The sequence below is a fragment of the Lissotriton helveticus genome, chromosome 1_2 (assembly GCF_964261635.1).
Source record: "Lissotriton helveticus chromosome 1_2, aLisHel1.1, whole genome shotgun sequence".
Taxonomy (NCBI): Eukaryota; Metazoa; Chordata; class Amphibia; order Caudata; family Salamandridae; genus Lissotriton; species Lissotriton helveticus.
This window is the reverse complement of record NC_136058.1, coordinates 21,687,827-21,759,915: the sequence shown is the minus strand read 5'-3', so window position 1 is coordinate 21,759,915 and position 72,089 is coordinate 21,687,827.

Genomic DNA, 72,089 nt, shown 5'->3' with positions numbered 1-72,089 from the left:
GAGAATGTAGAAAATGGTGGGAAGCTACGTCGCTTCAGAACTATATTGATGTCAATCGGGTGCCTAGAGGGCTAAGGATATATACTATCCCTGCATATGAAAACCCCGACCCACAGCTACTGGACGCATGGGCAGAGCACACCGCCCAGTCATGCAAGGGCAGCCTAATGATATTAGTACGCTTTGCCTGGTCTGACAGAGAGAAAGCATTAGCGGAGATTAAAGACATTGAACATGACCTTTCGAAAGAGCAGGATCAATCCAAACTGGAAGAAAAACGTGAAGCAATGAAGAAAAGATTGAAGAAGTATGAAGAGAAGATTAAACTGAGAAAGGAAGAAAAATTTGAGAGGGATGAAAAGGACTATCGGATGGGAAGAGTGCTCACTTTCTCAAAAAAGTATGACCAATCACGCAAAGAACTAAAATTGAAGAAGAAGAAGCAATCCGGGACAAGCATTCCGGTACCGGAAACCTCAGAATCATCATTAACTGGAGATGAGGTTTCGAGCGAGGATGGCCAGGAAGATGTAACTGAGCCTTCGGGTTTTCAGGAGGAGTACCAAGTGATGCGCACAAAACAGTATCCAGGGGGCAAAGGCAAACCCCCGGAAAGAAGAACACAAAGAGGAAGACGAGGAGGGGGGGCTGGAGCCGCAAAAACCGTAGGCTCGCCACCCGTAACAAGGAGCATGAGGAGTGCCTTCAAGAAGAAAACATAGGCACTGAGGATAATCTCACAATTGTAAATTTGACACCGAAAATCCTGACCACCGAGGAACAAAATATTTTGAAATTGGGACTCACTTTCTGCCCTGAAAAGAACTTCGAGTTTACACAAACACGAATAGATCTATTCAAGTACACCCGCAAACTAAAGCTGTACAAATATTTCAAACAGAAACCTCCCTTACCTAAACCGGCGGCGGCCGGTGACAAAGAGGAAAGTATGTTGCTATGCAAAGACCTAGTGGGCATTCGATGTCTAGAAGAATTGAGAAGGGAGATAGATGAAGATGACATTCCTAACCTAAGTAATACACAGATGGTGGCACATATGGAAATACAGCAAAGAGGGGGTGCAACCAATTTCAAACCAGGTTCCACTTTCATGCCTATGATGGCAGCGGATGCAATAGACACCTTTTCTGAAGCAGTTATTCAGGACTTAAAAACTCTCAGATGCAAACATGTTACTGACTATGGAAGATCTAATTTCACTTATAAGCAAAGAATAGCTTTAAAGAAGCTATGTGATGACTCGTCCCTGGTGTGCAAACCCTCGGATAAAGGAGGAAACATTGTGCTGCTAACCAAACTGCAGTATGAGCAAGAAGCACTACGGCAATTGAATGATCCTAAAACATATGCAAGGGTGAACGAATCTACATACAACAAGAGCATCAAAGACTACCACGACATGATACTCAAGTGGTATAACAGTAACATGCTGAATGGGAATGAACATCTGTTTCTGAGATGCCTAAATCCAACAACTCCGACCTTTTACTATCTTCGCGAATTTATTCGTGGGGCATTGGGAGGAGCAGGTAGCCTGGTCCAATACCAACACCAAATGGAACAACCTGGTGAAATGTTGGCATCGCTATATCGATGACCTGTTCATCATCATCGAAGGATCAGTGGAGATGGCTGAGGAATACCTGGAGGTTCTGAATAACAATGAGAATAACCTAAAATTTACAGGTGAAATCAGCCAAAAGGAAGTAAATTACTTGGATCTGACTATTTTTATAGAAGGAGGCAATCTGCACACCAAACTTTTTAGAAAAGCTACCGCAGGAAATTCAACACTATATGCTACTAGCGGGCATCCAAAGAGTTTGGTGAATAGTATACCCTATGGTGAGCTTTTAAGGATAAGGAGGAACAACACCAAAGACAATGAGTTTAAATACATGCTGATGGAGATGGTCTGCGTCTCATTACTGACGAAGGCCGAGTGCCGAAAGCGCTTTTGTGAGAGAAAATAAAACCTATTTGTGTTACCTGCCTTTGGAGTGCTGCCTCCTGGTTCCCGTGGATTGCGGGGAGGGATTGTTGGAGCGGTATATTGTGTCGGGTGCACCCCCGACTGGCAGGCACCCGCCTCTGTGTGCGACAGGCTGGTGCGAGTGGAGCGGCTATTTATATATATATATATATATATATATATATATATATATACATATAAGCATATAAATTAGATTTCCCACCCATGCTCAGTATTTGCTCTTCAATTTCTTTTCCAGACGAACATAATTAACCCATCATAATTATTAATTGCTGGCATCGATTTATCCTCCTTACAGCACTAAAGGTTATGCTTGTCCACTTCATAGGTCGAGTCAACTTCAGTTTGTAACTTGTACTAGGCTATCCCTTCTACCATTATGTTTTATTTTACTTTAGCATTGCTTATCATTCATCATCATGGTTTCTTGTTTGGCAGTCTTCTTCCTGTGTACTGTAATTCTACTACTCATTCCCTAGTCTCCCTCAGGTGACTAATTGTCTCATTTTTTTTTTGAAAATGCAGCTGTCTACTACTGCTACCACCACCCATCATGGCACCTTAGGAAACCAAACCATCATCATGCAGCCATCGCTTCACCTAAACAGAAATCACAAGTAAGAGTAGAAGTATGGGGAAGGCAATAATGTATATACTATGGAAATTAATTAATTCACACACCCACATCCTTCCCAGTACATACTAAAAAGGGGTTTTAGTTGCAGAATGCAGAGACTAGGATGAGAGACTGACAGTACTAGAACAAGTGAGGGCATTGCATCTATCTGTTGGTGTGTTACACTATTGGCAGGTTTCAAAAACTGATTGCGACCCTGCAGCAAAAGGAAGAAACAAACAAGGCGATGTAAAAGAGTAACCCCCCAGAAAAGATTTACATAATATGTATTGTAAAACTATAAATAATTTATCACCCTAACAAATATAAACTAGAAGAAAAACAACACCTGACCGACCCCTCTCCCTAACCCCAACCAATGTCCAGCAAATTAAATAAATGTCCATGATTGTCCAAGTGAAGAAGTTCAAGAAAATCCCAACGTTCCCCAACTCCCAACATCCCACCCACCAAAAACAGAATGAAAAAGGGGCAAGGGTTGAAGACTAAGGTATAGCGGTGGGGTGCCGGCAAGTGTGCTCCAGGACCTCCTCCAGCTTGACTTCTTGGCGTGCCATCCGGAGAAGCATGCAGTGCTGAAAGTTCCTGCAGGATCAACAGGGGTGGACAGCAGTGGATGATGATGTGGTGAGCGGCGGGCAGTTGCCAGGACATGGTGCCGCACCACCAGAGGCATGTGGGGGGCCTGGCTGGGGCCTGGGGCATTAGAGGATTCTGCAGCTGCCGCCTCCTCTGTCTCCTCCACCGGGACATCCAGCTGGCAATATTCTTGCCGGATGGCCTCCAGCTTCAATTACCGGGCCCTGGCTGCTAACTCCTGTCTGTTGGGTTGGGAAAGAGTAGGTATATCAAGAAAGCTCCAATACCAATACTCTTAGTAAAACAGTAACACAAAATTGGAAGTGGTCCTTGGAGTCAGAGGGAGGCGATTGATAATGGGTGGGTAGGGTGCAAAATAGTCATACACATTATATATGTGTGCTTGCAAACTGCTAAGAGTCAAGGGAGTATTCCATTCTGAAATATAACCTCAAACCTTTGAATCAGTTTCAAAAACCTTGCAAAGAACCAGTCCTTGTTCTTCCCAGGGCTTTTTTTTCATTTATCATTGCATCTCTCTTTTAGCTTTATTTTATTCTTCACCCTTGGCTTTGGTACTCTGGCACGGTTTAATTTTCGTTTAAAATCTCTTCATCCAGTCTGACTTTTCTCCTCACCCACTATGATACCATCCAGCATCCATCCATCCAAACATGGCTATCATAAAGCGTTCACAGACAACATTCATTTTTCATAGATATAGCTAACCCAACCACCACCCATGCGTCCTTGCTTGCCTTTGAGTTTCACCCCATAAAACCTCCTGGGGGATTCCTTTCACCCATACAGTTTCACCATCCCAGACAGGCATCCCTTCTGCTTTATTTTCTTTCATCTTTCACCCATCCTTCAACTACCCATGCATCCTATCATCAGCCACCCATGCATGCCAGGGCCCCTTTCTTCACCCTCACATCCTTCTATGCCAATCATGTATTACATGCCGTCTGACTCTTTATCTTCGTCATAAAACTTTCTCTTCTGAGTTGAAGATAGAATCAAATAGGCCATTAGTTACTCAACCCCCGCCGCTAATGCTAATATTAAGTAAAGCGTGTCTTCTTCAACTGTTTATTGTTCACAGCAACTTAGTCTCAGCAGAGGTACAGTGTACTACTGAGTGTGTACTCCCTTGCCGCCAGTGTATTCATCATTCTCAATAAGTAATGAATATGACTTGCCACCACCCACCACTGCTGCTGGCTCACCCCCTGCAGCTGCCGCATCCGCTCCCTCCGGAGTGGCATGGCCCTCACTGCTGGCCACGGCACTGGTGGTCGGTACATCTGGAAAAAAACATTTCACATTTTTTAGATGCCATACGCCTCCCCTATTTATTTATTTTATTTAGCAAGATTGAAAATACATAATTAATAATACAAACACCACACACATCACTATCTACAATTCAGATACTAGAGTAGAATAGACAGCAAGTCCCATCAAAAATAAAAAATGTATATCCGGTTGAGCATTTTGTTGGTGGCAATTTTTGAAATGCCTCTCAATAAGAGGACAACCCAAAGGACTGGACTCAGTGGCTGGAGTTATTGGTGCATCAAAGTTTTCGAAAAGAAGAAAGAGTGGCCAACTGGGCGGACATGAGGTCTGTCTTAGTTGGAAAATAATGGTGCCGTCCTCCACCTCTACTTCATTCCTGCTATGGTGCACCGTAATCAGTTGATCAGTGTTCACCGTCAACTGCTGGTAATAAAAAAAGTACTAGGCCTGGACTACAAAAAGTGAAATATACCACTTTGGGGTGTCCAACATGAGTGACCACCATTAACTGATTGAGCATGAGACAGTAAAAGAAAGCCTTCTCATCTCACAAACTTGCGTAAAATACCTGACTTGGGCATGCAATCCGCACAGCAGATTAGTGCTACTAGTACTGATAATAGTAAGGGGTGCTTACTAGTACTAGTAGTAGCCTAGGACCAATGGGTTCTCTGAGTCTTACATTACCACTACTAAGCAATCCACATATAAGGGGAGAGGGAAAGCTGAGTGGTAACCCAGAATAAAGCAAGCTACAGACAGAATAATACAGAGTCAGAGGTTAGTCAGAGGCAGTTTGAATTGTTGTAAAAAAAAAGAAAAACAGACACTAGAATTTTTTTTTAGCACTAGTAGTTATAGGTAATGGAGCAAAAACAATAATTTAGAACCAGATAGATTGAACCAGAAAATGTAAAATAGGAAATGGAAAGAAGAGCATTAAAAGTTATGGAAATATTAATATAACAACACAAGGAGGCCTTTTTGGGGCCCGCAGCAGAGTCATCTGCGCCTGAGGCCGCTTGATGCTGTTCTTGGGAGGTCCCTCCGGCTCCTGCAACCGCCTCAGCACTGCCAGCAGACCCAGTCTGCTTCTTGCCCCTGGTTGCTGATCATGTAAGACATAATTAAAGAGACATAAAAGGATTTGTGTTAAATAAATAAATGTAATCGCTCAAAAAATATTTTTGGACAGGAAACAGCAATTGCAATAACATTGGCCTATCCTAAATTAAATTGACCAGTAGTAGACTAGTATTGCAGTCGTGCACAATCCTACCTTTATTATCCCACAGTTCAATTCTGATTCCTGAATCTTAAACATACCTAGCCCACCTATACTAGAATTTGGAATGAATTGCGAAAAAATTATATTTGCTCAAGTTCCGATCTCATTCCCAATCATCTCTCAGTCTTCACTCCAACCCCCTTTGATGCGCCAATTACTAAGTCTGCAGTTATTCTTCTTTATGCATAGATGGACCCATGCATATTGCATTTTTTGCATTCAACAAATTGGTTAGTTGCTATTCACTCACTATACAAACTACAAAAGGTTCTATGAGGCCTGAAGTTATATGAGAGGATGTGTCACGCAGGCGGCAAAATTACATGATACTAACTATCTAACTACTACCACCATCTTAGTGACAGGACAGGGCAGCCTGACAGGACAAAGGAAAGGACTGGAGTCTTTCCTATCTGCATTACCTAACTTAAATTCTCTACCCTCTCTTACATAACCAGCCCAAGAGAGCGTAAAGTTGCAAACAAGTATGATTAGTTAGTAGTGCTGAGGACCTGTCTGGAAGTAACATTCACATAATATAAGATTTTTAAACATAAGTTACCTGCATGCAGCAGCAGCATGTTAGCTATTTGCGAACAAAATAATATTTGCAATAACACAGAACAGAAGAACATAATAGCACCTTCGCCGCTCAGCACATTCCCCTGCTGTGCTGGGGGTATGGTGGATTCAGTGCATTCATGACGAGCTGGGCTCGTCATGAGCGTGTGAGCGCCCTGCTTCATGACGAGCCCAGCTCGTCATGAGCGTGGAAGGGGATAGTAATATAATTAGCTACTCATCAAGCCCTGGGACCTCAACACCTAGCAGGTTCAGCAGGTCCTGCTCCCTGTCCAGGATGTCGGACCACCAGTTCGTCCATTGGTTATGGGTTCGCCGGACCCCAGAGTCGCAAAACCCTGCCAGACGCACCCTCTTCCACTGTCGGTGACGCTCCTGGAGCCTGTACCTGGACCCAGGCCTACCTCCTGCTGCCAGGGTTAAGGGGAGGTGGCACTGGAATAGAGGAATAGAGAGGGATAGATAATATATAAAAAAGATCAGAAAAAGGTTTCTTGAAATTAAGGATTAATAAAAAATGGGGAGGATAGAAAAACAGGCCCAGAACCATAGCAACAAGTGAAAAACAAGATGGCCGCGCCCATTGGCGGCAGAGTGGTGAAGTTTGCGCGATATTGAACACGCAATACACATTCCTGAAAGTCCAAAACGCATCGCAAACCGGCCGAACAAGCAACTCTGTGCCCTCGCAGAACTCCGTGTAGCACGCAGAGTTTTTCGGCAACTTGGCGGGATTCCACATAGCGCAGCTACGTGAACTCCGCCCAGGGTTAAAAATAACCTCCTTTCCATTATGGACAGTCATTGCTCTGGCTGGGGTGCCCTGTGTGGCGATCATTCTTACAGTGCTGTTCTATTGACAGGGCAGTGTCTTAGGTATTCAACTACTCTGGTGTAGGCTCTACATGTGACTTTGGTTAGAGGGAAAACAGTTTTTTTGTATTACTCTTTTGTATTATTCTAGATTCCCATCGTTTCTGCGCCACTGTAGTGTTAGGCTGTTTGTCGTGAGCGAATTAGGACATTACATTTATAAACAAGTTATCATGAGGGTGTGAATCGGAAATGTGGGAAAAATAAAGAGCACTTTCTAACTGTTTTTGAGATGGACGTATTTCCAACACTCTTTATAGCCCCCATTTTGATAATGTCAAGAGAAGGTCCAGTGTTTCTGTTCAGTCTCTCTGATTCCTATAATGTGAACAGTTTGGTTTTGACACTAGCCCATCCATTACTCGAAGGAAATGTTTTGCAAGTATTTTATATATATTTTTTTAAAAATGTATTTATGGAGTTTTATATAGCACTGGCTTGACTCGGAGGTATCAGAGCGCTTTACATGAGGAACAAACATTGTTTCAGAGCATGGTTACAGAGTTACATCAGTTACTGGAGCATAGTTACAGGAATTACATGAGTACAAAAGCATAGCATAGACATGAGGAAAAAAATAGGCAAGGGGAGAGAAGATTAGTTGAGAACGGGAAGGAATTGGGGAGGTAGACGGAGAATAATGGAGGGAAGAGGAGGGGGAGAGTGTAGGAGGCACAAAGGGGAGACAAGGAAAAACAGTGTCTGAGGTCCTCACATAAAACTATCTAGTGAGATGTCAGTTGGATATCAATTACGGTCTTTTGGTCCAGACAAACCAGGAACAAGTTTGTGGAGCTTCACCGTATATAGAGGACCAGACATCATGTTACTGGGTCCCTGATATATAGCATGGTGGAAATGTTTGTTGTGCTCCGACTTCAGAAATCCTCTCAAGGAATATGCGTGGGCTACATTCTGAAGCACTATCAAGCCCTGGGAGACAGACGCACAGGGTGACCGGATTCTGAAAATACAGGGGCAGATTCACAAGAAGGTGCCACAGCATGGCACCGCAAGCCCTTTGGCTGTGCCATGCTGCTGCACTTTCAGAGCACAGGAATGGGACATATATACAATGATATGTCGCATTCCTGTTCTCTCCCCTGTGCTGGTGGACAAACAGCTGCCATGCACCGGAACTGGCACCCTTGCACCATGGTGCAAGGACACCTGCGTCATGGGGAGATTATTTTTGTGCAGGAAGGTAGCCCTTCCTGCACAAAAAAAATCAATGCATGCTGTAGAATACAGCACGCATTGAAAGAGGAAACAAGCGAGGTGAAATGAAAACATTTCTCCTCGCAAACTGACGCATTTTCAGCTTTACAAATCCTCATAAATCTGGAAATGTGTTTGGTTCCATAGGTGTTGCGTGGGAACACCCACAGCAACACCCATGGAACACCCCTTTCATGCAAAGTGATGCGTGGAAAGGGGACGCACTTACAAGGAAAGGAAAAGCCATGCAGGGTGGCTGTATATGTCCTTGTAAATATGGGGCAGAGAAATGCGCTGGCAATATGTCACAAAAAGTGCTGCACTGGCAGCGCAAGGGGCTTGTAAATCTGCCCCACAATATTTTGGGTCAAGAGGGTGAGGTATACAAAAAACTGAACATAGCAGATCTGAAAGGTGGAAGACCATTTCCGGCCATTCTTACTGACACATGAACTTTGAGCATTATCTTGCAACTGCCATGCTCAAGTAGGAGAGGTGATGCATGTAGCCAGTGCACAAAAGAACTTCAGCTAGAAGCAGTTTTAGACAGTGCAAAGTCTTAAGAAAACTCATTTCGATAACTAGGCAGTCCGGGTATTAAGTGTAGATTAACAGTCAGCTTGAGTGAATTATGAATTGAGGATTTAAAATATAGTGGGAACATAAAATGATGTTAAGTCTGGCATTTATAGAAAAATGTAACATTGTTAAAGTAGACATTGGAAAGAAACATACTTCCACCGGTTGACAAATGGCACCAAGAACAGCTGAGGTATTTCTTACAAGTACAAAGAATTTATAAAACATATGAGGAATACTATGATTAATGAGGAACAATAAAAATGTTTGTACTTGAGTCATGGCCTAAACTAAATGTTGTTAGAAGATTAGCTTTTAGTTAAGAAAAAGTTGTGCTAATTATATATTTTGTTTGAAAAATCTGTGATATCAACAATAATTTTCAATTTTCATCACATCTGGATTATTGTTCACTTCTGTAGTGTCTTGCGATATTTTATGATGGAACTGATGGAGCAGGGTTTTTGCAAAATAAAACCTGCTTAGATAGAACTCCTCAATGTGTTAATTACTAACTAAATGTTGTGAAGTTCTAACTGTGCAAGACTAAAAGGGGACGATGAAAACTGCGCAAGCGCATGCTGGGAGTTAAGGAATAGCCCGCAAATGCACATGACTAATGCAAAAATAACAGACCAAAGTTGAGAGTTTATTTTCCTACTAATAGTTAGAAAATAATAGGCAGTGTAAGAAAAAAAAGCAAGTTAAAGCATTCAAAGAGGGTTTCATAGTGGAGTTTAAAAAAATTACAATTTAACACTTGTATTTTTTTAGAATTAACATGGCATATTGGAAATGTAGAAAGGAAAAAGAAAATGTGATCTGTCCTTCGCAAGTTCCTGATGATGGCCAAGGTTGCACAGAGAGAGATTAAAAAGATAAAATAATGGAACTTCCTTGCCGAGCAGAGCATTAGGACATTTGTACTACAAACTGATACATCAGTGAGATGGAGAGACGTACAAAACACGGAAGCCTGACACTAGAGTTTCCTCTGTTGGAAGTGATTACAGTGAACGAAGTTAGAACAATGGGACACTTGAAAGTTATGATAGTGGCCTAGTCCCAGAATGGCGTCTAGGACTCTAACACGCACCAACGTTTACACAATGTGCACGTTTAACACAAAATTTTAATTCAAACATTTTCCCAAAAATAGTAAACCTCGTATTCATGAGGATTTCTTAATCATAATGTCTGATTGATTACATTATACAATACAAGCAAACAAAATCAATTTCAATTATACACAAATGTTTCAAAAGAATGATTTTGTAACCCAATGCATTTCGGGACCTGCGTCCCTTCGTCAGGAGTTTTCTGTGGAAAAGGAAAAAAGGAAACATATTCAAGGGATGCATATGGAGGTCGTTCAAGATTGTTAGTAAAAATTAAAGTATCTGTGATTCCTCTCAGGAAATCGTGCTGCCTTCACCAAGGTGTAAAAAACGAGTGCTAACACATGCACACACACTTACTGAGTTCCTATGACCAGATACTGCCACGCTAACTGTAAAAATTGGAGAAACATAGAGAACACTTCAAACAGCATGAGTTAAATGAGTTTAAAATGCAAAGTGATGTGTGGTGCCCCTCCTCTCATATACCTTCTAAATGTGATCCAACACAGTGTTATTCAATCTGTATCAATGTAGCGTAAGTAACACGGAGGGTAGGAGGCCAAGGTATCGATCTATTCAACAAAGGAACTGCGATCACTACATAGCTCTAAAGAGCAACCTTAAAATTATAACCAACAAATATGGTGCACTAACCTTTGAAACGTTGGAACAATGTAGGTATATCCACAATATTCGACCTTCATAGAGGAGCGCCTCAAAGTCATCCGAAAGTCTGCAAGTGAATGGGAAGTATTCAGTCTCAAAACCATGGGTAAACATGAGTATCAATGATCAAATATGGCAGTGTGTAGTTCTTACCTACTAATAGGCTACTAGATGGCATTCAACCCGCTCATTGTATTTTTTAGCTGTGCACACTCCAAAACCAGAGTGCGCTTTTCACCAACATTGCTCTTTACACTTGAAAGTTAGGCACATCAAGAGTGGTGTGATTGAACACCCCTTGTTTTGGACCAATCAAAATGCAAAAATCAATGTGAGATGACACAATGAGGGTTTAAAAGCGTGTTTTCCTTCCTTTGCAAGAGGAGAGTGAAGTGTTGATGTTTCCTAAATTCTATGGGCTGGCTGTTGTTCTGTTGATCCTGACTCTTTGACTTTGCTCCTCAACTCTTCTTGAGGTGCCTAGCTTACTCTCATTGCCAGAGGGTAGCGCTTTAAAATTTCTAGAAACTTGTAAGACTGGTTAGTATGGTATTCTGAATTTGCATAAATCTATTTGCAAATTTCTGTATTCTTTTGTCTCTATGCCTATCCACTCACTCATTGCGCTGGCATTTGAGATGTACAATTGGTGTTTATTTTGCTAATATTTCTCTTATGTGATGACTTATGATTCAAACTGTATTGTATTTGATGAGCAAATTCACATTTATTTAGATCAAGCATTTCTAACTCTCAAAAGGAGTTTGTCATTATTAATGTCATTATTCAGGGATGTATGACGTTACAACGCAGGCTATTACAACGCCTGCCTTTACAACGTGGTGTTTACATCGCATACCATTACAACGCATAGCGCTTTTGGGTGTTGGATAGTGAATAGTTTAATTTACTATTCCAACTCCAGTCCCCGTGGACACTAGGGAAGGTTATTGGTTAGTAAATTAACCTATTCCCTATCCTAGAGCGCCCCCCAGCGCAATGCGTTGTAATAGTTTGCGTTGTAATGACTGCGTTGTAATGGTAGTGCGTTGTAAAAGTTTTGTTGTAAGTGATGTTTACCATTATTCAGGCATATGAAATGATTAATTATGGTGATATTTAGAAATTCTGATATTATCATGCCAAATCCCTGATTAACTATATAAAGATTAATCGCCAAAAAAAGAATAAATAGGATTAACAAAACGGTAAGTTTGGGTTAAACTCACCAAGCGTGAAAGGGACTGTAGGGTATTGAATTGGGTCCAGATGATAACAATGTGTCAGTTCCTGAGCGCTGGATCAGTTTTTGGAAGCAGACCTGATGGTTATGTTAATTAAATTGGCAAATTAATAAATTAGAATTAATAATTTTGGTTATTAACATATCGTACTGATGTTATATGTAGTGGTTCATCGTTGACCTTAAGAAAAGATGGGTCTGGAGTGGCCTATGATCCCTGGATGATAATATTACCCTAATGCGCAGTGTTTAGTGTGGCAAACACTAAGGGGCCGATTATGATGGAGGATTTTCCGCATCCTCCGGTCCGGCGGAAGCCACCGCCGGCCCGGAGGATGCGGAAAATCCTTTGCGGACCCACCAAAGACCCACCGCCACATTAGGATGGCTGGTGGGTCCTGGTTTCCGTCCGCAGCTTTTCCGCCGCGGTTGGCTTACAACCGCAGCGGAAAAGCACTAATATGGTGACGGTGTCTCTTAGACACCGTCAACCAAATTAGGATGCCCGAAAAGAAATGCTTTTCCACAGCGGGTTTTCCGCCGTGGAAAAGCATACGGAGCTTCACTGCGGGGGCCCGTTGCGGGCCCCCTGGGTGAAGGGGGGTGGGGGTGGGGATGGGGGGTGCACATGGGGGTACCTATGGTACCCCCCTGCATTTGTATGCAGTAATCGGCAGGCACCGCGCGGTGCCTGCCGCTTGCTGCATACAAATGCAATGTATGCATTTTTAACATTGCGGCGGGTGCAGCTTGAAGCTGCACCCGCCGCAATGTTAAAGATTGAGGATGTGACCGCCACCCTGGCGGTCACATCCTAATCTGCACGGAGGGACCGCCGCAGACCACGGTCCCTCCTACTCTATGGTGGCGGACGGACTCAGGTCCGTCCGCCATCATAATCGGCCCCTAAGTATTGGGTTGTCTGCTGCTGTGATATTAAGCAACGAAAGAGGTTGGTAATATTGCATAGGGAACTCTGAAGTTAGTATAGTAGAGATTTATTTGACTACTTTTAGAAAGCGCAGCTGAAGAAGTCCCGAGAATTTTTCACTTGATTGCGAGTGGTGTAATGCTGGTCGATATTCCACAGGTAGCAAAACAATTCTTTGATTGGATCTATCTCTTTTTTAGTGGGGCAGACAAAGCAGGTTTACTTTATGTTGTTTCTAATTTTGATTTATTTCAAGAAAGCTTTGCAATCTACTGCCGAAATATTTTGTAATGGGAGGTTCAGTAGTAGGAGTTATACTGAAGTCACAGAGAGCCACGCTGGCATTGGTCAGCTAGTGCGAACTGTCACAAAAGTGTGTTGTGTTGCTATTAGTTGTTTGGTGTGAGTCGCGCTGGTATTAGGCAGCGTGAACTAATAGTGTGTGCGGAAATACGGAAGAATTTCCTTTGGTTTGTTTGAGTTTTAGCACAGCACAAGAATTAGAATTGAGTTATTGAAAATGATGAGTACTTTATTTGGGAAGGAAGAACCTATACCTATTAGAGAGGGAGTTCCTGTGCCACCTGATGGTACGCCTGCTTCTTTTATGTCCTTAGATGAGGATATCATTTGTGTACATGGTTAGAGAATTCGGTGAAGTATACGGAAGGAGTTGGGAATAATGCATTTCCAGAGCATGGTACTTTTAATGAGAGGATTTTAGAGAACTTGAGTTATCAATTGAAACCAGATCCTAGACCTATGCAATATGAGGCACTTGAAGAATGGGAACATGAAGCATATATACGAGAGAAAGAGACCGATCTGTAAATAAATATAGAAATACTGTGAATCGATATTTAGAGACAAAGTGGGATGCACAGATGAAAAGATGGAGAAGAGATGTGATCGCGGGAGATGAAGGTTTATATCCGGTTGTTGTAGTAGAGGATCAAACTGGAGGAAAATGTAGGGAGAAAAAGAAAATGTAGAATGTACAGATCCAGATACAAAAAAAATTGATGATGAGTTATTAGATGAGTTATTATTGAACAGACCTCCACCATATTAGGAAGAGCAGGAAAGAACTAATCCATATGTTCCAATGAATCAATTTGAGGTTCCTCAGCCTTCACAAGCAACAAGTACAAATGTAATGAGTAAAGCAAAAGATGATTCAACACAAAGGATTACTCAAATAAATTTGAATGCAGAAGCTTTATCAGTTCCACTGACGATTGGCCCTATAGTTCAATTGTATAGCGAGGGTCAAAATAAGTGCATGCTCCGACAGTACCTGCTAATAATGATAGGGTTAACAGTGGTGCTGAGGCGAATGAGATAAGAAAATTGATTGATATTACAGAGAGACCAGTGGAAACACTAAAGCAAAATGTACAGATGGAACCTAGAAAATTAGTACAGAATGTGAGAGAAGTGACGCCTACTTCAGGGGGTTCAGTAGGACCATCACCAGAAGAGTTAGATGAATGGATTAGAAGGATGGTGTCTAATAAGGTGAACACGACTATGGATGTAAACAGATTAAAAGCAGATTTGGAGGTAATGATTCTAGATACGATTAGCCCAGAAAGATTGAGTAAATATCAGGTGGAAGAGTTGTTGTTTTAGTATAAAAAATTTACAATGAGAGCGAAGAGTGTTCATGAGAAGTTTGCTGATATTGGACAAACATATGGAGGTGACATTGAGAAATCAAAGGCTATGCAAAAAAGACTTATAGATTGGATTTTAGTGATAAAGATTTGGAGAACTTGAATGCTTCTGGTAAACGTTGCAGATTAAAGATTGATTAATACATTGAAAAAATGGTGTTGAATTGGAACGATGGAAAGGCAACTGGGCCAAAAAGAAAGAAGAAATGCTTGCAAATAACGGAGCATCATCTATGTATCCTGTGAGGGAAATAGGGACAACAACGACTGAAATGATATATCCATTGAGAGAGGTACCAGGAGATGGATATGGTCACGTTCCATGGTCAAGTCAGAATATACTGTCTTTCACAGATGAGTTTCCCAGATCGAGAGAAAAACCAGTAGAATGGTACAAACAAGTAGAGAGATTTGCAAAGATTTCTAAAGTTTTGTTGAAAGATTTGTTTGGGTTGTTTGATATTGTGGTTCCAGCGGATTTATGGACTGAGTGTAAAATTGCAATAGATTGGCCAAAAGAGGAATATCCTAGAGATGCAAAGACTGGAGCCCCGTCAGATGAAGTGGTGAAGAAGTATAATCAAGTAATTACCTATTTGAAGGGAAAGATTTCACCATTGCGACAGATTGGGTAAAAATTGATAGAACGACTCAAGAGACTAAAGAATCAGTACATGCTTATTATGAGAGACTTGTACAAGTGTTTAAACAGTGTAGTGGTTTTGAAAACATACCTGACAAAGACTTGGGACATTTTGTATACAAGTTTGTGTTTGGTTAGAAACCAGAAATTAGTAACATGATTCAACAGCATTTGATTTTTTGGCAGAAAAAAAGTGTATATGAAATACTACGATATGCAATGTATTGGAGCGATGATATTGAATCAAGACACAAGAAGCTGAAACAGAAATTAATGTGGGCACAAATGAAAGCAGCACAGTAAGGTGGTCATTTTGTAGATTATTCTCAACAAGGTTTCCAAGTAAAAGGTCAGAATCAGAATATTCAAAATGGTCAGATTTCTAACAAGGGAGGTGTCATGATGAATGGAGGTGTTCTTACTCAAGGAAAGGGTAGAAGTAGAGGTAATAGGGATGAAATGAAAAAGAATATATTCTTGCCATGCGTGCAGCAAGTTGGGACATTGGAAACATGAGTTTAAGGCTTTTCTCTAAAGTTATTTGTTAGGCTACTGACAGAGCAGACACTTACATTTCACCCCAATGTCTAATCACTTAGTGGTACTCACACTCAACATCAAAGGGCTTAACCATGCATTGAAGTGAGCCTCAATCCACTCATATTTAATTCCGGTGCCCATATTTGTTCGATTCAAGAAACACACCTACTCTCCAAAGACCAGCATAGGCTGTGCTCCAAAGCATTTCCATATCAGCTCTTCTCATCACTCTCATCCAAGACAGCTGGAATCACGTTCTTGGTTTCTAGGACCTTCCCTGGTAGGGTGGGAACTAAACAGACAAAGATCCAGGGCAGACTCTTGGATTACTCTTTACACTTTGGGACGGGCAGTATATCAGTAGGCACCATCTATTCCCCTAATGAAGGTCAGGATCCGTTCCTCCTCAGAGCGGTGATGGAGATTATGGGTAAGCAGGACAGACTGGTGCTTCTGAGTGGCGACCTTAACCTGGTATTTAACTCTGAAACAGATAGGTTGGCGCAACGCAATGGGAAGGCAGGGACTCTCACTAAAGCAGGTCGGAATTGGCTGAGGGACATGGGTCTAGTGGCCATATGGAGAACATCACACCCGGACACCCGTGATTACACATTTTACTCTCACATCCATAAAACATATGCCAGACTTGATTATCTACTTGTTACACCGGAGATACTTGCGACAGTCCAGGAAACCGAGATTGAGCCGCAATCGCTTTCCAACCATGCTGCAGTGAGAGTGACTCTTACACTACTGTGCTCTAGATTTTCTCTAGGGAAGTAGAGATTTAGAGATTCCCTGCTCCAACACCTGGAGGTCATGGCCAGATAACCAAGACAATACAAGATTAATTGACGAGTAATGGTATCCCTGAGTCCCCGATTTCCATGGTGTGGGAAGCCCCGAAGGCTATTGTTAGAGGGGAGTTCATAGCCATAGCCTCGGCAGACAACAGGTCCCGGTAGCACAAATGGGAGAGTCTGTTTCGACAGGTTACAGAATTAGAGCATATCCACAAACGGACAGAGTCCCCAGGGTGTGGAGGCAGCTCCAAGCTACTTGTGAGCAACTGGCAGGGCTGAATACAATGCACTTAGGCTCAGGCACAGGTTTTCCATAGGCAGATCCCGCACTGGCCGCCTTCTGGCGAGTCGACTACGGGGCCAACTCCAGGAGTTGAGGATCAGTCGAATCTTGGATAAAGGGAGAAACGAACAGACGGAAGATGCACACATTGCGGATTCCTTTCAGGAATACTATCAGACCCTTTATTCTGTGCAAAATCTCTCATCAGACGTGGTCTTGGCCTATATTGAAGGAGCCACTACCACATCTTTAACTCCCACACAGACTGCAGATCTGGACCAACCGAATAAGATAGTGAAGGTTATCTCTAGTATTTCCCACTTGAAGCTGGCCAAATCCCTGGGCCCGATGGTTTGCCAGCCTCTTTCTATCAAGCTTTCTTCCAAAGCTTGGCCCAACTACTCACAAGGCTCTTTAAAGCAATAGGGGGTACATCATCTCCTCCCCTGTTGATGCTTTGGGCAGACATAATCCCAAAACATCTAAAAACTTACCCCAGGATACTGGCTGCCTGGTTTGGCCCTCTCCTTCCTGGCGTCATTGATCCTGACCAAGCAGGATTTATAAATTAACAGCAGTGCTGCGACAACACGAGAAGGATCTCACATATAATCGATAAAGCTCAGAGATACCCCATGAACGAATGTTCTTGGAAATAGATGCCAAGAAAGCATTCAATAGGGTTCACTGGCCCTTCTTGGCAGCTACCCTCACCCACTTCTATATTGGGGACCGCTTTCAGAGATGGATCTTCTGCAATTACTCCCACCCAACGGCTCCCATCTGGGTAAACGGGCGAACTTCTGCTTGATTTCATGCTCTAGGGGACTAGACAGGGGTGCACTTTGTCGCCCCTACTGTTTGCCCTCTACATGGAATCCATGGCCCAGAGAGTGCTCACCAATCCACAGATCAAGTAAGTCAAATTTGGTGGCGAGCCAAGTAATATAGGGCTATATGCAAACAATGTCATAGCCTCTTTAGAGGAACTGTCCACCTCACCGTCTGCCTTCCTTGCTGAACTGGAGGCCTTTGGCTTAGCATCAGGCTTCAAAGTAAACATTAAAAAAATACAAGGTCTCAATCTTACTCTTAGTCCACAGACATTAGACGCTTTACTGCGTATCTTGTCGCTACAAACGGCTGCAACATCTATTCCATACCGAGGCCTTCAGTTATCATCTACCATTGCTGACACCGTCACCCTAAGTTATCAAGCGCTAACTCATGTATCATAACTGACTTGCAGTAATGGCGATTTCACCCCTTATCTTGGCTTGGACGCATCTCAGCCATCAAAATGACTATCCTCCCAAAGATCTTGTTCCTTTACCAAGAACCTCTGGCCTCCCCTGCCAGAGATACTAAACTCTCTTCAGCAGGAGATCAATAGATTTGTATGGGTGGATGAGTGCCCCCGCCTCTTCAGGGACCTTAGCTATCGAACTCCTGAAGAGGGAGGCTTTGGGACTCCAGATCTCCTCCGGTACTTCCAGGCAACTCAACTGAGGGTCTTTGTGGAATGGTCGAGGGCTTAATCTGAGAAGAATTGGCTATTTATGGACCGATTCAGAAAAGGGGGGTGGTGATGGACAGAGCATCTGAGTTAAACAGAACACTCATACCCAGTCAAAAGATCAGGGCTTGATCCATCACCGTTTTTTAGCTCAAATATTTTGTCCACCCTAAGCGTGGAAGGGTATACTCAGATGTGAGTCCCTTGCTCATTGCATCATCAGGATTCAAGCAAGCCGGGCCGACGACGGCTGAAATGCCAGAAACCGGTCCCCGGAAGCTTGTTTCCTTCCCAGTGTAAGAATTGGCTTGGTAGTTTGGTTTTCCCTGTTCCCATCATGCACTGGGACAGGAACAGACTAATTTGCATATAGCCAGGTTCTGAGCTGGGATGGTGCAGTGAGCTAAACAATGGTTTTGGATCTAGCCCTGATCTCTTGACTGGGTGAGAGTATTCAGCTTAATTCAGAAACTCTGTCCATCACCACCCCTTGTTGTTAAATATTTATGGACCGGGCACTGTTTGGTCAGGCACTAGAGGGCATCCCATTTTTCCCTAAGCACACACAACCCAAATTGCTCTACATTTCCCCCATCACTAAGGCTTCCTTGACAGTATGGGATAGCCTAGCGACACAAAGGAATCTCACAACTTTTCCCTCGCCACTCACTCCTATAGCTAACAACTCAGAGTTTCAGCCAGGATTTCAGGAGCCCTCGTTTCAGGTTTGGGAACAGAAAGGTTGCAGATCAGTCAGACACGTATTTGCTCTGGAGGGCCCACTCCCTTTCGAAGCACTCCACACAGATTTTGCGCTCCCTGAAACGGAGCCCTGGCACTATACCCAGGTATGCCATTCGGTGATGCAACCCTCTATTCATCCGGGGGCAGAGCGACGACTCACCCCCTTCGAACAATGGCTCCTGTCAAGAACAACTGACAAACGCTTGGTTTCGGACCTTTACTGTCTGATAATTCACCTAGTGGCGATTCACAAGCTCTGGAGCCAGCCCTGCTTGGAGACAGAAATTCAAGAGAAAAGAGTGTGTCCAGAAGGACTAGCTTGCACACTTTAAAGAGAATACCCTAGACCATCAATTCTAGGGTTCTTATTGCTTTATTTCGCTTATTTTAGATTATTTAGATTAGCCAAGCAAATACATATTTTTTCATGTCTTAGAAAAGAAAACTTCCATTTACAGAACACCACATGTACAAAGACACATTTATACACAATGTTATATTCCACTTAAAAACGAAAAAATTCAAAGACAAAAATGACAAGTGAAACAAACTTAGACAATTGTGTGAAATAACATTAACATTGAAAGTACAACACCAGTCCTAGTTTTTATATAAGGCACCAAGCGGACATTATATTCTTAACTAGAGGTGGTTAATTGTCCTGCCTAGACCAAGAGACCGGGGGTTATGTCTTCAAAACAATGTTGCCTACACAAGAGAAAAAAATGATTGCTACATTATTTAAGGCACAATATATACACAATCCCCTAAGCTCACAAGAGCCAACACATTTCGAATCCACACAATTCAAAGATACTCGTCAGGACTTGTGAGCTCGGTGGATTGTGTATATTTTGTGCCTTAATGAATGTAGCAATAATTTTTTCCTCTTGTGGGTTTGTCATGATGGCGCAGGCGGAGGCTTTTCTATTTGAACCCTACCAGTTTCCCAACCTCTGAATGAGAAAGAGAAATCATACGTTTGATGGGGCAGGAGAATCTCTGATTTACATTGATTATCGTTTGCTGCCAACCCATAAATAGCCCAGGGTATCTTAAAAAAAATAGGCAATGCCTACCCTCCTTCTATCAACATGTGACATTATTATATGTATTTCAAAATGTTTTATGTCGCTGTCACGTTTTAGAATACTCTAATAGGTCATTCAAGTGTTAACATTCTACGGGCAGTTGATGTTTTGTTTCTTTGTTTCTGTTGCAGATGCTCTGTCACATCCCATTAAACAAGCATTGCTCAACTTCAGTCTGTGTGTCACTTCAAGGCCTACTTCAATCCGCCTTATTTTACTTTTTGAAACGTCACAAAAATTTAACAAGTAATTTATTCAAATGCCTTAGAAAGTTATCATTGAGACAATGGACAGGCCTGCAATGGAAAACAATGGTGATAAAAATAGTTGAATCCTATGCATACAGCCTAACCGGGACAATCGGGAACCAGGGCGATATCTCTGTGAATTAGATGCACTCGTGCTATATGGGTCATAGGTAAGAACCTGACAATGCAAATTTAGACTTACAGTCTTCCAAAGTCAATAGCTTGAGCATGACTAGCAATAGGTAATGAAACTCACTGACATGAAGAGCTACAAAAAATCAAGCAATTTGATCAAAAGTTTGGTAGATTCTTTATTTGTCAGGTAAGGGTAAGGTGGGGGAGGGTTACTTCTTTGCCCTGACAGACATCGCAGCCACCAAATTTAGAGCTATCCATAGACACCTAAGACATATCTATACATTGGCAAGCACAGCTGCCAGGACGGTTCTTGTCAATGTTGGAAAATGTTTGATGGATGGTTCCATCAAACATGATGTTCGGCAGTCAAACTTTTTGAAAGTTTTACATATATCATAACAAACTCCCAAAAAGTTTGTTCTTGAAAATGTCAAACTAATGGTCCCCACGCCACAGGGGTTTTCTCCCGTGGTTTTCTGTCCCTCACCACCAGGTTTTACTTGGCAGTTACAGACAGCAGGCTTACCTCCATCGGCCTGTGATCTACCAAGGATGTCAGAAGAGTATTTCTTTGATGGAGTAGGCTCCATCATTAATATATTGTTGGCCCACCTAGCTCTACAATGGAAGGGTGGACCAAGACTTTGGCGGAGAAAGTATTCTGGGATAGAGTACCCTCTCCACCAAACTCTAAATCAATCCCTTAATCTGCTCCAAAACTGGAACATATTTCTATCTATCAACATCAGGGGGATTGCAAGGGACCATGGCTCCTAAATACTTTTTTGGACCAAAAGACTCATGCACTTGTAATATAGTTGACAGTCTAGTAGCTGGGATGGGAGGAGCTAGGTGGGCTGAGGGGAAGAGGAGGAGTCAGGACAGGATGAGGGCAGTTAGAGTAGGGACAGGAGACAGGCTGGAAGCATGATAATAAAGCTCCAGTAAGAATAAGTAATTGTGTCTGTGATTATTGTAGCAGGATGCTACAACTGGCGACGAGGGTGGGATGACACTGACTGCAGCCCACGAGACCACATACAGACACCCTGTCCCATGCAGCGTCGAGGGAAGAGCTCCGCTGCCGAGTAAAGCTGAGGCCTGATGATTGTGGCCCAGAACAAGTGACCGCGACCCAAAGAAGCCAGGGAATCCCGAGGAAATCCCGACCTGGGAGCGCTGAAACGCTCGGTCGAAGAAACCCTGTGGCGCTGAAAGTGCGAGCCCCGCCGAGTGTGTGTAACCCAGCAGCCAGAAAGAAACAGGAGTCGGGAGCCCACTCCGACCCTGTACTGTGCCCAGGAAGGAAGAAGAAGTGCCCCAGAGCCGTGGACGGCGTCCACGACGTGCCGCCAGCAAGCGCTGCTAAGAGCGCTGCAATTTGAGCCCGGGCGCTGTCGGAGATCGGGAAAACCTCACGCCTAATGCGTGAGGTTTGGCAGGTCGTCGGCGCGAGAGAGCGGGAACTGCAAAAGTGAGCTGGGAGTCCACCCCAATCTCACCTGATGACTGCTGTGGCCGGTAAGGAGTGAATCCTGTGTGGACTGCCCCCTTGAAGGTCCACTGCCAAGCGCTGCTGAGCGCGGCAAAATTGGAGTCCGAGTGAATCCAGACGTCGGAAAACCTCACGCTGGATGCGTGGGTTTTGGCATGCCCCGCCGAAGGACCCTGCAAAGTAAGGCGGGAGCCCACCCCATCCTCACCTGACTGTGGCCTTGACCAGAGGGAGCCAAATCCGGAGTGTGCTGACCCTGAAAACGACTGCCGGTGAGTCCTGTGTGAAGAAAAGGGGTCGAATGAAGAGAGAGAAAGTAGTGCCTGTGGATGATCACGGCGGCCATCTGTGAGTCAGGCAACTTTTGGGACATCCTCCCTGTGCAAACTGTAGGCGGCCATTTTGAGGTCAGGCGAGCTGAGTTTCACAACAAGCATTGGCGAACAGAACAGAAACAAGCATTGGCGAAGAACAAACAAGCATTGGCGAAGACCAAACAAGCATTGGCGAAGATCAAACAAGCAGTGGCAAAGAACAAACAAGCATTGGCGAAGACCAAACAAGCATTGGCGAAGATCAAACAAGCATTGGCGAAGACCAAACGAGCATTGGCGAAGACCAAACGAGCATTGGCGAAGACCAAACAAGCACTGGCGAAGACCAAACAAGCATTGGCGAAGACCAAACAAGGACTGGCGAAGACCAAACAAGCACTGGCGAAGACCAAACAAGCACTGGCGAAGACCAAACAAGCATTGGCGAAGACCAAACAAGCATTGGCGAAGGCCAAACAAGCACTGGCGAAGGCCAAACAAGCACTGGCGAAGACCACACAAGTACTGTCAAGAGCCAACAGACAAGCCGTGGCGAGTAGGAACCAACAAGCAGTGGCGAAAGGGAACAAACAAGTATTGGTGCATGCAAATAAACAAACATTGGTATATGCAAATAAACATGCACTGGTAAATGCCAAGAAATAGGCATTGGTAAGGCAAGTAAATAAGCGTGGATAACGGCGCGTGAACAACAATGAACAAGTCTTAGCAACCAAGACAGAAGAAGCACATGCAAACATGAGAGTGAATCAACTAACAAGCACGAGCAACCACAAGAGTGATTTACCAAACATGCATTGACAAAACAAATGTCAGCACGGGTGGAAACGCGAACATTGAGAAACGCAAGCGAATGCGCAGTGGCGAATGCAATGAAGTAGCACGTGTCTCTAAAGTAAAAGAGGCACAAGCAAACACAAGGACCAAGCAAAGACAACAGCACAATGGAACAAGCATAAGCAAATGCAAGAGACTGATAAAGACGACACTGAGCACAAACCAAAGAGCGCCGAAGAGAGAAGAGCTGCTGGGCAGAACTGCAGAAGACCCAGAGGAGGGCAGTCCTACAGAGGACCCCGGAGAAAGTAGAACCATCCAAGTTCGTTCACCAGCACATACAGCGCATACTGGGATGGTTACAAAGACTATCAATTTCTAAGCAAACGACCAGACCAAAGACCATGACCAGAATCTCCCTCTCTCATGGCGGGAAGAGACGTAGCACCGCGGGTCACTCCAGACACTGAAGTACCGCCCCCAGCGGTGCAGACTGATGAGTGGATCTCGAATCTCAAACGACACTGGTGGCTCGAAGCTTTGGAAGATTTCTTAAAAGCCAATGGTGAGCAAAGAGAGAGAAAATGTCTGATACTACTCCTCCATCTGGTGGGTCCTGAGGGCCGCTGCCCAATCAGGACATTTTCCAAAGAGGATACAGATATCTACAAAAGACTCCAAAGGGAGCTCTGTGCCCATCTCAACGCACAGACAGATGTGGATCAGAATCGCATAGTTTTCAATACAGCACGGCAGGAACCAGGCGAACCGTTGCCAAACTTCATCACTCGGTTACAAAATCTGGTACGAGGCTGCCACTTCAACACTTTTACAAATGAGGATGCGGTCCGACTTCGGATCGTTGAAGGTTGCACAAACCCTGACACCAAGCGCAAGATCCTGCAAGGGCATTGGTCGTTAAAGGAAATCATCAAGAAGGCCGAAATTGGAATGCAAATAAAAGCAAGAGACAGATTCAAGGACGTGCACCTGAGAGCAAACCATCAAGATACCTGGAAAGATAGCACTCAGAAAACAAACGAAACTGAAAGGAGAGAGAGGGAAGGCAGACCAGCAAAAAGACAACGGGAAAGATACAGTGACAAAGAAAGTGACAAGGACTACTCAGAATCAGATGACTCAAAGTCAACCATCCAAAAGACAATTCCAAAGAGTTATTCAACCCCCAGGAGTTCCTCAAGGAGTCATTCAAAAAGACAACGGGAAAGATACAGCGACAAAGAAAGCGACAACGATTACTCAGAGTCAGACTCCTCAGCGTCTGACTACTTAAAGTCAACCAAGGATTACTCAGAGTCAGATGACTCAGAGTCAACCATCCAAAAGACAATTCCAAAGAGTTATTCACCCCTCAAGAGTTCCTCAAGGAGTCATTCAAAGTATGACACACAGTACTCTGATGAGGAAAGAGAGTCAAATGGGACAGATCGCACTCCTGGACAAGAGGGCATCCTGCACAACAAGTGGGAGAGAAAGACAAACCCTAGAAGAAGGGGTCGCACTGGTCAACACCTGAAGTCGGCACAGGAACATCAGTCGTCAAGCAGTGAAGACGAGTCCAAGGAAACATCTGGCAGGAGACCGCATCACCCCCAGACCAGAGGTGTTAGAGCATCAAACAAGCGTGAAGGAGAAACAGGTCGCACAAGACGGACTGATCCTCCACAACAACGAACCAGAAAAGATCCATGCATCTTTGGCTCCCGCGACAATGAAGAAACGGAGGGGAAATCGTTAACTTCAGGCGAGAAGGACAAAGAGGCAAAAGCTTGGGATCAAGCACAAGGAACAAGCACGGGGTCATCAAACAAACCCCCAAATGAGACAGCATTGAAGATGCTCCAACAAAGGCACACGGAGAAGCCTCTCAAAGACAATTCAAAGGGAAAGAGCAATTTGTCACGGACTACGGAATTCAAAAATCCATTACCCGAGACAGTTTCAAAGAAATGTTTGAGAAGGAATGGGAAGAAGGATCTCTCTGATGCGGAGCGCACATCCATCCAATCCTGGAAGTTGACAAAAGACTTCTCTGACCCAGAAAGCACGTCTATGGCCAGGAACTCCTCTGGTTCAGAGAGCGCGTCTGTCCGATCCTTTAAAAGGGGTATGGCCCGGACCTCCTCTGATTCAGAGAGCGCATCTGCCCGATCCTGGAAGTCGACAAAAGACTTCTCTGACCCAGAGAACATGTCTGTACAATCCCGTGAGTCGACCAAGTCATGGTCCCGACAACAGACATGGCGTCAGCCACCCGAACGCACCATGGAACCAAAGGACATCCTTCCCGTCAAGAGCAACATGTCACACACTAAGGTCTCTGAATACTCAGTCACCCCACCGGACAACCTGTCATGTCAGGCACAAGTATATTCAGACGCCGATCAGACACCGTCACCCCTGAAGGGGTCCGCAAGGTTGACTCACAGGACCTACAAAAGGAAGACAGAGACAGTGGACCTTAGTAACCGGATGGGAAAGGACCAGCCAGTCACTCCGCAAGGAAAGCCGGATGCGTCAGGAGAGAGGGATCATCAGATGAGAGAGAAACATGCCCATGCATCGATAGCTCACGATCTCGCCAGACAACCCGAGGCCGTGAATGAGTTATCGAAACAAACCAAGACAGTCTCATCAGATAGCACCGTACTGTCTGGCATACACGACTCTGAATTGGAGGGCAGTGTTGCTCTCGACCGGACTAGCCAAAAGGAAGTAAGGGTAGATGTGGCGAATGAGTTACCAAACCAAACCAAGACAGTCTCATCAGGTAACACCGTACTGTCTGGTATACATGACTCTGAATTTGAGGGCAGTGTTGCCCTCGGCCGGACAAGACAAAAGGAAGCAAAAGTAGATGCGGGTGCTCGGAAGAGGACCGGAACATTATCCACTCGTGAAAGAGATCGAGCATCTGAACCAATCGTAGTTACACCACCGGAAGGAAACATGAGGACTGCGGACCGCGAGAGTCAACAGTTTACACGCAACGTGGTCAAGAATGCCTTGATCAAGACAACAGGAAGATTGACCAAAGCCAAGCCCACCACTGATTCAACACTACTCAAGCTTGAAAAACAGGCCGTCCGCCGACCCGTGTGGTGGATTGAAGAATTGCGAACATTGAAGACATTAAGCTCATTTTGTTAAGAAGGGGGGAGATGTAATATAGTTGACAGTCTAGTAGCTGGGATGGGAGGAGCTAGGTGGGCTGAGGGGAAGAGGAGGAGTCAGGACAGGATGAGGGCAGTTAGAGTAGGGACAGGAGACAGGCTGGAAGCATGATAATAAAGCTCCAGTAAGAATAAGTAATTGTGTCTGTGATTATTGTAGCAGGATGCTACAGCACTGACTCCCCCTTTTGTACCACCCCATTTTGTACCACTGACATAAAGTTAGGCAATGATCTCCCTTCAGCCAGATAACATCAAGTTTACCATAATGTACTCTATAATAGATAGTTAGCCCCAATTCTGTGGACAATTCTACTTCCATTCATCACTTGATTTTAGCAGGTGGTCAATGGAAAGTGGGTGTTTGTGCAGGTTGGAAATGGAGAACAAAAGGTGGGGAACGTGTTAGGGGGCATAGCAAGCTGTGGGCTGATTGGGGAGCTTTGCTCCTTCCCCCTGTTCTTTTGGAGAAGGCTAAGTGGGCGGTATTTCTCTTTTGTGTGAGAAACCTATGTCTGGACCCAAACACAGTTATATTTGGAGGCATTTCTGGTCGGTAGCCTGATGTTCCTACCCATGGTAAATCCCAGATCAGGAACTAAAACCTCTTGTAATTGGGCAGGGTGGTTTCTCACCCAGGGATACTGCTTGCCCACTTGACTGATTTATATGTGTTCCCTTGTTTTTTTCTTGGTAATAACAGCTAAGTGCAACCGTAAACTGTCTGGGCTACATCATATGTTTTCAAATGCAGCAGACTTATGTAGGGTAACATAATTTATTTTTATAGACTTCTCCTGTATGCAACCTTATAGCCTAGTGGTGACTACCCAGAATTAGCTGGTTACACCTAAAGTTCTGAAAAAAAAGAGAGTCAGGTGAAATTGTGGCTAGGAACACTTTATTGCTTATATCGCCATTTATGGAATTATCCGCACCGGACCGCTTCATGAAACTGCTATTGAAGTAATAGAATGGAAGGCATACTGACTCAGCATGTTATTACCGAGAGGAGTTCTCACCAAACCCTGCATACAAGGGTAATCCATATCTAGCAATGCAAAGATTCCGGGAGTGCAGAATTATTGCACAGAAGATGCTCCCTCGATACAGCAGTGGGTGTTTGAACTCAGTTACCGCCGGGAATGCACACTGCCCTGCCCTACTACTTTATTAATAATCCAGATTAGTCTCACAAAGAAGAGTTTGATAAAAAATGGTATAATCTGAGTTCAGGGGTGTAAATGGGGAGCATAGAGAATTTAGAAGAGCTTGCGTCTTTCCCAGACAGTGACCTCTTTTGAAGACTCTGCAATCAAAGAACTGTTAAGTGTCCATGGAAATTAAAAACAGCATTCCTTACAATATGATATTCGTAGTGTTTGAGTGTGTGCCAGTTGACATGCATTCAGAATATGCTTTAGAATAAATGAATCCAAATGTTATTGTGACTACAGTAACTGAAGGACGTCTGTGAGAATGTGCATACTTGCAACAGTGGTTTGCGTCTACAGTATTGGTAGATCTCAGTATGAAGGTCTACTGGGTGCTTGGGTTGTTTGGGTGATTATGGGGAATAGTGCTGTTGTCCAATCCCAGTGAATGTCCCCCTTTTATTCCCCTTTCCCCAACAGCGCTCCATTGTTTACACTCCTTGCATACCATTGCATACACATTAATGGTTTTAAAAAGACAAAATTCCCTGGCATATGTATAACTAACCTAAAAGTGACTTCAACATTTTAAAGCTGAAAATAGATTTATATGAAAAGCAATCAGTGAATGCATGTCGTCTGAGCAGACATTTAATACTCAAATTTGATCAGTGAAATTAATCCTTGCTGGCTAGTCACTGCCAGATTTCGCAACATAACAATATGCTGCATGTCACTTTGAAGACGGTATTAAGCTCCTAAGAGCAAAAAGATTGCTGTTTAAGTAGAAAATGAATAGAACACTCAAATAGAAAATGGATGAGGAAAACGTAAGAAACATGAATACAATTATGCGCCCATTAGCTTTTATTAATAGTAGTTTAACTGTACACAGTATTGTCTAATTATGTTTTACATTTTTCATATTACGTTGACATTGGAATGATTTTCTTGAGAGTTTCATTTTAACTTAATTTTCATTCATTGTGACAGCAAAGCTATTAGATTAACCAAAAGTGCTGGAGTTATTGATAATAGCTAAGTCTTCACTTTGAAGTATTTATCCCTGAATTTTTGACAAAAGGAGATTACATTTTCTTTTTCAAAGTGTAAATGTACCTGAAGCTAGTTCCAGCCTTTTTAAAAAAAAGTTGGAATCTATGAATTGTAGGTAACAGGGTGGCAGACAGGAGCACTTGTCTCGGGGTGCATGGCCCCCAGAAATGACAGAATTATTGGGAAGTTTGTATCACTCTGAGTTGTCTTTGAGTCAGGGAACCCTTTATTTGATGTTCAGTCCTGCATTTGTGCCTCACCCCTATAAAGGTGTCCTTGCCTACGTCTATATCTTTCCAGCGTTAGGACTAATAATACGATGAACTGGAAAGACCGCAAAACATAGTCATCTATCCACATCCACAAGGACCGCACCACCCGACCAGTAGGAGACATCAAAATTGTACACAGAAACACCCTCCGTGTCACGACCCTCTTGGCTGACAACTCAACCATCAAGGAGCACCTGAACTCCACCCTCCAAGGCATCCTCTTCTACAGCCGTTCCAAACCCCATCCCCTTATCAGTTTATCGCAAATCACGTCCTCGCCTCCACAAACTACATCCTACACGAGTCCTCAATTTCCACCTGGACAACCTCAATCACAACAACACATCATCTCCTCAGTAGAACCTTACCACCATCGGCCTCAACCAACTAGTCACCTCCCCAACCCACTCAGCAGGACAAACGCTCAACTTCATCTTTTTCGCAAGCAACAACATTTCCTTTAGCCACAACTCCGAACTACAGTGGACAAACCACCGCTGCGTCCATTTGTCCTTCACCACACCCACCGTACACTAGCACGCCCACCGGTACACGCGCAGAAGCTAGAACAAGGTAATTCTGAAAACTGGCTCACCACCGCCTTCAGCAAAACCCCACTACCCACATCCACGCATGCCAACACCTCATCACACAATCTCCACCTATGGATATCCAACTGCGCCAACACTCTGGCTCCCCTCAGAAAACCCTCAGGCATGCACACTTCTAAGAAAGCCAGCTGGTTCTCTCCCACCCTCCAAGATGGAGAAGCAGCAAGGTCCTAGCAGACCATGCTGCCTTCAAAAGCACATCACAGAACACCATCACCTCATCAAAAAAACTAAGAAAACTGCCATACCGAAACACATCAATGGCAGTGCACACAACAGCAAACAACTCTTCACTGTGGTGAAAAAATTCAATAAACCCGGCGTAGAGACAGCAAACACCTCCCTCTCAAGACCTCTGCGACAACCTCGCCAACTTCTTCCACCATAAGTTCAAGACAATCTACAACAGCTTCACAAACCAAGACCCACCTATCTCACATGCAAACACCGCACTCAATGGCCCCAGACCCCAGCAGACCCCGCTCAGCTGGTCCTCCTTCACAACTGATGAGACCCTCAAGAGCATGAAGAGCATCCACTCTGAATCCACCTCGGATCCCTGTTATACCACATCATCAACAGAGCCAGTGCCTCTATCGTACCCTATCTCTGCAGAACAATCAATTGCTCTAGCGAATCAGCCACCTCCCCTGAAGACTGGAATCACACAGACATCAACCCCCTGCTGAAGAAACGCTCTGCCAACGTAATGGACCTCACCAACTACAGACCCATCTCCCTGCTCCCCTTCACTTCCAAAGTCATCGAGAAGGCCATCATTGCCCAACTCTACAAGTTCTTTGAAATTAACAACATCCTGGATCACTCCCAATCTGGATTCCGAAGCAACCACTGCACCGAGACAACTCCCCTTGCCACCACAGACGACATCCGCACCCTTCTCAACAGATGCAAGACCGCAGCCCTCATCCTCCTGGACCTCTCTGCCACCTTTGACACCATCACCCATGACACATTTTGCACTAAGCTTCACAATGTCGGAATTTGTGACAAAGCCCTTGATTGGACCTGCTCATGCCTCACTGGCCGAACACAGAGTCACACTTCCAACTTTTCTCTAAAAAACACAGAAATCAGCTGGGGAGGGCCACAGGGCTCCTCCCTGAGCCCCACCCTCTTCAACATCTACATGGCCCCATTTGCAACTATTATCACAAACCACAGACTCAACATCATCTCCTACGCCTGCAACACCCAGCTGATTCTCTTCCTCACTGAGGAACCCACAGCTGCCAAGAACAACTTCTACAGCGAAATGAGAAGGTAGTAGCCAACTGGATGAAGGGCAGCTGCCTCAAGCTCAACGCAGGCAAGACCAAAGTCCTTATTCTAGGCCCCATCCCCTCTGCCTGGAATGTCTCTTGGTGGCCGGCAGCACTCAGAACCCCCAAACCCATGGCCCACACATGAAACCTCAGCATCAGCAACAGATCTGGATCTGTCTTGAGAGGTGACCATCACAGTTTATGTAAGATGTTGGGGATTCTTTAGATGGCATACTTTAGTAATAAAGCCCTGCCCAGTCTAACCAATAGAGTGCTGAAATGTATCCAAATTCCCCTCTATCAAATGATTCCTCCAAATCCAATGAGTGGGCTAGGACTTCTGTCTCTTGTCCTCTAGATGACCACTGTAGATGGGATAAAATCCTCATATGGTTCTGGGAGATCCTTCTGGGCTCACAGCCTGCTTGGATGGTGTGTATATAAGGGCAGGGATCATCTTTTACAGTCTAGTGGCCAAGATCCTGAACAATAATTTTATGTCCACATTGATGGAGTCAGTTGTAATATTCCAATGTTTCCCTCTCTGCCCATGTTATTGGTCTACATACTGTCTGATTAGAGACCCAGTCTCCATGGCTTCTTTGACTGTTGCGTGAAGTAAGCTTACTAAGAGTTTTTACCTGTCTTAATGAAATCACCAGAACATGCATCTTCTCCTGGTGGATTATAGGTGGGTATGGCCAAGATGGTATTTCCAACTTTCTCCTCTGTAAATTCTCCATACATACATCAGACAATGATGGAAGATATATGAGTCTCAAGAAGTTGGTCCTTAAGACTGTTGTTTCTCATTGTTCTGAATGGTATAGAGATTCACAAAAGAGAGCTACCCTCTCAGCCATTTCTGTAGGGTGAGAAAAAGTCAACCACCTACTTCTCTGTTTTCTGAGATAGTCATCAGTGTTTCTCTCTGTTGTGTATGGGATTTCAAAAGGTCACCTTTTGCATAGTGTCTCTGCTTTAGTTTGACTAATGCTCACTCTACTACATTTATATGAGAGAGAGTCAATTTTATCACCTATATATTCTTCGACATGGTTTCTTAGTGTGGCTTTTTCCCCCAAATTACAGGAGAGTTTTTTATCAGCTTGAAGACTTGTACCAATTGGATTAGGGCGTGTTCTGTCATTCTACCCCAAACATATCATAATGGTGTATTTTCACTAGCACCTAACCCTATACTTAAAAATAGGGAATTTCTCAGGATGTGCCATGGATGTGCCATGGATGGTTGATAAAAAGGTGTAGTCCATATCAGTTGTGTTATGTCGCATACATCCCTTAGAATGTAAAATGACATAATGTCATTGAGCACTGCTCTATCATCTCCATCTGTCCGATCCAGTGGGCCTGTATTATCAAGTAGGGTGATCTTCTCCACCCAGTATTGTTCTAGCACCCTCAAATTTATGAAGAAGCTTGAATACATTCTTAAAAATGTTTTGCTTCGCGCAAGACCGCCTCTGAGGAGGACGCACGCCGCTAGCCTCCGGTCCCTTCTCAGCTCCAGGGCCGCCGAGACCAGCGAGGGAGATCCCCAGACGAGCCAGTGCACATGCCCTGGTGAGCCTCAGGAGAATAAAGAGGAGTGGGAAGAAAGAAAAGCACAAATTTTGTGGTATATTGTGGTATATTAATCACCGCTATGGCATATTTTCATAGGGCAAAGCAGGAGCACAATGGCAGTAGCGACCGCTCTAACTTGCGGCCGCCATGTTCTCCCCGCGCTCGCGAAGCGATTCTGGAGCTGCTGGCGGTGGAGACAGCACAAGGGGTGCTGCTGCTGCTGTGTTTGATCTCGCTACATAGGAAAACGCCATTTCGAGTAGGACGGAGGTGACCACGGTAAAGGAGGCGCAGGTCTGGGGGCTGACTGAGGTGAGGTGCAATACAGCATATGCCACTGGAGCTTGAAGGAATGAAGCAGAAGAAAGTGAGATATTGGGGCACCAGAGGGGTATGCGTGGGCCCTTAGAAGCAGATCCTACCTCCGGCATACCTTACAGTTTATGTGTTCCCCGATTAGTGGATAAAGAGGGAGAGACCCTAGTTACCCCAGATACCGAAAACACCACCCAGGTGCAGCGCAGAAAAAACAATCAGGCACTGAATTTAAATGTAAGCAAGATTATACAATCAAAAGCCAAAAAGAAAGGCAGGAAAAGAGGTGTAATACAGGTATCTTCGGTACAAGGGTCCGGGAAGAGCAAATCCTGTAAAAATACCACAAGGCAGTCTCCAGACACACAGGGGAAAAGAGAGAGCTTTTTGACAATAAGTCCTGAAGGTAGCCCTGAAACCAATCCTTCACGTTTTTGGGAGAAAAGAGGTAAGGGCGCCAAGACAAACAGAAAGAAGAACCACCCGGCAGACGCCAAAATAAAAGTAACCCCGTCGCTAAGGTCTTATTTCAAGGTCCTTCCACAGGTTTTAGACGTGGCCAAACAAGGGGAAGCCCTTAAGGAAGACTCTAGGCGAATAAGGCACTCTGCCTCAGGCCAGATGGATGACACAGAGCTAGGGGATAACTCCACTCCTATCCCCACCCCCACCTCTATATCGGCACATACGCCTATATCCACACCTATATCTATACCTACACTTGCCCTTTCTCCAAATCTCATTAAATGTCCCACTAAATGTCAGACCAAACAACCTGACCCTTTGGAAAGTCAAAAAAATATAGAGAGTTTTGGAGAAGAAAGTTTAGAGGTGGGGAACGGTGTGGTTAACAGTGGGGAAAATGGGCAGAGTAAGTAGTGGAGTGGTGTGGCTCACTGGTTAGAGGCGGCAGACCCAGAAGCAGAGGACTGCCCGGGACCAGGGTTCAATTCCCGACGCGGCAGGGTCGTGGACCAGGGTCAGCGGACTCGATAATTCTCGCCTCGGTGCCTACTCTAACCAGGGATCACACTCTGCAACTCTGGGCATTAGCTTGCCTCATCTCCACAACAGCCCCCCACATACGCTGGGGATGCCTGGTTTCACCTTGGAGATACCCAGTAGGGACCATCTCACAGGGAAAGCCAGGACGGGTTCCCCAGCGGTCTACAGCGCGGAGATACCCCATGTGGGGTGATTCATGCGCTTTACAAGACACCATTACATTACATTTACATTACAAGAGCAGTATCGAAACGGGAAGGAAAAGTCTTCCTGCAGCCCCTTTGGAGGCATAATTTTCTACCCTGTCCTTGGACATTAGGAAGGGGTTTGCTGTATCAGAGTCTAATCAAGGGGAAATTAGACTTTTTGTGAGTCTTTGGAGAAAACATTTGACCTTTTGGACTCCTGTATTGTGGTTCTAGAAGACTCAGTAGAAAGGCTCAAAGAAGATTTGGGAGCAGCAAAAGCAGATATAGCAATGCTCAAAAAGGATGAGGCAATGCTCCGAGATAGGTTGGAATCCTTGGAGAACAATTCCAGACACAATAATCTTCGTATTTTGAATATACCAGAGGGTAAGGAAGGAGAGAATCTCAAAGCCTATATTACAATCCTCATAAAAGAATCAATACAGATCGAGGATTCAGAAGAAGATCAATTGAGGGACATACTAAGGATCCATACAGATCCCTATGGGAGGCACCCTAACCGAACTAAACCTAGGAAGATCCTAGTCAATTTTCTAACCTTTTCCCTGAAAGAAAAAATACTAACAGCTGCTTTAAAGCAAAAGTCCCTGAAACCTAGGGATTTTGCTTTCGAGATTTGATCAGACCTTGCACACTCTACCTTGGATCGCCAATGGGAGTTGGGGAGAAAAATGGATAAATTTAAGAAATTGGGAGCCGTTGTCCAGCTAAAGTTTCCAGCACAATTAAAAATCATGTTTAAAATAAAAATGTATAATGTAAAAACAGTGCAGGAGGCAGAAGAGCTTTTGAAAAATCAGAAATAATCTATAAAATAACATATAATTTAGGTAATTTGTCCCATAACCTGTGAAGAGTCTAAGAGATAGTTAATTGACTTTACATATTTTCTAGAATCTACATACATTATCATACATCATCACATATCACATATATTCGTAAATAGGCAGTAGTTAGTAGGATAATGTGATGTGGGAAAACATCAGAAATAGGGGCAGTTATATATATTTGGCCTCTTTATAACTGATGAAGATTAATTTTAGGGCTAAAGTCGGACACATCAGCAGGACAATCTGGACTTTGTCCAGGCAAATGGGGGTAGGGTTCTCCAGGGAGGGGATCAGGGAGGGGAGTGGGAAAGGGAAGGGGGGCACAGGTGAGGGAGCATAGGGGTAAAAAAGAAAGTTCTCATTTGCATTTTAGTCCCGGTGTTATTTTTTCTTGGTTGGTGTTTTTTGCTTTGTGTCGATACCCAAGAGGTGGTAGATGGTCTGGAGCTCAATATTTTAATCCCCCCATGAGATCGTTACAGTGTCTACCCTAGAATGTAAATGGTCTCCGGGTCAAAAGTAGGAGGGAAAAAATCCTCCAATATCTTAAAGATTCACCTGCACAGATAATCATTTTGCAAGAAACACACCTTTTGAGGGAAGAGATTAGCGGTATATGCAGGAAGCTTAGGTGGGTGGATCATTGTGTTAGTTCTGAACAAAATTCTAACATTAGAGGAGTAGCTATTTTAGTTATAAAACAAGCTAATGCTTGTCTTCTGACAACTATGACAGATTCGAGTGGCAGTGTCATGCAGGCCTCAGCCAGACCCACTAGTGCAAGGGGTTCTCTGCACGAAGTCCTCAGAACAAAACGAAAGAAGTTGGCACAGAAACTGGAAATAGAAAACGTAACATTTATTACACCTCATGAGGTGGTGCTACGGTTCAAACAGTACCCTTCGGCATTGCAAGAAGTAGCACCCCGAGCTAAGAATGCATGATTTATTTATACCCGCACAGGGGCTAAAAAGAAGGTGGTACAAAGCACAAGAGCACATTTTATGTACATATAAGGTAATATCGAGAGGCACAATCGATCAGTGGGAGGAGCTAACAGTCTTAGGGGTTTGACAAACACATTCCAATCTAGAGCTAATCACTACCAGATGTGAACCCTAACAGTCAGCGGCAAAAGTGGGGATGCTAATAATAGCCTGTTGCTGGGCAGATTCAAGTGTCATGAACAGGAAGATAGGACAGAGCACATGGTCGGCACGAGGTAGCGCGTGGCAGTCAAAATGGCTGCCTTAAATACAAAATGGAGTCCGCTAAATGTCAAGATAACAGTTAGAACTAAGATGTCTTTTGCTAATGCTCAACCTAATCGCTGTTAAATTACAACAGCCGGTGGGTCATTGTTAAGTTATCTATGGAAGGCACACCCATAACGGTGGTAGGTTATTATGGGCCTAACCAGGATGATCCCTCTACATTAAAAACTATTTTTTCAAATCTCCTGGACTTTCCTGATCCGATCATTTTTGCGTGGGATTTTAATATAGTGTTGGACCCTCGGAAAGATAAATCACCCAGTAGCAGGGCAAATGTTCTGTCTAAATCTAGGATATACCTAAAGATGATGATGAGGCAGAACGCCTTATTAGACATTTGGAGAGAAAGATCAGGTACCAAAATGGTTGTTTCTTTCTATAATAACAAATATAGGCATAAATCAAGGATCGATTATATCCTTATCAGCAATGATTTAAGGAGCAAAGTTTAAGATATAGGCTATGGGGCCCCCACCTCTCAGACCACGCGGTGGTCTGGATAGAACTTAAGTTACTTGATAAAGAACAACAAAGGGTGTGGACATTTGATCGTACGCTCCTCCTAGATGAAGATGAAAGAGAGTACCTGTCACGAGAGCGGAGATCTTCCTAAACATAAATGTAGGCTCGGGGGAGCCTACAGTGGTTTGGGATACCCTGAAGTCGCACTTGAGAGGCATGATAACAAATAGATTCTCCAATAAGAATAGACAATGTAGAGAAGAAACAACATCTATTGAGAAGGAGATGAAGGAGGTAGAAAGGAAGCTTAATAATGAAGCCGACCAGGATACTCGCCAGATACTGGAAGATAAACTGAAACTCCTGAAAGATCAGCTGGCGGAAATTATTCAGGCCAGAATCTCTAAACAATGAGAAGCTAGTAAGCTTGCCCATTTTGAATACGGTGAGGGGGCCGGCAAATTATTTGCATGGAAGACCAAAACTGAGTCCGTAACCTTATCAAGCAGATTGATGATGAATATACTAAATCACCAACAACTAATGATGAAGTGGTAGGAGAAGCTTTTCTTACCTTCTTTAAACATCTGTATACTGAGGATAAGGATGTAGACAGTATCAGTGTCCGTGAGTGGCTAAATCAGATCAATCTTACTTCATTAGACTCTGTCTAACGAGAGAACCTAGAGTCCGAGATCTCAAACAGGAGGTCAGGAAGGCGTTATCAATCTGTAAGATAGGTAAGGCGGCAGTGCCGGATGGCCTACCCATGGAGTTATATAGGAGTTTGGGAGAGATTATAATTCCATGTATGATAATTCTTTTTAATAAAATCTTGGTAGATGATGCTAGACCTCCCATTTCATGGGGTGAAGCTAATATTACATTGATCCTAAAGCCAGGAAAATCTCCAACTAATTGCGGGTCTTACAGACCTATTTCGCTCTTAAACAATGATTATAAGAACGTTACCAGAATATTGGCAGACAGGCTGGGTGGAGTAGCAGGAAGCTGCTGCATGCAGACCAAAAGGCAGGAATCTCTTTGACCTTACCCACGATCTTATAGGAGCAATCAACTTTCTCACTTCCCTTGGCAGTAATGACCCTAGATGCCACCAAGGCATTTGACAGGGTCAATTGGAACTGTCTTACAGCAGTACTCGAGAATTATAATTTTGGTCCAAAATTCTGTTGAACTGTTAATCTCATATATAGGGACAGCTAGACTGGTAGTCAATGGGAATTTAACTAGACCTTTCAAAATTGAGAGAGGAACTAGACAGGGCTGCCCCCTCTCCCCGCTCCTATGTAATATGTATATAGAACCATTTGCTGTGCGTGTAAGAGAGGAGATAGATATTATACCATTCAAGAATGGAGTGTGGGAGAGGAAGGTGGCTTTGTATGCAGATGATATACTAATTCTGTCATTAAATCTGAAGCTATCTTTCCCTCATATTATTCGACTAGCGCAGGATTTTGGCCAGGTATCGGGGTACGAAATTAATGCTGACAAAACCGAAATTATGACATGGAATCTACCAGGGGGTCGACATCAGGTTAAAAACAAAATACGATATCTGGGAGTAAAAATTGTCCAGGACATTTACAAGATTTCAGAAATTAATTTTTTAAACACTATGAGAGAATGTCATAAAGTCACCTTTATCTTCAATACCATCCCGCTATACTTTGAGAAGCAGGCCATAGATACATTCCAGCAATCTATTAATTCATTGGTATGGGCCTAAAAATCCACAAGAATAGCGTGGAAAAAGCTGAGGCACGGGAGAGAAAACGGTGGTCTTACACTCCCAGATGTCCAATACTATGCCTGGGCCTTTCAGCTAACATATTCCAGAATGCTGCTAAAATATCCGGATTCATCAGAAAGGGGGAGAATGTTTTCTGCAATGAGGGTTTTCTTTTTAAATATGGAGACCAGAAATTCTTTAAAAAAATAAGGCTGAAGGTATTATTGAGTGCAGCTCACACTTGGGCCAAAATTAAAAGATCTACGGGCCTAGACTATTGCTCAAGCTTGGCCCCTTTGTGGGATAGTCTCAGAGCTGTTTGAAAGATCAATTGGCAGATCCCCATAAAACAGGGGAGTTCCGGGTATGGAGAGATTTGGTATCTGAGGGAGTACTTTTGCCCTGGGCATCATTTAACGAGAGTATGGAGGAAGGTATGTCCAGATTCTAATACCTACAGTTAAAGAGATGGTTCCGGAGTTCTGATAAACCCATAGGCATGGGCAATATCCTTGAAGAACATTTGGTACAGAAGCAAGGAGGAAAGAAGGAAGTATCATTTTTCTATTGGATTATAGAGGAGACTATTGATGTAGATTTCAAATTACCTGAGGAACTGTGGGGTGAGGCAATTCCGGATATAGACTGGGCAGATATGTGGCAAATTTCCTTTAACACCTTATTTACAGCTGTGAAACCATCTTGGCTAAGAAGAAATCATTACTTCACCAAACACAGGGCCTATTTTTCCCCGGCAAGACTTACTAAAATATCCAAGGGCCCTCCCGCTAGTTGCAAAAAGTGCCATATGGAAAGGACTTCAGATACACATATGTTCTGGGATTGTCCAGCCATTTCCGAATTTTGGAAGAAGGTATAAACCACTCTTACTGATATTTTAGGGCACCCAGTATGTATCTCCCTCAGGCTTATCATCTTTGGTATATCAAGTGAATTTACAGGCCCAAGTAGAGGTTTCTTATGCTATGCTATCTTGTTAGCTAAACGTGAAATATGTAAAAGATGGGAGGAGATTACATCCCCCACGCACTCAGACTGACTAACCTCTCTATATAAAACTTCTAGAACTGATTTAGCTAGACTGGGAAATAGCAGAAAGAAAGCCATCTGATTAACTGGTCTCCTGGTCAATAACATTATAATATAATCTATATAACACACGCAATCTGGCGATCCAATGATTAAGCCTCAGGAAAGCTCTCAGACTGTGTCAGGCTGTGTGGTGTCTTTTCGGTATCGATTCCAAATTGCAAATAGACCCACAGCATTAAGCATCGGCCTTGAGATATCAGAAGAGAGTATGACCATATTTTCCTTGACAATGAGAGGTCAGCAACAGGATCAGGTTTGCTTGTAACTGGTAGGCGGGCGACTAAGAGCCGGGGTTCACACCTCGCGGGCCTACGTCTCGTAACTGAGTAACAGTGGCAGCGTACTAGTCTCTTAGTTGTGTGGGGTCAGAGGTGAATGAGGAAAAAAAAAATGTTTTGCTTGAAAGATTGGATGCATTGATTGATCCCACACTGATTATTGTGTTGATATGATAAACTTTGCAAATACACATCTACAGTCATCATCGACTCAGGATTTCAGTCTCTTGTGAGGTAACATATGTTTAATGAAAATTCCAACAGCACATTCCTTAGAGCATGTAGATGTGTTTACATGTGTTCCTGTGGAATCTACTTTCCGCTGCTACTACTACTTCTGGATACCAGACAACCACATTTCAACTTAGAGGAGTCGGTTGTCAATAGGTGTATTTCCTGTATCAATCCAACATCTGCCCCTTTATGGATCAATTATTTTTACTGACTTTACAAAAAAGAAGGTAAAACACAGTTAGGTACCTAAAACCCAGTGGCCTAGCTGAACAAGAGCGTTAGAGAGAGGCATATACACATCTTACGCCAACAACACTGGGGCTGGCAGCAATAAAGAAAGTAACAGCCATTAAAAAAATGTTACATCTCAAAGAACAGACCCCCCAACCCTATTCCTTCTGAAGGTGTATATAAGTGATAAGTGGGATAATTCAGTCATATCTAATGTCAGTGAGAAATAGAGTCGGTGTTTCCATGAAGTTGGGTAGGGGACATGTTCGAGCAAGAGTCAGGAGAGGACTGAGGCTTCAGAAGCTTCAAATAAGTAGGGCATGTCAGTTTGCTAAATTATGTGGAGAAGATAAGTATGAAAGAAGCCCACTCTATGGAGTAATCATCTGGTCTCTGCTAAACTGCTAGTGACATATTCACCATTCTCAGAATAAACCAGAGCTTGTGTAACCAAGTTGCGTACAGAGCACTCTTGTTGGTTCCCCAAAGCAAAAGAATAACCTGGTGTGCTGCACCCAGTATCAAATGTCATGTGTTTTCCTCTGAATGAGTAAAGGGGCAAAGTCAGAGGATTAGGAGGCCCAAATATGGTACAGGCCAGTTTGGCTTGCTATCGTGGTGGACAGAGTTGTCCCTGGGAGAGGGACAAGTGTCTCACCCTGAGGGTGGACTGGGCCACACTGCTGTGTTGGCCATGTGGATACTGTCTGCCTATTGGTACACATATGTGAGCAAGGTAAGCTAAAGCTAGCGTTCCCTATGGTTTAGCTTGGAGGGTCCTGAGAGTATGGATAAAGGGATCCACCTGGGTTCAGGAAGGCGTGGAACTGGAGAGTGCCCTTGCTGTTGGGGCCAGGGTCTATGTTCTATTGCCCCAATCAGGGTAGTCCATCAAGGTGTTTAATTGGTCTCCCCTGGCTTTAGGATGACAGGCGGTTGTGTTTGACCTAGTCCTTTTGATAGGTTTGTCCCCAAACATTTTGCCTTTTGCCTCCTATTTTTCTGACCCGGTTTTTGTAGGATATATGATTTTACCACTACTGACCAGTGCTAAAGTGCATATGCTCTCTGTATAAACTGTGACAATGAGTGGTTATCCATGATTGACATTTTTGATTTACTGGTAAGTTCTTAGTAAAGTGCATGGTGTGTGCCAGTGCCTGTAAGTCAGATGATACTAGTGGGCTTGTTGCACTGGTTGCGCCACCCACATGAGTAGCCCTGTAAATGTATCTCAGACCCACTACTGTAGTGTCTGCGTGCAGTTGTAAACTGCCATGTTGTCTTACATAAGGCACCCTAAGGGAGGCCCAAGGTACCCCCATGGGCAGGATGCAGTGTATGTGGAAGGTAGGGCATGTACTAGTGTGTGGGACATGTCCAGATAGTGAAATACAGTGTAATTTGTTTTTCACTATTGAAAGGCTAACTGTCCAATAGGCTTAACATTGGAGTTGCACTGTAACATGTCCACATGTGTAACTTGCAATATGGACAAGATAGTAAAATTAAGTTAGACTCTATATTTGAAAATGCCGCTTTTAGAGAGTGGAAAATGCAATTGACACATGTCTTTCGCGCCAAACAGTCACACAGCCTGTTGCAGGAATTTTTCCTCACAATAAGAAAACTTTCATATTTTCCTCCATGTTTTATCCAAAATGTAATGCATTTTAATTGTAATTATTGTACCAAGATTCATCAATTATTTTACATACACTCTGAAGATAGTGGAATTCTTCAATGTTTTGTCGCTTTAATGCCTTCTGAGTGCCGATCCGGGCCTTATCAGCGACATGTAGGAATAAGCAAATTCAAACCTACTAGCCTCATACTGCTCCACCCAAAGCATTTCAAGCTGTGTATAGCCCTTCGTCAGGGGTAACTGAAATAATAAAAAGAACATCTAAATTATCTGCACAATGCATCCTAACATTTACGAATAAGAATCATCCATTATAGTTTACCCTTAACCAGTACCATCCTAGATTTACATAAACCATCATGCAAACGTAAAAAAGTAAACATAATGTACTGTCCTTCCCCTACTATACATATGAATGCTCTACCTATCTTCTGTGCTCCAGAAACCGTGTTGAATCCCAACCCAAACACTTATGTAAAAACAATTGCGTCGGGCTAGTGAAAAAAACCCTCCTTCTTCTATTCACCAAAAAAGTATGTGAATCCAATGCTACCACAATCCCCACCATCATCATCAAACCATGCCTTATACTTGCTTTTAAACAACTCATTTACTACCCAGTGATATGAACCTGTGAAAAACTACCTTTTAGGCCATGACTGGCAACATAATGGCCTCCTATACACTCTCTTCAACTCCCATCAATGCGTGTTCCTTTTCTTTTGCCCTCCCTTCTAAACTCACCCACGGGAAGACCATCTGTTTTAGTTCAGTTGAGGAGGTGTAACCCTATCCACATGACCCAGTATCGGTTCAATCATTCTGCCTTAAAGCTATAATGTCCCCAACCCCTAGGTTTGATACTGCAGACCCCGAAAAAAGAAAACGCATATAAACGCACATCTCCAATCTAACCCACCCGTGAATTAGTACCCTTCCTGGTTATAATCTCACCACCCATACACAAACTGTAACCAATCTATTTCAACAATGTAACATATTAATTCAAAAAACCTTTAGAGAGTGGGCATTTTCTTACTTCACCATTCTGTGTACCTCTGGCTGTTTGTGTACTCAGCATATGGTGTGTGAGTGACAGATGCTGAGATGTGTAGTCACTCTAGACAGACACGGGGCGCATTGAGGTGTGCCATGCCTTCCCTGGATGACTAAACGCAGGCCTGAGTAGACCTGGTCTGCATTTAGAGTAGTGGCAGGAGTTTTAATTACACCTGAATCGGCTGTGTCTGCCTTTTGCACAATGCAGTTTCCCGCCCCCTGTGGTTATGCTGCACCAGTGAATGCTGAACTGGTTTGGACTGGGTTCAGAGACCTATGCTACAAAGACCATTAGAGGTATAAGTATGTGACCTAAAACCCCAGTAAATTGGACTACTTTGGCAACCAAAAGGAACCTTTGCAAAGGAGAAGAGCTGAAGAAACTGGAGGAGGAGTACTGCGACTTTGCTGTGTGCTGTATGGGGTTGGCCTGCAATAGCTGATTCCACCAAGAAAAGGACAAGGGGCCAGATGGAGGTAGCTCAATACCGGTCGGTAACGGCCAAAATTACCAAATTTCAGCCGTTACCGACCCGTATTGAGCATTTGAGATGTAGGAGCCCAAAAAAGACAGATTCGGTAAATACGAATCGGTAATTTCCGAATCGGAATTTACCGATTCGGAAAATCTTGAATTCTTATTTACCAAATCGGTACATAAGAAATGGTAAAAAATGAGAATAGAGATGTAGGTAACTTCTAAAATACCAAATTTCATGAAATTCGGTAATTAAGAGTCGATAAATACCATAGATTGAAAACAGGTGGTAACCAGGTGCAGGCTATAGAAAAAGCCCCAAAATGCAACAGTGTGACCAGAATGGCAGCATTCTATGTGATAGCAAGCTGGCTATGGCTACAGGCAGCAGAAGAGAGGATCTGGAGATGGGAGGAGCAAGTCTACAGACAGCGGATCACGCTCTTCCAATTCACTGAGGCAGAGATCTTGCAAAGGTACAGGCTACACCCCCACACCATCCTGGACTTGATTAGGGACCGACACTCACTCCTGGAGCACCCAACACCAAGGGCGCACACCATCCCACCCCATGTGCAGGTGCCTTGTAGCCTACACCTGCTTGCATCTGGGAGTTACCAGGGGGTGATAGCTGCGGTAGGTGGGGTGTCCCAGAGCTGCCTGTCCCGTTTCTTCCGGAAGTTCCTGGAGGCCATGATGCAGAGAATGCATCATTACATCAGCTTCCTTGACACACATGCGGAACTGCTAAAGACCAAGACTGACTTCTATCAACGGGCACAGTACCCACACGTCATCGGCTGTATTGATGGCACACACATTCCAATCTGCCCATCTGCAGCCACAAGAGTATATTTACAGAAACAGGAAGTCAACCCACTCCATCAATGTGCAGGTAATCAGTGATGCTGCCAACATTATCACAGACATTGTGGCCAAATTCCCTGGAAGCACCCACGACTCCTACATCTTTCAGAACAGTGGGATCTACACACGCCTGACAGCAGGGGAATTTGGAGAAGGATACCTGCTAGGTAAAACACTGTGACACACCCTGATAGGTATTGCAGATGTATGTGTTGGTACGCATGTGATTAATGGCTCTCTCATTTCCAAATAGGTGATTGCGCATATGCCGTCCACTCGTTCATCCTGACACCCTACCTGAACCCATCAACCCCGAGTGAGAGACGCTACAACGTGGAAAACAAATCTACTAGGAACATTGTGGAGCGCACCTTTGGGCAATTAAAAAGCAGGTTCCGCTGCCTTCACAAAAGCGGAGGCGCACGTCAGTACTCACCACTCATCTGCTGTAAGATCATTGCAACTTGTGCAATGTTGCATAACCTTGCTACCAAGAAAGGTACAGAAGTGAAATTAAGTGATTATGAGGACGACGATGACGAATGTGCACAGCCTGAGCCCAACACAGCAGGAGTGGCGCCATTAACAGATGGGAGACAGAGACAGGCAGAGATCACACGCAACTACTTCTAAGTAAGTAAAGAGACACAGCCAGGTGTAGTATATACCCAACGTAATTTTTGGCACTATGCCAGTACACAAAGGCACAAATGTGCAAGTCCAATTGTATCCCTCCAAACTGGGAGTCCTGGATAACTTCCTCATTCCAGGTCAGGGAGTGTGGGCAGCATCATTTATTTACGATCACGCCTACTGATGCCTGATGTAATTGGCTGGCTGTCCTCACTGGGTGTTTGGGCAGTGGCAGCTCCATCGAGTCTACTGCTTCTCTGTGTCAGGAATAGGGGGGGTTGTCATGCTGCTCCTACTGGTGTTCTCCTCCCTCTCAGCCACAACCAGAGCAAAGGTATGTGCCAATTGCACAGTAAGTTGCACCTCAACAGCACTTGTCACCCTTGCAAGGCCCATGTAGACTTCACAGCTGCTGTGTGCCAGTCCCTCCTGCATGTTTACACATCTCCTACAAAGCAGGGAAGTGGCAGTGGCCAGGCGGTTGACTGCCTTTGTGTGTTGTTGTGCTTGCTGCCTGTCCTTCCACCTTGTTGCCCTGTCCTGGTCAAGCTTTGTGCACAAGAGCAACACGGACTGGGGCATGTGCCGCATGCCTACTGCCATCTCTCTCATGCCTGCTGCCATCTCTCTGTTTCCACCCGCAATTGAGCTGATGCCCTTTTCCATGTTTGACATGTTTTGATTCAGGGTCCTCATCTGGCGTTGCACGGACTGGATGGCCTTGCCCTGCATGCGCTGAATTTTAACCATGGTACCCTCCAGTCCACGGAAGAGACTGTGACCCTCGGCATGTTGCACATCACTACTGTCTCTGGCCCTGCGGCGTCTGGTACCTGTGCGGACCCCCTCTGCGCTGGACTGCTGATTGGCAGGGCTTTTCTCACCAGCCAAGGTTGGTGTCTCACCACCCACCATTTCTTCTGCTGATGGCTCCATTTCCACTAGTGTGGCAACTTCATGCCTCTTGCTTTTTAGGACTGCAGGTGTTGTGGCAGCCGGTGACGCAAGCAGTTCAGGTGAGGACAGGAGTAGAGGGGAGCCAAAACGCTCTGGGAATGCCTGCAGCAGTGGTGATGTTGGATGGTCTTGGGAGGCTGGCTGTGCTGTTGGTGCACCAGTTTCCTGTGTGGGATTCCCTGCACTTGTGATGGCCTCCGTTGTGTCTTCCCTTTCTGGTGCCATGCCCTCCTTCTCCCTGGTACGCCTGCGAGATGTCTCGCCTGTGGACAGAAATCTGAAAATTAGCTCTGTGGTCCTGCAGCCCTGCTTATACAATTACATTCTAATCTCTGATACACTGTCACTATTGCCTCATCTTGCTTTTCACTGATGTGTGTCGCTTGCCTTGTTGTTTGGTGTGCTGTCTGACATGGTAGGTGTTTGAATGACTACATCTCCCATAATGCATTGCTGGTGTGTATTGCTACCTCTACTGGAGTGGGGTTAACACTACCACATAGGGGAAGGGGAAAGGGAAGGGGATGGGGCGGGGTGATTGCTGTGCATGCTTCTTACCTTTTCTGGTGGCAGCTCAGGATGAGCTCTCTGCATCTCCCAGTCCACAGACGTTGTCAGGTTCAATGGTGGACTCCAACAGCTCCTCTAGCTCAGTCAGGGCAGGTAGCCTGTTCCTCCCTCCTCCAGTCAGATTCACCTGTTTGTTGAGCTCAGCCATCTTTCGCTTTGTTAAGCTCCTGAGGTCGTACCACCTCTTCTTCAGGTTGTCAATCTCCCGTGGGGTGACACTGATGACTGTATTGCCAGCTAAATCTTCCTTTTGGCAGATTCTGCCACCTGCAGGGACTGCTTCCCAAACAATTTCTGGTGTTCCTTTACGGCCTCCTCCACGAGGACCTGCAGCTCCATGGTGCTGAATTTGATTTTCCTCTTCCTCTCTGCACCTTCCCTCTCAGTGTGTTTGTTTGCCATTTTTCTGTTTCCCAGGAGTAAAGTTTTCCTGTGGCTCAAGCGCTCAGATTTGCTCTCACAGCCTCTCCAGCAGCTTCTAATTGCTTTCACCTGCATGGGTGTGGTCACTTCCTGGTTGGGAGGGGGGTGGTTGCACCTGATTGGCTGAATCCTGGTTTTTTTTAATAGTCGATTCGGTATTTATTCGCTAAAAACGATTCAGTAAATCCCATTCATTCCTATGGGTCTAGAGGAATGAAACTCAGATATATCCTGAGCTAAATTCCACAAGAATCAATGTCCATAGTAAATCAAAGTCGACGCAGTCTTCTTATATCTTTCATTTATTTTCCTTATTCAATGATGTTCTTCACACTTGAACCTAGCCAAGAGCGTGAAGAACATTATTGAATAAGGAAAATAAAATGAAAGATATAAGAAGACTGCGTCGACTTTGATTTACTATGGACATAGATCCTTGTGGAATTTAGCTCAGGATATATCTGAGTTTTGTTGTTTATAGTAGTAGAGTTTTCCACACTATTTGGTTGATGGTAGATGGCCATCACCTTATCCTTTGAGCTTGGAGATTGTAACTTACCCTACTAATTACTACCCTGCGCAACTGTCACCTAGCCATCTGTTCGTGAGTGTTTTGCCCATAGGAATGAATGGGATTTACTGAATTGGTAAATACCGATTTGGTAAATACCGAATGGACGATACAGAATTTTACCGATTCGGTAAAGTGTACCGAATTTGTATCTACATCACATTTACCGATTCTAAAATACCGAGTCAGTAAAATTCGGTATTTTAGAATCGGTAAATTAAAATTACCTACATCTGGGCCAAGAACTTTTCTGTGTGTTGTGTCCCACTGCTTGAGAAGAGTCTCCAAGGGTCTGTGTGTGCTGGACCCCTGTTGTGGAAGACTCAGGGATATCAAAGTCTTCCTTATGGTGTTTCCACATTAGTTGGAAATTCCTTTTGCTTTACATGATGAAAGTTTCCTTGTGCTTTTACTTTTACAGAGCTGTGTGTGCTTTGTTCTGCCAGCAAGCTGTGTGCTTTGTTTTTGAAAGAGTGCTGGTGTTCTTCTCCATGACAGCACTTTGACCTTCACCCTTTTGTTTTTTTCATTATTGACAAGCCAATCTCATATCAGTGCTTCATCTGTTGCCAGCGCTTCCCTTTTTAGTCAGCGAGAGAAGGTGCAGTTTGTCCTGCCCTTGCCTTGTGTGTTTTGAGAGAAGGAATAGGAGAGCTGGGGCACGGGAAGCGCCCTCTCTCTCCCTGGTGGCCTGCTGCCTGGGCAAAGTTCTTCTTCAGCAGCCGGGGCTCTGCCAGGCAGTCCCCAGCTGCAATTTGTTACCACCATCTGGCAAGGAGTTCCGGCTGCTGGGGCAACCGACAGCATGGAGGAGGCTGTGCATTCACAACTTGGCAGCCGTTCCGGGTAAGAAAGTCTGGGTGAGGCTTAGTGAAGTGCCTCTGCCCTCCGTCAGCGTGAATTTGCAAAGCTCTTGGCGTGCAAGCCGGCAGCCGAAATTGGTGAGGGGGCGGGTACAAGGGGCTGGTACAATCCTCCGCGATCCCAGACAACAAGAAATACAAGCTGATCATCATGCCCCTCTGGTATAGCTGGCATGACTTCCCGGACCTGTTGGTGAATAGAACGCAAACTTTCAGTTAACTGGCAAAGATAGTCTGTCAACAACAGGTACTCAATATCTGAAAATTGCCGAGGGCGCGGGACGCCCCAGACATTAGCCGGGCGTCCAAACATGCCCACATATGGTGACAATCCTGTCCTAGAATGTACTGTTGTTCTTGTTGACAAAATAGCTAATGGTAAAGTATCTGGCCACTGTAACCCTGTTGTCTCCTAAATCTTTGCCAATTTTAATTTGAGAGTACCATTGTACTTCTTAACCAAACCTGCTGACTATGGGTGATTAAAAGACACACAATTGATGGACGGAATGCAAAACAAATCAAAACATTCACCTCCAGTCAAGAGATCTGGGTTCAATCCATCATTATTTTGCTCACCATACCACCCTAATTTTTTAATTTGTTCTGCATTCCCTCCATCAATTGTGTGCCTTTTGCTTCTCTGCCCTAAGTGCGCTGGATATGCCCAGATGTGGGTCCGGGGCTGACTGTGCTACTGGATTTAAGCTCTCCTGGCTGATGAGGGGTGAAACAACAAAACAGGTCCTAGGATGCTTGTTTCCAGTCCAGGGAGGACCTGGCTTGGCTATTCAGACTGGACTGTTCCCATGAGGCACAGGGTCAAGACAGATTTGCATATGGTTGTTTTCAAATTGGTATGGAATGGGGAGTAAAAAAACATATGGATTTAACCCAGATCACTGTACTGGGATGAATGTATTATATTGCTCTGCATGCTGTCCATCAATTGTTCTTTTTGCATTTGTCACCCCGAGTGGAACAGGTATGCCCAGATGTGGGTCCTGTGCTCTCCATGCCACTGGAGTCAAGCTATCCTGTCTGATGAGGGGCAAAAGCCCTAAACCGGTCCTAGGATTCTTGTTTCCAGTCAAAGGAGGAACTGGCCTGGCAGGTCGGGCAGGACTTTCCCCTTGAGGCATAGGGTCAAGACTGATTTGCATGTGGCTGGGTTCAAACTGGAATGGCAAGCAAGAAAATGATGGATTTAGGCCCAGATCTCTGTCCTGGGGTGAATGTATGACATTGTTCTGCATTCTGTCCATCAATTGTTCTTTTTGCAATCGTCACCCCGAGTGGGACAGGGTATGCCCAGATGTGGGTCCCATCCTCTCCATGCCACTGGAGTCAAGCTATCCTGGCTGATGAGGAGTGAAAACCCGAAACTGATCCTAGGATGCTTGTTTCCAGTCCAGGGACAACCTGGCCTTGCAGTTTGGGACAGACTTTTCTCATGAGGCACAGGGTCAAGACTGATTTGCATATGGCCGGGTTCAAACTGGAATGGCATGGTGAGCAAGAAAACGATGGATTTAGGCCCATATCGCTGTATTGGGGTGAATGTATGAAATTGTTCTGCATTCTGTCCATCAATTGATCTTTTTGTAACTGTGGCTGATTGGCAGCACGAAACTTCTGTTTGATACTCAAACCATCACAAATCAATTGAAACACTTTGGCATTGAAATGACTTCTGTTATCACTCCAAATCAAATGAGGCAAGCCGAAATGAGGAATGAAATCCTTCAGGAGTACCTTTGCATTTGTAATGGCTGTATTGTCTTTAGTAGGATAAGCCTCAACCCATTTACTGAATGAACAGACATCCACCAAAGCATACTTCAAATTATTGCACCTATCTAACTCTATGTAATTCATCTGAAGTACCGCAAAAGGAAAAGTGGGTGCTGCAAAATTACCGGGCGGTATAAGGGTATCTTTTCCAGGATTGTGCATCATGCATACCATGCAATACTTCACTAAATGTGCAGCTGTTTTCAAAATGTGATCATTCTGCCGTACAGGGTATAACAACTTGCAAATACCCTTCACACTAATATGGGCTGGGCCATGGGCCATCGTGACTACAGAAAGAACATATGTATCTGGTAACATCCACCTCTGCTTCCCTGACTTATCAATCCAACATCCCTCATCATTCAATTGTGTTGTACTTTCTTGCCACATTGCTAATTCCTCTATTGTGGCCTCACTTTGTATCTCTTTCACCTTCTCAAGTGTATCCTCAAACATGGTAACTTCAGGCACCCACCTAGCAGGACCTGCTATGAACATTTGTTTCATTTTAGTCTAGGCTGTTTCCTTAGCTGTCTGATCTGAAAAAGCATTACCCCTACTTACATCGTAAGTGACTTTCCATTGGGTACTACACTTTGCTATAGCCTATTTCTTAGAGTGTGCTAAAGCAGACAAAACCTTCAATATAAGGTGCCCATGCTGAATTTTGGTGCCATGCGAAGTAAGAAACCCTCTGTCAGCCCAGAGTTGCCTAAAGTTATGTGTGACTCCAAAGGCGTACTGGCTGTCAGTATAAATATTTACAACCAATCCCTCAATCAATTCGCAAACTCTTATTAAGGCAACGAGCTCAGCAGCTTGGGCCGACTGATAAGGAACTCATGATGGAACATTTTGAAGCCTTAGCTCTGAAATTAGATTCTGCCCAAAATTGAATCAAGGGTAGCTAGAGGTCAGCCGGGGCATTAGTGAAGTTTCACTAAGGCAATGGTGGATAATGGCAGATAACCCCATTTAGCAAGACAGATATTGTAGGAGGAAAAATGAAGAACCCTGTATCTCCATAGCAGATATCTCAGAGATCTTAAGTTCTTTAGCCTTGACCTTTGATTTGAGTATAACTGATTAGCCTTTTGTGCACTTCTGAAGGCGAGAACAATACACAATGATATAACCCTCCCAACATATCCCAGCAAGATCAGGCAGGATACATCTGTTAACCAGTTAGGAACAGGGCATCCAAAGTGCCAAGGCTTAGGAAGCACAACATCTCTCTTGCATGTTTTATCCCCAAGTGGGCATTTAAAAGGGCACACAAATAATAATAATAATAATAGTGATATTTATAGAGCGCCTGGTTACGCGCACCGGCGTGTCCCCGCGCTGTGACAAGTGGAAGTGGCAGAATCAAGTGGCCGGAAGCAGTGCAAGTCTAGCGGGTAAAAAGGTGGGTTTTAAGTTTCCCCCTGAATCTGGATTCAGACGGTTCCTGGCGCAGCTCCAACGGCAGACCATTCCAACCTCTGGCTGCCAGATATCGGAAGGACCTGCCCCCCATCCGAGCCTTTCTTACTTTGGGGACTTTCACTAGTCCTGCACCTGTGGAGCGCAGGGCACGAGATGGCTCATCGCGAGAAATCAGGTCCCGCAGTGGTATGGGTGCCTTGCCGTACAAAATGCGGTGGCATGTGCATAATGCCTTATACTCAATCCTGCTTCTCACTGGGAGCCAATGAAGTACCTGAAGCACTCTCCCTGAAGCCGACCTACGTGGTAATCTCAGGACCAGGCGGGCCGCAGCATTTTGCAGTACCTGGAGACGACTGATGTTCTTTCCCGTAGCCCCCAGATATAGCAGATTGCCGTAGTCCAGTCGCGTCGTAACTAGGGCGTGCACCAGCGTCCTACGGGCCTCCACCGGAAGCAAGTCCAGGATCTTCCGCAGGCTTTTTAGGACACCGAAGCATACCCCCACGACTCGGCTGATCTGGGGTCCGAAAGTGAGGTCAGCATCAAGCCAAACCCCAAGATTTCTGGCTTCTTGACACGGAGTAGGTGTCATCCCCAGACATGGTGGCCACCATGCCGACGACCACGCTGACGGGCCTCCCCCCACCACGAGCACTTCCGTCTTGCTGCCGTTTAATTTAAGGCAGTTGGCAGACATCCAAGCTGCCAACTCCTGCATGCAAACTCTAAAGTTCTCTGCAGCAAGACCGGGTGCGCGCGATAGGGAGATGGCCAACTGCGTGTCGTCGGCATACGACACTATACGGAGCCCATGGCTCTCTGCTATTGTGCCCACTGGGGAGACATATAGGTTAAAAAGAGTCGGGCTCAGGGATGACCCCTGGGGCTCGCCCTGACCCAGATTAACCACTCTCGAATAGTAGTCTCCCTGCCTGACCTGAAAGCCCCTATCAGTCAGAAAAGACTGGATCCACTTCAGCGCAGCACCAGTGATCCCACCTTTGTTCAGACAGTGTAGCAGGATGGCATGGGCTACAGTGTCGAATGCTGCGCTGAGATCTAACAGTATCAAGGCCATTGTATTGCCCTCATCCACCTCCTGCCTCAAGGTCTCAACTGCCCTAAGTAGGGCTGACTCCGTAGAGTGTCGGGCCGGAATCCAAACTGAGTATCGTGAAGGAGACTAGCCTCCTCCACAAACTCCATTAACTGTATATTCACGGTCTTCTCCGCCACTTTGGCCATATAGGGTAGCAGGGAGATTGGGCAAAGATTTTCCAGTTTTTCGAAGCTGATGTTTGGCTTCTTTTGCAGGGGGAGCACAACTGCCTGTTTCCAGTCTTTGGGCACAGTATGGGTCCTAAAAGAGACATCTAATAGATGCCTAATGTAGGGCTCCAAAAACGGTAGGCTGTCTGCCAAGCGTTTAGGGGGTATCGGGTCCCTGGGAGAGCCCGATTTTACCAACCTACAGATCTCTATCAGTCTTTCTGGAGGAGGAGTAGTGAACACTTTAACAGACTGTTCTTAGACACACGAACGTCGAAGTCTGCCAATACCAGGTCTTAGGAAATTGAAGACTTTGCATGGCCTGTATCTGCCATTCACTAATTATTGCTCCCCTTCCTCCGATCTGATTTCTAGTCCCTGCTGTGACTCTTCTGTAGGCTTCCTTCTCCTGCCTGCACACACTTGGCCAGCAACATTTAGTTCACCACCCAAAATAGCATCCAAGTTAATCTCTGGCTTGCAGAACCTTCTTTCACTTCCTCACCCCTGTTTCCCTTTTAAGGTTAATATTCCTTCATGCCCATTTCAAAAACAAATTAAAAGACAGAATAACAATAGAGTAAAACAGCTCTTTCCAAAAAAGATGCAAGCAATATAAACAGCAAAAACGGACTTTTAAACATGAAAAACTGTTCAGGACAATTACAAAATCGATGATATGTAGGTCAATTTACCTTTGCAGTGTGGTGGGCGTGAACGGTTCATCCACTACATTCACAGAGAACATCCTTTTGATGATAATGAAAGATAGTGATATCCATGGAAGTCACATCACCCTGGGCTCCCCTAGGTGCCTAGTTTTCACGAATGCCTGAGTTTGGTATGTTTCTGGGGAAGGCAGCTAAGTCCAGGCCCATATTCCGCAGCTTGCAACATCTTCAAAATGGGTCATTTTTCATTGTGAAAATTTGATGTCTCCAGGTTACATTTTGGGGCGATAGCCCCACACACACAATGGATGTACTGTTTTTATCTGGAGACCACAGAATAGTAGACTTTGTTATTAGCAAAGAATGTCACTCCATTTTCGGCATCCAAGTGTAAGCCAGTGTGCAAGAAATAATTCATTTCGCAAATTGTTCTTGGAAGCTCGATAGTACAGGTAATTCCAATTTCAGAATTGTACAAATAACCACTATTTCAAAAATAATTATCCTGGTGACATTTTAAAAAGACATATGTTTCCTTCATACAGATTTTTCTTCATTGGATTTTACCATATCAATTGCTTCATGGTTAGAAGATAATGAAAAATTACTATTAGCTGCATCTCAGTTGTTGGTTCTGGGTATTGCATTTGCTTGGACAATTAGCAAACAACATGCATCCCTGCAACCACAAGGGTCTTACAGATATATTACATTAGGGCAAACAATTGCGATTGAAAAATTGCTACCAAATGCAGTTTTGTCTAACTCATTTTAATTAGTTTTTTTATTATATGGCTATTTATTTGTGAAAACCATGAGTAATCTCAATAAATAACACCTTGGTACATTCTGGCTTTTGTCTACCTTTCAGAATTGTATAACTCACGGGGATCACCCATGGGTATCACAACTCTTTCTAATACAAACTGCAAGCAAGTTGAAATAAGAAAAAATAGGAAACAACGGACTGCCACTCAGAAAACTCGTGGTAATTATTTCATTTTACAACTGTGTTTGTTCCTTGGAGGTGGGAAGAAGGTGATCTTTGCACAGCAACAATTTGTCTGATGCCATTTAAAAAATACACTTTCTTGTACAGCACCTTTCCCCATTTTACAAAAAAAATACCCCAAAATGTTTTTTCTATATTTTGACTATTTTCTCTATTTCTTTCAGTGGAAAGCACACGCCCAGGGCACATTTAGAACTTCCAATATCCAAAAAAAGTACACAAAGTAGACATGGGTACCTTTTGTGAAAAAGTTTTGTAGACATAAGGGTGAGGTGCCCTACACAACCAAAATGTGTTCATCATTGCGGGTGTAGCAGCCTCAGCAGCTAAGGGTTTAACATGCAATTAATTTAGGTCTTCTAACTTTATACTATAATTTTTGCATTCCATAAATGGGCAACACTGACAAATATGCAGCCACAAATATGTTCACTCTGTAGGGTTGGGGTGCCAAAAATGAACAGATTCAACATTCTGTTCATTAAATCATTTTCAATGCATGTAATGTATATTACAATTTTGATATTAAAATCTTCAACACGACTGTTTAATATCGCCCCACCCCCCTTGCCACAGGAGAACTCCAATGGCAGTGTGGGGGGGGGGCATATATATATTTTTTCCAAAAAGAAAATGTCATTTTAATGTTTAGTAATTGAAAATTAAAATATAAAACTAAGCTTGACAGATGCTTGGGACTGAGAAGGGCTAGGCATGCTTGGGAGAAATACATTTAGATTTCAGTAGATGAAGGCTTCCACAGGAGAAATGCAATTTTCAGCCTTTCCAGTGATGGCTCAGGACCCTTGTCCTGAAAGCCTCGCAATGTGATGGACCCTTACTCTGACCACTGGAAAAAAACAAACTAAATGTTCTTACTGAATGTGGCTTATTTTGGATATGTATTATCATGTCTTTCACAGTTTCTCATATGTTACCCCCATGCAATTAAATGTTTTCAAAAATGAATGTCTCCTTGTGTAATGCAACTGGTGCTCATGTAAAGCGCTCTGCACCTCCTCCCTCCCCCCAGTACTCTACTCTATCACCCCCCGGCTACAGACACTTCACACTCCTCAATCCCAGATGCGGATCTCCCCTCCTCCACCAACACCCCCACCCCCACCCCCTCTACCCCACCCCCACATAACCAGCACCCCACACTTCCGACTAGCTTCTCAGAACAACCCACCTCCCCTGACTGCACCCCACACAACATGACTCTCTCCCAACCCATCTCCCCCCCACTCTTTTCACTCCCGCCACACCTAGCCCTCACTCTTCCCTCAACCTCTCCCCCCCCCCCCCACTCTCTCCCCACTACCACACCGTCACCCCGGCAACCCCCAGCCTCCACACTTCCCCCAATTGCCCTACCCCTCCTATCACTGATTCCCTGTCCAATAACACCAACACCATCATTAATACTTTCACTCCCCTCCCCCCAACCTCCCTACCTACCCGAACATCAACACACTCACTAACACCTCCAACTCCAACCACTTCACTAACACCCCCACCCCTCTCCCCCCCTACTCCAGTAACTTAGACAGCTGCCCTCCTTCAGTGCCCACCCCCAACTCCTTACCCAACCCCACGCTGGACATGATTATGTCCACCCTCCTCCAAGTGAGAGAAGAACTCCACACCCTCAAAGAGTTACTCCTCACACACCCCCTTCCCACCACCACTTCTCCACCTAACAACCTATCCCCATCACATCCTACTCACCCCCCACATTGGACCTCTCGCATTACCTCCAACCGCCCCCGACGCACTATCAATACACTTTCGGACCTCGATATACACACCCTACTCCGCACATATGTCCCGGTTCGCCAAAACCTCTTAGCCACCACACACCTGTCCATTCCTACGATTCTCTCCAACCCCCTCAGGCACCCCACGCAAAACAACAGAGGCTCCGTCCCCAACAACCTCACAAAAGACCCCCTCACTCTAGATCCCTCCTCCTCCCTCTGCACCCCCAGACTCAAATGCACTCTTCTCAACTGCAGATCGGCCCAAAGACACTCCTCGGAGGTCGCTGATCTCATCATTACTTTGAACCTTGACCTAGCCATCCTAACTGAAACATGGTTAACTGAATCTTCTACTCCTATCATGGATATCCTAGTCCCCCCCAACTACTGCATCATTAGAGTTGACAGGTCCAGCAAGACAGGCGGTGGAATCGCATGCATTTACAGGAGCAACCTTTCAGTTAATAAAGTCACCGCCCCCTCTCTTACCTCCTGTGAATACATCTGCCTTGATGTCATCAGCGAAAACAAACCTGTATGTTCACTACACATCATCTACCACCCACCCGGGGACAACCTCACCTTCTCCCAACAACTCATGGACCCAATTCAGGACGGCAAAACACTCAAATTTTCCTTGGCGATTACAATCTTCACTGGAATGATTGCAGTGACTCAGTGGTAAATAGCCTCAAAAACTTCCTTAACGCTTTTGACCTCACCCATATATGCAACAGTCCCACCCATGACAAAGGCTCTATCATCGACCTTATCATCTCCAAAGAAGGCACTATTCAACTTGATTCAATCCTACCCTGTGACTGGTCAGATCACCATATTGTCACATTTTTCATCAATGAAAAAGTTAAACTTAACCCGGTTTAATCCTCCAAGCCCAAAGTTTGGAAAAGAGACCTGAAGAAACTCAACCCAAACTCTTTACCCCCTAACAGCTCCAATCTCCTACTTCCCCCTACCGGCGTTACTGACGTTCAATACTTAACTGACCACTATCTCAACGCTATGACCTCAATAATCAATGAGGCTGCACCGATGCAACTGAAAAGAGTCTCCACTAAGATCTCCAACCCATGGTACGACGGGAGTCTCAATGAAGATAGACGGGCCATGCGAATGGCAGAGCGCACCTGGAGATCTGCTCCCTCGGCACTGCACCTAAACCTAAAAATTCTGAAGAAAAAGAGAAACGCCTACTTCAGGAAAATAAAACGCTCAAAATCAGATTTCTTCAGACTCCAGCTCGACCAAGCAAAAAACCGTCCAAGAAAACTGTTTGAGCTAATCAGAACACAATCCAAGGAACAACCCCAATCAGTCAGCACTATGGGCGATGCACCTTCCTGTGAAGACTTCTCTGCTTTCTTTAACCAAAAAACTGACAACATAAGGAGCGATCTCCTCATTGACGCAAGCCTTTACTCCAAACCCCACTGCATAACACCCACTGAACCAAAAAACAATGCGACATGGTCATCCTTTGACACTTACTCTAAAGAAGAAATTGACAGACTACTCAGCACCTTGAAACCATCCAATCACCTCACTGACCCTCTTCCTGCTAGCGCTGTAAAAGACTTCACCCTTTTGCTCCTCCCACTCTGGACTAAAATTATCAACAGCTCACTTCAACAAGGAACCATCCCTGACTCCCTCAAAGTGGGACAAGTCACACCTTTACTAAAGAAACCAACAGCCGACCCCACCGATCTAAACAATTACCGTCCTATTACCAACATTCCCACTCTCGCCAAACTGTTGGAAAAATGCGTTCAACTACAATTGACAAAGCACATAGAACAGTTTGATCTCCTCAACCCTCATCAATCAGGCTTCCGAACAGGGCACAGTACCGAAACTGCTATGACTCACATAATTGACGACGCCCTCCAAATTTTAGATCAAAACGATACCTGCCTCCTCATCCTTCTTGATCTCTCTTCAGCATTCGACACTGTTAAACATGAGAGCTTACTCGAACTCTTAAACACAAGAATGGGTCTTTCTGGGACTGTTCTCCAGTGGTTCACTTCCTTTTTACACAACCGGTCTCAGAAATTCAAGAGCAACAACTTGATGTCCTCTCCAGTACCTGTATCGTTAGGTGTCCCCCAAGGATCCTCCCTATCCCCAACTTTGTTCAACCTAGTTATGGAACCTCTCACCACCTTGCTACAAGCATCCAATGTACACTTTCACATGTACGCCGATGACACCCAACTATATTTCAAATTACAATCCCCCAAAGACATTATGCTTCTGAACTCAACGATCAGAAGCACCCAATCCTGGCTTGCCGATAACCACCTCAAACTCAATACTCTGAAAACCGAGTTCCTTCTGATCTCACCTCCCGCGAAAATCTCTACCACTCAAACTTGGCTTAAGCACCTAACTGCACTCAATGTCCAACTGACCATCGTGGATTCAGGAAAATCTTTAGGCATAACACTTGACGCCAATCTCAACATGCAGCAGCATATCAGCAAGGCAACTAAGGGAGCGAACTTCCAAATAAATACCTTGAGGAAACTTAAACCCTTCCTCCCAGCCAAAGACTTCCAAACTGCAGTACAAGCACTAGTCATCCCTCGCATAGACTACGGCAGCATCGCCCTCTGCGGTCTCCCCCTTACAACTGCACCCCTAAGAGCTTCGCTAAACACGGCAGCAAGACTCATCACCGGATCTAAAAAACACTCACATATTTCCCCTGACTTTAAATCCCTGAACTGGCTGCCTTTTGAAGCCAGAATACATCTGAAAATTGCCTGCATGACGCACAAGGCTGTACACCTGAACTCACCCGGCTACCTCACTCAGAAGCTGACAATTTCTGGCGGCTCCAGAACCACCAGAAGCACAAACAATCTTCTGCTGAAGCCTCGAAGATTCCGGAAGGAAAAAACGTACAAACGCTCCTTCTCAGGAATGGCGCCTAGGATCTGGAACTCACTCCCTCCTGAAACCAGGCTCATCTCCTCCACTCCTCTTTTTAAGAAAGAAGTAAAAGCTATCCTCATGGCTAAATACACTTGAACTATTACTTTGGACCTTTTAAGACTCTGCGTCGATCTGTACTACTTGTTTGATCTCTTTGCCCATTTGTATTACTTGTATTATCGACTTACCTGATTGTCCATGCTCCCTCTTATTTGTACTATTTGTATTACTGACTTACCTGCCTAACTATGCTCCCTCGTGTACCTACCCTACCACTCACTTATTACCTACAATTACACTATGCCCAAATGCCTGTTAGGCACTCTCCTGTTCTTACCCCTTGCCTTTGTAAAGCGCTCTGATATCTGCAAAGATCTTGTTCGCGCTATATAAAACTTTCAAAATAAATAAATAAATAAATAAATGCCCAGCTTGACCGTGTTTGGTGAATTAAGTAGACTGAACTAAGTACATTAATGAGTTTCCAGGTGAAAGAATAATAAAATGCTCTGCTCTGATTTATAGCACCTGGGTACTTGTGTAACATATGGGTTGCAAACAAGAAAACCGCAGCACAAAACCACCAATTCATCCCAAGGAAACGATACAAATCTTGTCACATTATTATAGTTGGTTCAGGAGATGCTTTGTGAATCGCTGGGAAAGAATGTAGGGATGATGCCTTTTGAAGAACAACAAACCTCCATCCTTGCGTTCACTTTTACTAGTTGGCGACATCAAAACAGACTTATCATTTAATAGGAAAGTGGTATCATACAAATGAGAATAATGGTACTTAGAGAATGTTACAAGAGGAACATATTTTGTTCCATGGGCCACTATATACTCCTCCTTACATCCTAATTTTGTGATTGGTGTGATTTGTGATTCCGGCCCATATGCTCTGTTTTTAAAAACAAAAGCTGGCAATCAGGGAAGGGCACGGGGAATGTATGCAGCAGTCCCAGGGACCACTGTGTGCTCCTCCCAAGGCAAACAGCCTCCATTCACGAGCTAGAATTTGTATCTTGGAGAATATGCTTCTTCTTCGCTAATCTGTGACAGCCTCTGTTGGGTCTGAGTGCCCAATTAATGGTTTGTGACTGAAACTGCTCTCACCAATCAACGTACATGATGCCGACTAGCAAAGGAGATAAGGAGAGTTATGACATACCCCGATTTGCTTTGAGAGTTAGTATGGATTACAAAATATACTTTGCGATTTGGAAAAATCTTTCTGTTTCACAATGTGTTTTCAGTACCGTGTAACACTGTTTTTTGGTTGCAGATTGTTTGATTTCGCAAGTATCCAATTCTGCAATAAAACGAGAGTTTCATACCACAGGCTCATAGCCTTTACACAATTTATTTAGCAGATTGAAGGTTGTTACAGAATATATTGCGATGGGTCTTCTTCAAAGGTGTGAATAATATCTTCAAAACAGGAAGTGATTTAATAAACGTAAGGTTAGACATATCACATTGCCTAGGTTGCTGTGTGCAAATGAGAGCACAACATTGCTTAATCACCAGAGCAATGACTTCTGCTTTCCAAAATCTGTGGGTTTAGAGCTCTACTAATTGCAATGCAAAGCCCAACACATTCTGAGAGCCTCGTGGAAAGTGATCATTGGCAACAGCTCAGCGGCAAATTGCTAACACAATAAAGTGTGATTTGGGACGTTGTTGGGTAATAGTAATCTACGGGTCTGCAGAGTGATTTTACACACGTGTGTTTCTGCACTGTGCTCCGCTCATAGCATTGGCAGTATTCCCGAAAGGCCTTGACACGTGTTCATTAAATAGCAACTGTTAATCAAAAAAAGGAACAGACAAGCACAGATGGGCAACCCATACTGACTGGAGTGGTATATCTGTCCGAGAGATACAGATTCAATAAAAACGAATATGCTGTTTTTTAAAATGACGACAGAGATTTAGTTTAGGATATTAAAAAAGATTAAGCGACGGGTGGTTTGCTCTAGAACATCTTTGGTTTTATTTCTGCTTATTATAAGTGATTTTTTTCTATTTATAAAGACATTACTGATTAAAACCGTCTCTCAAGGTCAGAGATTTTAATCTTTCGAAGTGGAAATTAAGGAGATCGTCGGTTTTTCGTGAACAAACCACTGATGAATTAGATTTGCTAAAACGGCATAAATATGGAAGATACATTTTAAGTACTATTTATATGGACGTGAAGTATACTATGCTAGGTTTTTCTGGAATGCCATCTGTAAAACATTTGGGAATACACGTGTCGCTAATTCAAATTGCTATATCTAAAATTCATTATTTCCTACTCATCCTTATCTAGCTGTCATTCCTAATTGTGCAAAAATAATCCAGTGGGTGTTTCATTTAAAAATAGCTGGTGTTGACAGTATTTGTTTCAAGTGTATGCCATCGCTCTGTCTCATGGTAAAGGGCATATGTGGTAAGAGCTGTAGAGTGCTTATCAAATGGTCAGTTTACCATGGGCCACATATTACAGCCTCCCTGTTGATGGCTTTGCACAGAAAATAACTGGGCCTAGTTTCTTAGTAATCTTTTTTTATTAAAGGGATTTGGAGTTTAATTACTGAGCTGATACGTGCAAAGATCCCTTCCTGTAACAACGACCTTTCACCTCAGCCCTTTCTTTTGTCGTGCAGTGTGCTGCTTCAAACTGGTATGATCTGCCTGCCAGCGTCCAGCGAAATGCGGTTTATAAGTACAAATAATAAGTGCTCTTGCCATACTCTGTAAATTGTGCGATGGGTCACTACAGAAACTGACCTGCCTGCCAAAAGAATACTCCACTGATGGCATTCCATATAGGGTATGATAAAGTCTAGGATTATCGAGGACTCGGACATTGCAATCAGCCCTCCCAGCCCAGACAAGTCATAAATAAGAGTAATAACCCAGCCATGAGCCAAAATAGGACAAACAAGCTTTCAATCTTTTTTCATCATATGAATTACAGACACGACAACTGAGGTAAAATAACTTTTGGACTGCTGTACAAATGAAAACTCAATTGGAGATAATCCATTTTAATACATTAAAAGAAACTGCATTCAGATCCCGCCTGAAACCAGGGGCTGGATCACTAAACATTATTGGCAGGCGCCATTTCCCTTGTTTGTTGACAAACGCCATTTACCACCGTATTGTGAAATCATGTTTCCAGGTAGTAATGAGTGACAAAAATGTTAATGCATCCTAAGTGTGTGGCACTCATTGTGGGGTGATGTGTTCTGTTATTTTGGTGCTGCTCTACTTTTTTGTGTATTTCCGCAATGCAATGTTTCTGTGTTGTATTGTGGCTGTTGTGTTGCGTTCCGTTTTTACAGTATTGTTGTATTAAGCCGTGTTATCTTTTAATTGTGTTGTGATATTGTGTGTGTTATCGTGTTCTGTTCCACTGTTTATTTTGAATGTCATCAATTGCTGCTATATTTCCAGCCAAAGTAACACATGCCTATAATGTTCGTGTGACAATCAATCATTTAATATCGTAAAATATGGTTAAATAGCGGTGCCCCAGCTTTTGAACGATGTAAGACAACAGTCAGCCCAAAACAGTTGCAACGCTCATGCCATGAATTAGAACTTGTGATGCTTATTTTATGTATGATACAGCTAAAGTAATCCATTCAAATGTATGATCATAATAACTCCAACCTACATCTAAATTCTATATCTTACCAAAACCTTTTCCATCTGCTGAGTTAAAGGGGTTTGCTCCAGAATCGAATCCCCCATTATTTGAATGCTTTTCACAATGAGAACATAGAATAACAAATAAATGACAAATTGAATGCAGATTTTCAAAATAGCTCCGAATTCGCGCCAATCACAAAACAAATTAACTGCACCAACTTCTTAGATGTAACCAGCAAATAGCTCAGAGAAGAAACTACTTTGTGGGCAAACAACCGGTCAGTGAAGAATTCTGATCACTGGAGCTGGGGAAAGATTTATGTATGCGATCATGTTTTATGTACCTGGATTTGTACATTGTGACATTACCCCTTGTTTTTTTTGGTGCTGGAAAACACTGTCAGAGAAAAAGATTAGTTGCTAGTGAAGAAATAGTCAAGTCATCAATGTCTTTCTGAATTTCAGCAGGTCTAGCTCTGTCCATAGGTCTAGTTGAAGGGCATTTCTAACCATGTTGCCTATCACTATAAATGAATTATATTGAAAGCTGCGATAATTAAAGTGGCATAATATGTTGAATGACAAGCAGGATGGTGTTGCTTAGAGTGTTTTTCTTCCTCCAAATTGGTTTGTGGATCAGACATTGGCATTTATGTAAGCTGTACACAGATTCCAGAAGTCAATTTAATATGATCAAGGCCAGTGAGACATGGTTTATTCTTTTGAGTTTCAACATGGTTCTAGTCGACAATTATTCTATTAACTGTACTTTGAAGATGGATTGTTTGATAGATAAAGGTAGGCAATGTTACAACGATTCATGCATAGTAAAACTAATTAAATAGTAAGGTTACAGGGTAAAGAAATGTAGGATGCATGGCTCACCAGAGTTCCGTATTGCTGCATTAATCTGGGAGATATGAGTAAACTCCGTATGAGGGTTCTCTCTCAAATGTTTCATCAAGGTAATTTGAATTGGGAAACAACAGGGCATACTTACAAGCCCCTATCTCCTCCACAGCGTCATTTTTTTGGACATTGTGGTGGCGATAGGGGCAATGCCTTTTTACAAGGTAGTTTTAAGCCACTTAAGCCTATATTTAGTGTGAAAGGAGAGGGCAATGGGTATTGCAGTGGGCGTTCCATTTCAAAACCTATTGATTTTGGCTTTGCCTTTTTACAAGGCAGCTTTCAGACAGTTAAGGCTATATTTAGCATGAAAGGGGAGGGCAATGGGTATTGCAGTGGCCGTCCCATCGTAAAAACTATTGATTTTGAGGCAGCCAGGAGCCAGAAATTTGCATTTAGTGCAGGTTCCTGAGCAGAGCCAAAATTAAGACCAGGGAAAACCAGGCCTTACTCTGGTGAAACGAGGAGACATTTTTAATATCTCCTTGTTTTTCTTGTTTCCATGTGTGCTGCACAACTCAGCACACATTGAAACAGTAAAATGGAAACAGTAAAATGCCATTGATTGTTAATGTGCAGGAAAGTGTCTCTTCCTGCACATAAACAATCATTAAAACATGATGTTTTGCTCCATTAAGCAGCACACATAAAAGTTACAAAATGCTATTTAAAGATTGTTTATATGCAGGTAGGGATGCCTACCTGCACATATACAATCATCCCCTGAAATGCAGACACCCTTGCACTATGGTGCAAGGGTGCCTACATTGGCGCTAGGCAGCTAAATTTAGCACCAGCGCAGGGGAAACGCAGGCCTGCACCATAGTCTAGCATGCACTTAGAGGCACTTTTAAGATATATGTAATTGTTTATAACTAGCTATTGAATAGAATGCCAAAGTGTACAGTTTTTTCGTTCTGAAAAGTGGCAATGGAGTTAAGCACATCTTCTGCAGAGTGGCTTTTAATGCACATAGGACCACTTTCAAGATGTACGTAATTGTTGTAGAGTGGGTTATAAGTAGTGGTAGATATGCACCCACCACTGGCAATAAGGCCACTAACACAGTCTAGGGCTCAGTACAGGTCTCAATAAATTAATCCCATGCTCAACCTTGGGAAGCTTGGCTGTGAGCAGGCAGTCTTAACTTAGGATACAAGTATGTAAAGCATTTAAAACACCAATTCAGTAACTAATTAAGAAAAAACACCCAATAAAACTTCAACGCCAATTTATAAAAATAGGATATATTTTATCTATAAAAAAATCCTATTTAGGGAACTGAAGATATGATTTTTTTTAAACGTAACACTATATGGCACTTATAGCGCTACTCTGGAACATCTGGTGCTTTGACCAGGACAAAGTCAAAGTTTCAGGCTGACTGCGATGGAGCCTTGCTCGATTATCCCTTGCGGTAGGCCTTTGTCAAGATATTACCTTCTGACTTAGACACATTTCTGGAGCCTTTTACTGCCACAATCCCGCGATAGTCTTCATCAGGCCAGATTTGGTGAGGGTTCACCGGCTTGCTTTCAGGGAGATCATGGTCACACTCTAGTTGGGACCGCAATGCACCTGGACAAAACCCTTTTAAATCCTCTGGACGGACTCCAGGCAGAGGATTCTTGGTGGTGATGGTTCTGGTGAGCTCTGTTAACCTGTAGCTTGCAGGGAGTCCTCTCTTAAATTCAGTCTGTCCTACTCCCCCTTTGAAGCTTCATGCTTTACAACACCTCCCCCTGCTTTAACATTGCTGTGTAGCAGAGATCTCTCCACCAGATAGTCTCTCCCTGGATGAGCCACTTATCACTTTATCAAAGCAGCCTGGCTGATCCTATTAACTCTAACCAATCAGGGAACAGGACAGGAAAACTGAATTTTGGCTTACAGATAAGAAAGCCTTATAACTTATTTTATTAACAATTTAGGATAAATTCAGCAATGGTATATTGCTGGATTTATTAATACAAGTCTCCTAAGTCCTTGAATGGTATCTTGATTCAATTCCTAGGGACAGTTATGAATTCATAAACGAATGCAATGTTATCCTATGGGGCTTGGTATCTACAATGGGGACATTTAAATGGGCAATGCCTCCATCACCAGAGCATATAAAACATCTTTTATAAAGGCTCTGATTATAGTTACATGACCCCCCCACTGCTGGGACACATAGAGGCAGTGGCTGGTGGTAAGTTTTGGAGGGAGAGGGCGAAAGCAACATACTCTCACGCACACACACACATACATATAACTTTCAAAGCAATGTATTCACACACACGCACACATGCACGCACACACACAAACATATCCATTCACAACACTCTTCACCAAACACTCATACATACAAGCACGCACCAAACAGTTTAAAGGAAAAACAAACACTTACCTGCAGCCAGCTCTTCCTCAGAGGTTCCAGGAGGCTTGGGACTGCTGCCTTCCCTCACTGGCTGAACTAAGGTCAGGCAATGAGAGAAGGCAGCAGTCCTAACGTCATCACAGAGTAAGATGGAGCCAGTGATTCTGCTGACCACACCCCACTCTGTGATGAAGTGTCACTGATTGACACTCTACCCTGGGCGCTTCAGGGCTTAAAACTGAAGCACCCAGGTGTGAGGCAATCAGTGACGCTACACCTTATCACTGAGGGGAGGGCCTCAGGGACCTTTGCTGAGCTGAGGACATAATGCCCACAGGAGCTGTGACTTCTTTAGCCCAGCAATACTCAGCTCATGCAGCCAGGAACCTGCGCTAAATGCAAATTTCTGGCTCCTGGCTGCCTGACATGAAAGCGAACAGTGTCTGTCAGGCTGACCTTTGTTCAGCCTGACAGACACTGTAAATGAGGGGCGAAAGGTGGAGGAGCATAGCCCATCAGCCCCAATGGACTGTCTGCTCCTGCCTAGAGGAGACTTTAGGGGTCCTGAATATGCAAAAATAGTGTAGATCCTCACTCCACGGTGCTCTTACCACCAAAGTCTATTTTGGGAAGGACTTTATTACAATGGGGAAAGAGAAATTTGCAAATTCTCTATCCCCAGGACATATAAAACATCTTTTATAAGGTCCCTCCTTATGATGACATGACCTTCCACCCCTGCAACACCAAAGGGAGACCCTGGGGGTACCTAAAATGCCACAATATTGTAGTGTATCACTTTTCAAGTGCCCCTACCACCAAAGTCGAGTTTGGGCACAATTTACATTTAAAAGCAGTGCCACTACTTGGGTCTGCTATTAAAATTACCTTAGGCTCTCAGCAGTGCACACATGCAAGTGCAGAAAGGGCAGCTGGCCTCTAAACTGCCATGCCCTATTATATAATAGGGACTTTTAGGTAGCTTTAACCCCCCTGCTCTAATATCTACAAGGGACTTATATGGTATGTCCTTCCAATTGTAAGTGTACACTAATATATAGTGTACCCTCATGTATGAGTGTTTTCACTCTGTTTTCAACATAGCAGTGGCCCTGGGTACACTGAGCCTAGGGACAGTCAGATTCAGTTATCGCCAGAACCAGTCAGCAAAAAATGTGGGCACACAGGATGACTTTGCAATATAGCCCCCCTAAACAAAAGATGATGGGTGACTAACCTACACCTTGGTAGTCCTCTTCAGCTAAGTGGAAAAACCTGGAAAGTCCATCTACATTGGCATGGTCAAAACCAGTTCTGTGCTCCACTGTAAAGTCTATTCCCTGTAATGAAATGGAGCACCTCCTTAGCTAGGGATTCTCCACTCTCATTCACACGAGCCACCTGAGAGGTCTGTGGTTAATTTGAACATGAAAGTGAGTCCCAAACAAACATGGAAAGTGAGTCCCAAACAAACATGGGAAGTGAGTCCCAAGCAAACATGGTCTCAGCTTTTTCAGAGATCTGATCAAGGTAATCCTCATTCAGCTGTGAGAGCCTTGCCTCAATCCCGTATTCTGAAGCATCTGCCTCACCCACAAATTCCTTCGTGTAGTCAGGGGCTAGTAACACTGGTGCTGAACACATAGCAGATTTCAGAGTGTCAAAAGCTTTCTGACACTCTGAGGTCCAATCAACTTTCTTGTGCCACTTCTTAGACATAACTTCTGTTAGGGGAGCCACAGTGGTCCCATAATTCTGAAAAAACCTTCTATAGCACCCATTTAGTCTAAGGAATGTCCTGAACTTGGTCTGGGTAGCAGGATCTGTTCAATTCTAAAGGCTTTGAATTTTGGCCTGGAGAGGCTGCACATGGCAGCCACCTACCGGGTTGCCCAGGCACTCAACAGAACTCTGCCCTATTTGGCACATACTGGCCTTAATATTCAGTGCTGCCTACTACATGGCCTGAAGCACTTCCCTCAGGTGGCTTAAGTGATCCTCCAGGTGGACTGTATACAGCTATATCATCCAGATATGCTGCACTTAACTGCTCCAACCCAGAACAAACCCTGTTCCACAGCCTTTGGAAGGTGACATGAGCATTCTTTAAGCCAAAGGGCAATACTTGAACCGATAATGTTCCTCTGGGGTGGAGAATTCTGACCTCTCCTTTTCTCCATCAGTGAGGACAATCTACTAGTAGCCTGAAGTCAAATCAAATGTACTCAGGTACTTAGCAGCCCCCTAACCTGTCAATGAGTTCATCAGCACTAGGTATATGGTGAGCATCAGTATTTTGTGACTGCATAAAGTCCTCTGTATTCCACATAGAACCTTCGCCTCTCTTGGGATTAGGTTTTGGCACCAGCACCACTGGGCTGGTCCATGGACTGTCAGAAGACTCAATTACCCCCAACTCTAGCTTCTTAGCTACCTCAGTCTTGATGCTGGCTATGACATGGTCAGACAACTGGTACCATTTATTTTTGATAGATAGGCTGTCACCAGTGTCACTGTGGTAAACACACAACTGAGTGGTGCCTGGAGTCAAAGAGAACCTGACAAAATACTGTCCCAGCACCTGCTTACAATCTCCTTGTTGCTGGTCTGCCAATTTGGGAGAAAGTACAACTCCCTCCACTGACCCACCTTGCACATTGCTGGAGAGGTCAGGCAATGGCTCAATCTCCTCTTCTACTCCCTCATCCACGACCAGTAACATTTTCATGTCTGCCCTGTCATCGTGGGGTTTCAATATATTCACATGCCAGACTTCCCATCAAGGACATAAGCAACCCTGCCTTTCTACTCTTGTTGGATGCAGGTTGCCCCCTAAGCCTACACTGTGTCCTAAGCTCAGCCATCTTGAGTTTAGTCAGTTTAACTAGGTCCCGCTCCATGGTATCCTTAGTTTTAGGTCATAACAACTAGCCAACATATTTTGTACAATTTTGGAAAAATCAAAAATCAGATTAGTCCAAATTCCCAAAAATCTAAACTCACAAGTTTTGTTCTAAAACAATTTAGAGCATTTTTAAACTCTTAATCCACTTCACTGAAAGGTGCACTTTTAAACATAAGTCCTCACCCACAGCGCTGAACACCAAATTGTTGAAACGTAGGCTATTAGTAATGGTAAATATGCATCTACCACTGGCATTAAGGCAACTAGCAAAGTCTAGGTCTCAGTACAGGTCTGAATACATTATTCCCATGCTCAACCCTGGGTAGCTTGGCTGCAAGCAGGCAGGCTTAACTTAGGAGCCAGGTATGTAAAGCATTTAAGAAACAAATTAGTAAATAATTAGGACACGACACACAATAAAAACAAATTCATAAGAAAAGGACATATTTCTATCTCTAAAATAGCACCAACATGATAAACATATAATTTGGGGAACCAAAGATATGATTTTTTAAAGAATTATCACTATATAGCACTTATCAGCTATAGCGTCTCTCTGGGACATCAGGTCGCGCTTGACTGGGACAAAGTCAAAGTTTCAGGCCGACGCTATGGAGCTCTGCGCAAATATCCCCAGCGGGAGGCCTCGGTCAAAATGTTACCTTCTGACTTAGAAACTTTTTGGAAACTTTGTCTGCCACGGACCCTTGAGGCTCTTCTCCAAGCCAGGTTTGGTATGGATTCACTGGCTTGCTTTTCAGGGAGCTCCCAGTTAAACTCTGGAAGTCAGACCTCTCGATCCTTTCAGTGGGATAAGCCAGCAGGTCACGCTGTCTCTTGTTAGAAGGTGGTCAGCTTGGTTCTCGTGGTTGAGTTGGTCCACTTATGGAGCTTTTTTCCAAAGTTGCTGAAAACTTCTTCAAACTTCGGAATCTTCTTCATGAAGTTCCTCTTGACGGTCCAAAGTGTTAAAAACACAATCCAAGGGGGTGGAAGCAGTCCTTAAATATCCATGTATGCCTACCCTCCCAATAAAAAGCTACTGCAAGCCATCAGATCTATTGGTTGCAATTTTAACACTAACATTTCATAATTTGAATATCCCTGCCGATTTGCTAATATAACCCATATGTATTTAGGAAGCGGATGCAGAATGCTTATTATATGTGATTTTGCCCAAGTAACTAGGGGGCATATTAGCAAGGGCCAGATCGCTGCTTTATAGACACTTTTTGCTGATAAAGCGGCGATTTATTTGCCCAATTACCAAGCTGTCGCTAACAGCAGTTAGCAACAGCTTCCAGGTGATAGCGACCGGTTTGGGGCCCGCTTTGCATGTCAGCGATATTTATCGCTAATGACATGCAAAGTGGGCGAACCCAAACTGGTAGCGACTGAAAGCAGTCGCTAACACAGCTATCGCCAATTAGCAATACCCGCGACGCGATAAAAAAACGAGCGCTAACCCCCGATTTGCGCCAGGATTTTACACCTGGTAAAAACCTGACTTAGCCATAATAGTCAATGGGAGGTGGATTCTACGGCTAATTCCCCACCTGCCTATTAGTGAGTTTTCCTTAGCGATAGGATTTATAATCACTAGAAATCTCAGGTTAAAGATGGAATTCGCCACTATCGCTGGATTTTTTATCGCCGTGGAGATAAACATTGGTAATACTGCATTATCTCCATTATAAAATCCAGCAATAGGAGGCAATACAAAATATCGCGCTAGTTGTTGCTAATATGCCCCTGGGTCTTCTTGAGAAACAAAATATTTTCTAATGTAAAAACCTTTTATGCATAATTACAGAATTTTGCTGAGGTCAAATACATCTAGAGAGCCTGCGTCAACCCTATTGTGAACTCTGAGAGGTAGCGTTCAGAATTTGTTTGACTGCCCTCCTCACGTACAATCCATGCAAGAACCGGAAGAGTGTACTCAAATCCTCAAAAAATCACCTTCTTTCTGTAGAAGGACTGCAAAGGCTTTTGTTACACCTCAAAAGAACTCCAGTAAAATTAACTTAATGTCTCCCTCACATAAGCAAAATTACATGAATATTTGAAATTACTAAGGTTCAGGTAGTCTGTATCAGCCCATTGTTAAGGCTTCACTTTCTAAGAAATGTATGTCAAGAAATACACCATGTAAATCAAATCAGCCGCAAAAAATGTAATCTTGAAAGCCAGTTTCATTTCAAGCGGTTACAAAACTAAAGGACGTAAGTACTAAATAGTCATATCAATGATTCTTAACTCCACATCTATGTAGCTCAAAATGATACATATTTTCATGTTATCCATATATGGAGTTATATATTTAAATTCCAATGCACTATTTTAGTAATCAATATTTTGGTCACACTATTTTGGCAGTATGATATGTAAAACTTGAAATTGTGTGAAAACGTCCTCATGCCTTTGTTGTAATACAAACGCCATCCTCTATGGTACAGTTTTCACTTAATTCCACTCTTTTGCCTGTGTCCGTTTTAGCACAACACAAAAAGACTCTGGGGCATATTATCAAGCCCAATTTCGCCGCTTTAGTGTCCATTTTCAGCTGAAAAGCAGCGTTTTAAATATCGCTCTATTATCAAGGATACGCTAACGCGTGTTTCTTTGAGTTCACAGCCGCCTTTTCTCCACTTTGCATGTCAGCGACATATATCGCTAATGACATGCAAAGTGGGAATTCCTCCCTAAAGCTACATGGAAACAGTTGCAGACACAACTACTCACTATTTACAAAGTGGCCCCAGATCCTCAAGCCCAATTTTGCCGCTTTAGGGTCCATTTTAGGCTGAAAAGCGGCGATTTAATTATCGCTCTATTATCAAGGACACACTAACGCTTGATTCTTTGAGTTTGCAGCCGTCTTTTCTCCACTTTGCATGTCAGATATATATATCGCTAATTACATGCAAAGTGGGTATTCCTCCCTAAACCTGCATGGAAACAGTCGCAGACACAACTACTCACTATTTACAATGTGGCCCCAGACCCGTGACGTGATATAAAAAGTTGCGCTAAGCGGGGTTATCGCAGGATTTTAACAGCTGATTTATTCTCGACTTACCATCATTTGCATGGAACG